Source organism: Xenopus tropicalis, chromosome 2 (genome assembly GCF_000004195.4).
Source record: "Xenopus tropicalis strain Nigerian chromosome 2, UCB_Xtro_10.0, whole genome shotgun sequence".
NCBI classification, from domain to species: domain Eukaryota; kingdom Metazoa; phylum Chordata; class Amphibia; order Anura; family Pipidae; genus Xenopus; species Xenopus tropicalis.
Window position 1 is genome coordinate 34,081,298 of NC_030678.2, and position 72,089 is coordinate 34,153,386.

Below are 72,089 nucleotides of genomic sequence, written 5' to 3' on the forward strand. Positions count from 1 at the left end.
ACTTCTCTTTCCTCCATGCTCCTTTGTATGTACCCAGGTAGGTGGTGTAACACAACAATGCTCACAACAGAGATAGTTACAGCTTAAACACACGGAGAGACAATTATCAGTAAATGACTATCATTGTCTATTTTAGTAGCCGAGACAAGTAGCTACTACTAGTAGCTCTGTGTATCTAAGGGCTCTGGCACACGGGGGAGATTAGTCGCCCGCGATAAAACTCCCTGTTCGCGGGCGACTAATCTCCCCGAATTGCCTACCCCTGCCATCCCACCGGCGAACATGTAAGTCGCCGGCGGGATGGCAGACGCGGCAGGGCGATTTCCGGAAATCGCCGAAAAAGCCTCGCGAGTCTTTTGCGGCGATTTGCGCGAAATCGCGCCCCCACGTCTGCCATCCCGCCGGCGACTTACATGTTCGCCGGTGGGATGGCAGGGGTAGGCAACTCGGGGAGATTAGTCGCCCGCGAACAGGGAGTTAATCGCGGGCGACTAATCTCCCCCGTGTGCCAGAGCCCTAAGCCACACTCATCCAGTCACCTGCAGCAACAGGTCCGTGCACCTGAAATCTATATCTTTGTCCCCCCTATTGAAATGCATCAAATTGTCACCCAGAAGTTATCCGATATCTGTCAGAAGCAGTGGGACAGGAAGCACAGCAGAGGTAGGGAACAGAGCAGAGGTATGGGGCTCAGGGCAACTTGGGCAAGATGCACCTGGATCCTGTTAGAGATTTAAATTTTAGCATTTTTGCCCTGCTCTACAGTCAGGCCCAGACTGGCAATTTGTGGTAAACACCAGAGGAGCTGCTGTAATTTGCCATAGGCAGTCACTATTTATTGGGCTGGTGGGAGGCTGTTTGGGTCTGTGAACTGTGGGTCTGTGAATGTCGGGGCCTATTTTAAATCCTGTCTTATTCTTTGTGATTTTTCTTCAGAGTGCCCAGATGCCCCCATGATGTTCTAGCTCTGTAGGTGGGGCTCCCTAGGGGGTAAGCCTTGCCTTGCCAAATAAACCCAAATAGGAACATGTATAACTAGTCACACCACAATTCTGACAGGGCACTGCCCAACTACATGTTATTGCAAGCTGTGACTTAAAAACTTATTTATTATTATTGGGCACAATGCAAAAAACAGCAATATGTTTGCACCTCGCCCCACTTAGAACACAATTGCACACATTTTGCACTTACACATAGGAGTATTTGTGCGCAGCTCCAGCAGTTCCATTGCAGTTGGGGGTAGGGCAATTATTCTGCTGCACAGGAGGAGCCTTTGAACCCAAAAATACATGTTATTACATCTCTCTTACCTGGATCTCACTTTCCATAATTTGAATCTCCATACAATAAAGGAGAAGAAAAAGTTACAATCACTGGGGGTGCCAAATGTTAGATACCCCCCAGTGATTGTAACCACTTACCTTATAACCTGCGCTCCTGAGAGTGATCCTCTTTTCTTTCTTCTGTCTTTGTGCCGCTTGCACATGTGCAGTATAGGGCAAAGTTGAACTTTAACAAAAAAAGCAGTTTTTTTTCACTCTACTGTGCAAGCGCCGGCCCCGGGATCACAAAGAAAGAAGACGGGAGGAAGGATCACTCGTTTACAGCTACCCCAGGCTGGTGTGGTTTTCTCCAGGAGCACCAACCCGGGGTATCAGGTAAGCAATTACAATCACTGGGTGGGAGCCTAACATTTTGGCACACCCCAGTGATTGTACCTTTCCTTCTCCTTTAAGTCTACTAACAAATCATTTAAACATTAAATAAACTCAATAGGATTGTTTTGCCTCCAATAACAAGTATTATATCTTAATTAGGATCAAGCACAAGGTACTGTTTTATAATTACAGATTTGAATTATTTAATTAAAATGGAGGGAGGTGGCCTTCCTGTAATTCAGAGCTTTCTTGATAACTGGTTTCCAGATAACAGACCTCACACCTGTACAGCTAGCTCATCCAAGCAAGTATAACAGGGGCAGCCAAGAATATGCCCAGATATGGGGGCATATATAATATATATATAATATAAAATACTTTCTACATAAAAATGGCAAACTAGCTTGGTCGTCTATTAGGGCCAAGGTGGGGCACAATCCCTCATACCCCACATTGGGCCCTGTTGTGACACGCACACTGCATGTTATCAGAGAAGCCACATGTGGATCTGCCTACTGCTCTATAGAACATTATTCTGCTAGGGCTTGATAAGCCATGAAAGGACAAGCAGCTTTTTCTATCTTGGGGCACTGAGTAGCTTCCAATGTTTGATCCACCCAAAGCATGTGATCAAAGTGGATAGAGTGTACCAGTTCATGCTGAATGGGCGCAATATACAAGGAGGCTGGTTATACTGGGTTAACAGTTGAATATTATTTTCATGCTTTGTGCCATTCTGTTCCATGCATGAAAACTAGGCCTTTCTGGTAGTCCTGCTGAACGACATATCCCAAAATACCACTAATAAATGATATCATAATTGCCACTTCTCTTCCAATATCTGCCCAATGAAAAGATGCTTAGTCCCCTGTAAGATAATTGAGAACAAAGCTACTCTTATTATAAGACTATGAAGCACATTTTAATACAGGTATGGGATCCCTTATCTGGAACTGATTATCCAAAAAGTTCCAAATTACAGGAAGGCCATCTCCCATAGACTCCATTATTAGCAAATAATTCTACATTTTAAAAAATATTCATTTTTCACTGAAATAATTAAACAGTGCCTTGTACTTGATTCCAACTAAGATATAATTCATCCTTATTGGGGGCAAAGCAAAACAAACTGGGTTTAATTTATGTTTAAATGTTTTTTTCATAGACTTATGATATGGAGATCCAAATTACAGAAAGATCCCTTATCTGGAAAACCCCAGGTCCCGAGCATCCTAGATAATTGGCTCCATACCTGTAATAGGAAAGAAACTATAGTCTCTTCTTTTCAGATGGTTTTCTTTATAATTTTCATTTTCAATTTTCATAATTGGTGCAATGACCTCTTTGTCTCTTTCTTTTCGCTTTTATATAGTTTTTTCTATTTTGGTTATCTAGTGATTGACATGAATGCACCAATGGACATTTGCACAAGCCCAAGCCCAGCAGTTTGGGGGGGCTGCCATCATCCATTTAACCTGCAATAACTTTTAAACAAAATAATCAGCAGAAAAGGAAGAGCTCAATATTACTTGTTTCTCTTTCTTTTTTTAGTTTAACTGGCATAGGGATATTTAAGCTGCTGATTTGGGCACTTTAGATTCGGCAGCTTGTTTGCCTGTGTATGGGGCCCAATAGGCCTACCCGACTGATATGTGGCCAGAAATTGGCCAGATGTCGTTTCGGCAGATTTGATCTGATTGTTTATATCGGAGAAAGATCCGCTCATTTGGCAACCTCCCCAAAGTATTGCTAGCTTTACTCATGAACAGAAATGTTCCTAAGAGATGGCATTAGTTTTGTTTTTTGGTGTCTCATGCAAAGGTAGGTTGTGAGTCTTTGTGCATTTGCCAAAGCTGAATACAAGTTAAGGAGGGTGTCTGTAGGTAGGGGGGATATATCATTAGATAGTGTTGTGCTCCTCGAAGTGTATCTTGGGCTAGAAATGTCACAAATACACAACAGACAGATTTCTCTGGGGTGAGGGTGATGGACTACCTCACCAGGTACTTAAGGCCAACCTTGTAGTTAGATTTAGAGTTCAGTTGGTTCTATCAGTTCAAGTAACGATGACTGGTTATACTGTATATGGCCAGAAAGACAGAAGAATGTGTGTGAGAACCTGGGCTAAAACAGGTTCTAATAGAAAATCTTCAGGAAAAGATAAAAAGGATAAAAAGGACTAAAGCTCCCCATACATGTTGAGATCGAATTATATTGGCGGCAATGGGGCAGTCGGTTCAGAGACCGCATCAACGAGCCGATGTGGTCCCCGATCAGACTGAATTTTCTAACCGGGTCAATAAGTGCCGGGGACCTTAAGAAGCTCCTGTACAAGCAAATTCATCCTCATCCTCTTTTGGTAAACTTCTCTCCTTACTCTAGGAGAATTGGGTGACAATTAACCACTCTATAGCAGCATATTCTTTAATATATTGTTCTACAATGTTCTCTCTGAGCTTGTGTGGGGTTCTCTCCATTTATCATACACATATATATATATAAATATATATATACTTTCCTGATGACATTGCCCCAAGTGTGAATGATAGGGAAATATTGTAAGCTCCAGTATATTTCACACACAGAATAATTCACACACTTCTGAGTTAATGTGTCATCACTATATAAACAAAGAATAATAATAACATGTAAGAGCCCAGGCTTACTTGATATTTGCATTTAATATTCTGAAAAGATACAATAACATTAACAAAATCTGTCCAGAGGGACAGAGTATTTCTCAGTCCAGCTATGGTGTAGCCCCAAGTTCTGAAATCTGTATGACTGGGGAAAGGGGATACTGTTCTCCAAGGGAAAATAGAGTACTAATGAAGAGCCTACTTTATACTTCATTCCTCTTATTTTAAAGAAACGCAGGTCTGTCCTTCGACAACTTTCACCATAACAGATAATGGCAAGGTAAGATAGTGCCAAATTATTGTTCTGTTGACTAAAGATTACTATATGTAGCAATATCTGCTATTTTTGCCAGGTTGCCAAACAAGTAGATCTCTATGCAATTTAGCTGCCAAGGTAGTGGGCTAAATCATGTTGAACTGTGTAGTTTTATCAGCCAAGGTCCACATACCCAGGCCTCTGCAGCCCTTGCCAGTAGTTTTTCCACAGTCCTCATCAATATCTGAATCAGACAGTGATAAGGGAGGGCAATGTTTTGAATTTAACAAAAGGTACACAATGGGCTCATTTATGTCCACAATTGCAGCTGCAGATCTGCAATATCCCCGCAGTGAGTTTCACATAAATACCACTTTAATTAAAGGTACTTGGGCTAAAATGCTCTCCTTGCACTTTTGTATAGTTGCACTCCTGTTCCAAATTGACACAGGGGTACCCTAGAGCTTACACCACCTTCTGACCAGGCGGTATCTCCAGAGTTCCCTTTATGCCCAGCATCATGGGTGCAGCACGCTTGCGCTTAAACAATAGGGCCTAGGTATCTATACACGCCTATACCAAACATGGACTAGACTTCCACTTAATTTTGTCCCATTTGCAACTAATTGTGCTCGCAGTTGAATTGGGTGCATTTGCAGTAGGCACACCTTCCAACATCCTGGAATTTTGTAAAAAAATGCTGCATTCTGGGAAAAAACATGGCACTTGAAATTGCACTTTGCTCACTGCACTTGCAGACGTAATTGAGCTCTCATGTCTGCCAGCATTCCTTTAAAATGTCACGGTGTGTTCATAGTTTAAAAAATGGCTAGAGATCATATGAGGCAGCTAAAGCATATGAAATCCATATGAAATACCCTATGCCTATGGCCTGTGGGTTGACAGTTTTGCCAGCATTATTTAATCTTTAACAAGAATGAAGCAGCGTGCCCATGATGGCGGCTTGACATGATTCCCATTGCCAGCAATGATGTGAATACAATTTCCTCATCAAATGTTTGTGAGAAGAATAAATATATCATGGGTAGGTGAGGCTGAGTTGATGGATGCCCCAAATGCCTAGCTACCATTTAGGATACACAAAATATGGCATCATCAGATCAAATATTATTAGATATCAGTTGATCCAGAGAGGATTTCCATTTGCTGTTTACAAAACATTTTTTACCCCCACCCCTTCAAACACAACAGCATGTGCATTGCCAGCACATTTCTTGGCCAATGAGAAAAGAAAAAGTACATTGGGCTAGCTAAAGGGCGGGTATCTGGTTGCTATGCAAATGAGCTGAGATCACTATAAATAAGTAAAGCAGGGAACAGGGTGTATATTCCCCATGCCCCCTCCCAAGTTGCTGTTGGATGATAATGAAGATAATGCCTCAGCCCTCCTATCCCACTGCACTGCAGCCTCTAATTGGTAAGTACAGACTGAGGGAATGCTGGAAAAGCACTCAGAATCTTCCATTGCTGCCAGTGAGTTTACTCAAACCTGGACCAGCTGCATTGCCATTGGGATTTCTGTATACTTCATGGCATTTTTTTCAATTATTGATATTAGATATGTATTATTGCAGTGAAATGCAAATGTTGCAGGTGCCCAACAGAACCTGCTGGGGAGTAGTGGCATGGTGGAAGGTTTTGTTCTGCAGTAGCCATTGTTTCATATAAGTACATTTATTTTTGTGGCTGATTACATAGGATATCTTGTAGCCCCCTTAGAAAAGCTAATAATGTAAATCTAATTAGTCATTAGAACACACAGACCCCAAGAATATATTATTTTTATATATTTCATTATTAGTGGATTGAAAGAACTGTACATATGATTTAGTTGTGCATTCAAATTAATTTACACAATTAATTCTCTATGTAAGGGGGGGGTCTATGTGTGGTATATATATGTGTGTGTGTGTGAAGCTGCATGCTAGTTTCTTTTTATTTTCATCATTTTTGCCCTAAACCACTATTGGGGTTATGTAATAAAAAGTACTAAGTTGCCCAGGAGCAGTAGCCCATAGCAACCAATCAGCAGGTAGAATTTACTGTTTAAAAGCAAATATCTTATTGGTTGTAATGGATTACTGCTCCTGGGCAAACTTTGTGCCTTTTATTGCATATGGGGGCTCTTGAGTGTTCTATAGAGCTTACAATAGCCTACTCAGGTGAGTACACTCAAGTATAAACAGGGACAGGGTACCAGGTATAATGTCATCTATTTATGGCTTTAATTGGGAAGCTATGTGGGCTCCTAAATGTGATAAGTTTCATGAATATAAGTGCTATGGGGGAAAGTGGGTAATGCTATGTGAGTATTTTAACCATTTAAAACCCTTTCCCTTTGTATTTGCAGATTTCCCCTAGGAAGCGACAGCTGCCATGGAGCCTCACACCCCTTGCACCCACGGCCTTTGGGACTGTGTTTGGGATATCATCATATACTGTAAGTTTGTTTTAAGACACTACAGTATAGATGATGTACTACACCAAGTCTCACAAGCACGCACTGTCCACGCGCCAATGAGATTCAGCAGGATTATGTCGCCTCTTCTGACTTTCATTTCTCCCACATAGCACTTTAATGGTTAATACAATGTCTCTTGCCAATGCATAATTAACTAATTGTCCGTCACACAGGCCAGCCAAACACATTTATATTAGATGTAATTAAAGTAGATTTTAGCTAATAAGAAAATGTACTATTTATAGACAAAGTACTCTCTTCCATGTCCTCTACTAATAGACAGTAAATAGATTACTGCATGCTCAGACTGCTCCCTCAGCTTTATATATTTATATATATTTATATATATATATATGTATATACACAGTATATATATATATATATATACAGTATATATATATATATTTACAGTGTATATATATATATATATATATATATATATATATGTGGATGCACAGGCATTCTCCATAAACTTAATGAGACAGATACTCTAGTGGTCATTACTACATTGCCTACAGAGAATGCTTTAACTTAGGCAAGCAATATGGCAGCTCTGATAAATGAGAAGTTACTATCATATGAGAGGGAGCAACTGCAATGTCCAGTGTTCCGGCTCCGGAGTGAAGCAGAGGATGGCTGACCAACTGCTTTGGCAGGATACCTGTAGAGTGGCAATGAAACCGTTACCATTACTGAGTTTAGTAATGGTAAGGGTTCTGTTGCTGCTCTTCCATTCGCCATTGAGATTCCAGAGGAAGCAAGCGCAATGAATAAATGAATGCACCATAACTGTCACCTTCTGCATGTCTGCGACTTCTTATTTCATGAATTGTGTACAAAATAAAATGTTCTAATTACAAAATGGGTTCATTATTTTTAAGGTTTTTTTTTTTTTAATAATTAATCTTTTAAAATGTCATGGCCAACTGGAGAAACTCCTCAAAACATTGCCAAAGTACACTTTTCTGCATTCCACCCACAATGAAAAGCAGTTGGGGAGACTTACATTATTATAATTACCAGTATTTCCAGCCAGCTCCAATGCTGTGAGGTTTAGTGGGAAAACATCTATCTGCATCCTTGCTTTATAATAAATACAGCCATTTTTATTAGTAAATGTGCCTATTAGTTCTAATTGGAACATTTGTGGGGTCTTGGCAATGCACTTAAAAATATCAGGGTTCTATTAATCATGAATTAATAGTAAAATTGGGCAAAACTTGAATACATTGTTTGAATGTGCCCCTCACTGATGGGTTTTCCATTGAGGGTTCTCTTATAGTGTGTTCGAGACGATGCTTTCCTTTTAAGTTCATATCTCCCTTGTCAGTGGTATTATCAGCTCTTCCCAGGAGTAGGCTATGCATAAGGTGGGGTTTGGGTAGGGTGTGCTTCTTCTGGTATCTTTAAACAGTTACCAAAATTGCAAAGTTGTTTTTCCAGGGGCTCAGCCCTGTGGGTGCTTATCAGTAAGCCTAAATCCCAGGTCAAGGAATGATGTCATTGGTGAGGTCGCCTTTTGCCTGTAAAAGTGTGTGCAATTTTCAATTGTTCCTGAAAAAAGGCTGCATATCCTCTGCTAAGCAATGATAATGACTAGTAATGTAAAAGGGCTTTCCAAACATATTTATGCCAACTGGCAATGCATTATAAATGTAAACAGTACTCTATTGCCCTATGTAGGCAAAACATTACACAGAGCTGAACAACTGGGCATATACTATACAATATGACATACTATACAATATGCAAAAGTGCTTTTAGGGATAATAGCTGATAATGTAATTTTGCACATGTTATTACATTACAACCTATATAGGTAGATATAATAGATAGATATAATATAGCTGCTCAATTTTCCCCTTTGGAGTTACCATAGAAACCCATCAGCAATTAGTTTTGATTAGGCTACTAATATTTTAAAACAAGATCTTATTAGTTGGTATGGGTAACTGCATTAGTGCAACATGAACATTTACTTATGTTAAGAGGGATTTTAGAAAAACCTACCCCCCACTTCTTTCACAGGTGTAACTAAAGGCTTATGGGCCTTAGCGCACAATATGAGCAGGGGAAAAGCTGCCATGGCAATAGTCAGCTTGGTAATTCAATACCTACCCCCTTTATCCACCATATGCCCCAACTCCAAGGCTTAAAACACTGTCTCTACCAAGATAATGAGGGTGGTTTGGTAAAAGGTGAAATAAATGGGAGAATATTAGGAAATATTTTCAGTCAAGCAGTTGCTTAATTCAATTCCCGATAAAAAGGTGCATTTTGAGTTGGTAATGGGGACGTGTAACGTGAAGCTTTGTAAGTCAGAAGAAAGTGACTTTAAAAATTCAGCAGCCAAATGATTTTCAGCAAAGCAAAAGAGAATGAGCAGAGCCAGAATGCTGATGTATAATAAATGGGGACTTATGTCTGTGTGAATTACTGTGTACTTAGAAATGCACTCTGATGCTTCTGCAAAATTGGAACCAGTCACGGTAATATATGAATAGAATAAATGCAATAACTTACAAGAACTTCAGGGGGGAAAATACCCAATTTGTAAGCACTGTTTATTTTCCATCTATTTAAACAGACATTGATGGCTGAGGCTGCAGCTTACTGAATGCATTTCTCTGTACAGGTATCGGACCCCTTATCCGGAAACCCGTTATCCAGAAAGCTCCGAATTACGGAAAGCCCGTCTCCCATAGACTCCATTATAAGCAAATAATTCAGAGTTTTAAAACTGGTTTCCTTTTTTTATGTAGTAATAAAACAGAACCATGTAACTGATCCCAACTAAGATATAAATAATCCTTATTGGATGCAAAACAATTCTATTGGGTTTAATTAATGTTTTATTAATTTTTTAGTAGATTTAAGGTATGGAGATCCAAATTATGGAAAGACCCCTTATTCGGAATACCCTTGGTCCCGAACATTCTGGATAATGGGTCCTATACCTGTATATCTGCAAAGGTGTTTCCATTGACTGTTGCTGCTCAAATTAGGGCCGATAATTGTTCTACTATATGCGACCACCATGAGGTAATGATATTATTACCAGATCAAACTGACATTTACATAGGCTTGAACAGTGCTCATTAGAGGTTCAGGTTCATATCTGTATATACACATATGGAATTCCTTATCCAGAAACTCTGAATTATAGGAAGGGCATCTCCCATAGAGTTAATTTTATGTAAATAATTCTAATTTTAAAACATTTTTTCCTTTTTGTCAGTAATAAAAACAGTACCATGTACTTGATCCCAACTAAGATGCATGAATCCATATTGGAGGCAAAATAATATTAACATAATATTATGTTTATTTGATGTTTGAATAATTTATAGCAGACTTAAAGAAGCGCTCGCTGCTACCCTGGGCTGGTGCTGTTCTCTCCTAACAGGGGCACCAGCCTGGGGTACAAGGTAAGCGATTTAAGTCACTTGGGGGTGCCTAAAATGTTGGCACCCCCAAGTGACTTATCCTTTCCTTCTCCTTTAAGTTATGGAGATCCATATTAAAGAAAGATCCCTTATCTGGAAATCCCCAGGTCCCACGCATTCTGAATAATAAATCATAAACCTGTGTATTAAAAGTTTTTATGCATCTGTTTACTTTCCCCCAGACAAGTCTCATTGACTTGTCTGGGGGATCAAAATATTCCCCATTGGATGACAGCAGAAACCTTATAAAACCATCTCCAGGCATTACTGATCATCAATATCTGCATTCTATACTCAGTCTCTACTGCTTAAAGTGCATTGTTAAAGCATGACAACAGGTGGCAGTATAAGCCATCAGCCTATAAACATAAACTGTGTTTGTGTCTCCTGTAATGGAATTCCCCAGCATCGATATGTCATTGGCAGAAATGAGCTGGGGGATGTTGGATTGTAGTTCACAGAGCTGAAGGGGGTTTTTGCTATTCATGTTCTTATTGGAGACATTATAGTAACGCTGGTCTGGTAGCACAGTGTATAGATATACCATTATTTGTTTTAGAGTAAAATGGGACACTGCAGCTTATGTGTCGGCAGACTGTGGTTAAATGAATATACAGGGGGATCTCCAAATAAGAAAACTTTATGTAAATCACTCTCTCCCTCCCTGGGGATTTTAGGGCTATACTGACAACCAGAGGGTAGGAGCTGCTTAACTCCTGCCCAGCACATCTTTTTGGAGTTTCACCAGCAGAATCCCATACCTCCCAACATTTGAAAAATGAAAAGAGGGACAAAAAGACTTGGTGCGTGCAGCGCAGCAATTTTTGACCACGCACACCTTTGTGGCCACGCCCCAATTAACACACCCCATTTTTTTTCTAAAAATACTCCTTTTATATAGTTGAAATGGCCCCAATACACAGTGCCCCCCAATACACAGTGCCCCAATACACAGTACCCCCCAATACACAGTACCCCCAATACACAGTGCCCCATTACACAATGCCCCCATTACACAGTGCCCCCAATACACAGAGTCCCCCAATACACAGTGCCCCCAATACACAGTGCCACAATACACAGTACCCTTCATACACAGTGCCCCCCAATACACAGTACCCTTCATACACAGTGCCCCCAATACACAATGCCCTTCATACACAGTACCCCAATACAGTGCCCCCAATACACAGTGCCCCCATTACACAGTGCCCCCCATTACACAGTTCCCCTCATTACACAGTGCCCCCAATACACAGTGCCCCCAATACAGAGTGACCCCCAATACACAGAGCCCCCCAATACACAGATCCCCCCATTACACAGAGCCCCCAATACACAGTGCCCCATTACACAGTTCCCCCAATACACAGTGTCCCCAATACACAGTGCCCCCCAATACACAGAGCCCCCCCAATACACAGAGCCCCCCACACATCCTCCTACTTCTTCTGCAGTTCCTCTCCTTATGCGGCTCCATGTGCGGCGGTGCCAGGCCCTTTTATAAGGTTGCGCCCCGTGTGTACATGCGACATCAGTATGCACGGGGCGCAACCTTATACAAGGGCCTGGCACCGCCGGAGAAGAAGCAACATAATGAGAGGAACCGCGCAAGGAGCAGGAGCGCCCACCTTCAGCCAGCGGATTTCGCTATCACGAATCGTTCCATGAATGTTACGGAAATGCGGGACATTCATGGAACGATCCGGGACAGCGGGATGCGCTATAAAAAGCGGGACTGTCCTGTGCAAAGCGGGACAGTTGGGGGGTATGGAATCCTGCTTTGAAATCTAACACAGATTTTTTTTATATTTCATTTTGAAATTTCACATGGGGTTACCCATATTCTTCATTTCCCAGGGTGCCACAGCCATGTGACCTGTGATCTAATAAACTTCAGTCACACTTTACTGCTGTACTGCAAGTTGGAGTGATATTAGCCCCCACCCACCCAGCAGCCGATCAGCAGAACAATGTGAAGGGAGCAAGATAGCAGCTCCCAGTAGGTATCAGAATAGCACTCAATAGTAAGAAATCTATGTCCAGCTTGGGACTCCTCCAGTTATATGGGAGTAGGAGAAACAATAGGTTACCTGAAAGCAGTTCTAATGTGTAGCGCTGGCTCCTTCTGAAAGCTTAGACTCAGGTACAATGCACTGAAATGGCTGCCTACACACCAATATTACAGCTACAAGAGAAAATACATTTGTTGGTTCAAGAATAAAATTTTAAATGGTAGAGTAACGAAACAAAAATTGTAGAGTGAATTATTTTCTATTTGAACTGTGTAATTTATAAATAAAAAGTATACCAAAAAAATCATGACAGTATCCCTTTAACATCCCTTTAAAGGAGATCTCCCCCAAAACAACTGTCATAATTAAATTATTTTTCCAATAAACATTAAACATTTTAATGTTTATTGGTAAATCGAACTGCAATGTAAAGCAATATGTGTATATGCCCCTTTATTATCTGGTTTTGACTCTTGCAGAAGTCAGTTCTCCTCCAGGTCTGTCAGCTAAGTTTTACCACAATATATCAGAAGTCATAACCAGCAGAGAATAGGAACAGCCGGACAGGTGATGCCTTCAACAGCAAATACATTTACTAATAACCTTTAAATACACTTAATATTTTAATTAATGTACACTGGAAAATTACTTGTAATTACAATTGTTTGGGTTAAGATCTCATTTCAAGATGCTGATACATTTTTACACAGAATATATATGCCCATGGATGCAGAACTGTTAGTTTACTTCCATATGTATCTATTGTATCTGTTAGAACTGTTTGGCAGTACGTTATGTATATTAATGCAAAGAGTAATCATTTTAATAGTAATTACAGGCTCCTTGAGGAACTGATGTTAAACGATGCTTGCTCATACAGCATAACTGCAGTGTCATATCTCTTTCATCTTTAATAGCTGTTTTAAAAAAATGTGTTTGTAATGTCATTCCCTGCAGTACAACAAAGGGATAAACTGAAATATATATGGGCTAATTTACTAACATAGGTGCTAAACCACACAAATGCTGTTGCTAATAGCAACCAAATGGCAATTAACTTTAAACAGAGCCCACTTAGTTGGAAAATAAAAGCAAAGCTCTCATTATTTGCTATAGACAATTAGCACCTATGTTAGTATCATTTTTAATACAAAAAACTGAGGTTAACGACACACATAGTATATTCTCTAATGGCCAATGCGTGCATGGGGCCAACAGGGCAATATGGAGCCAATGGAACTGTACATAGTACATTGAGGAAACAGCCAGTGGGATTTGGCCACATATCCATAAGTGAGGCTAATGATGCAATATTTATTGTGACAAGTAGGTAAAAGTAGTCCTGGCTAAAACCTGTACGTTCCCAACCCATAGGACCGCCCATACTTATATTCCTGCCCCTACTTTTACTTACTTGGCCCTCTGTAGATGTGGATGGGTGGAGCAGAAGTGGGTAGGTACATAAGTAATTATCGGGGGGAATCAGAAGAAGCTAACATTGTGTGTTCTGCAGGCTTTGGGCTGGCCCGTGCAAGACTACTTCAAAAATGTTCTCCCACCTTAGACTCAGGCCCTCACAGTGTTGGACTGGGACCCCAGGGGCCCACCAGAAAACCTTATACCATAGGCCCCCTCTCCAAACTATTTTTCCTCCTTTCCTCACCCAACCTCTTTATTCTCCTAGTCTCTTTTATTTTCTGTACATGCTAGCATCTATTCTTCCATCTACTTCTCCTCTTCATTTCCATTTAGAAATAGGGAATGACCATATAGCAGGCCATTTGGTAAAGGGCAGGAGGGCTCACTGACACCTGGGCCCACCGGGAGATTTCCTGGTATCATGGTGGGCCAGTCCAGCACTGGACCCTCAAGTCCATATATGGTAAATACAGCCCTGGGTAAAGTAATGAAAACAAAACAAAAGATCCTCTTATTTTTCTCAAGAAGCATCAGTTTGCATAAAATGTCTGTATTTGCATTTATATTTATATAGGGCTGAGGGTATATGGGAAACAATCGACAGTTATATGGATTAAAGGAGAACTTAAGGCTAAAAAAGATTATAGTCAGAAATGTAGTGCTATATAATTTACTATATGCTAAACTTACTATGCCACCTCAGAAGTTAAAATACCAGCCAGGTGACAACCCCCTACCCATGACCTGTAGGAAAGAGGGGGCCAATTAGGGCAAGGTGGGAGGTAGGTGAGGTCCCACTCAGTTTTATGAACTCAAGACCACAACTTGAAGTAGAAAAAAATGGTGCAAAATGTATTGAACTTTACTCTTCTTTGCAAAATCATATGTTTTTAAGCCGACCTCCAATCATTAATTTTTACCTTTCCTTCTCCTTTAAGTCAGTGTTTCATTCTCAAATGACAAGATGTTTGTTCTCATAGGAATACATTTACAGTTGGATATAGACACAGGAAAACAAATGACCCTGCAACTTTGCGTTACAGAACGGAGAATCAGATTTATTAGCATCTCACAAAATAGTGCAAAAATGCAAAACTGAAATTCCCAAAATAGCCTCATTACACCCTCTATGACAATTGCCTGAAAGTAATAGCTCAAACACTCACAGGCAATTCTCACCTTAAAAGACAGAATTGCCAGACAAACACTCTGTGTGTTTGGGCCTCAATCACAAGCTCATAACAAACACAATGCCAAAAAATCAAGACCTACAATTTATAGCGTGCATGATTAAAAAGATCCTCCGTGTGAAATATGCTTTTTTTATAGCATGGTGAAATAAATGTTATTCTAGGCAACTTTAAGATACATTAACTAAACATTTTCCATGATTTAAAAATCATTTGTGAATGTGATTGCTATGGAAATGAATGTGTATTAAAAGGTTGCTTAGAATTACATTTTCTCCTATATTCAAAAAATAAAAAATAAAAGATTGGGGGCGAATGTAATGTTTACAGTAACTGGTATATCAATTCAAATAAATAGTTTTTACTTTTAGAGTTGATTTGCCCGCTGCTAACAATGGCTGCTCAGTGTTTGCCAGGCAGGCAATTGCTTTTTACCTCAGCAACCCAATTAGGGCTCTGGCACACGGGGAGATTAGTCGCCCGCGACTAATCTCCCCGAGTTGCCTTCACCTGCCATCCCACCGGCGACAATGTAAGTCGCCAGTGGGATGGCACATGCGGCGGCGCGATTTCACGCAAATCGCCGAAAAAGCCTTGCGAGTCTTTTTTGCCGATTTCCCGAAATCGCGCCGCCGCGTGTGCCACTTACATTGTCGCCGGTGGGATGGCAGGTGAAGGCAACTTGGGGAGATTAGTCGCCCGCGAACAGGGAGATTTGTCTCCCCTTTTATTTCTCTTAACCTCTTGTATCGGTTATTGATAACTTTATACGTTACTCTGTATGTCCAATGTATGAAACCCACTTATTGTACAGCGCTGCGGAATATGTTGGAGCTTTATAAATAAATGTTAATAATAATACCTAAGACTTGTCTACAAGTACAAATGGCCCTGTTAAGGCGCAGTTCCTTAATGTAGGGCCAAAGATTACTAAACAGTCATGCGCTTTCACATGAGGGAAGCAGCACACAGGTTACACACAGTGTGAGCACACACATAACCACTAAGCCGCAAAGGGTGTTGCATCTTGGGATTGTAGGTGGGGATATGCGGTGCTTAGGACATTACATCTACGTAGCAAAATAAAAATATTTGTAGAATCATTGTGCATTTTTCCAACCCGCTTCAACGCAGCAGGCCTCATGTAAATGCGGATTATCCCTTATACACGCAGGAAGACAATCTGAGCATGCGCTTTAAACAGGCATTGCGCTAGCCAGCCTCAGCCTGGCTTTAAGGACCCTGCTGTCGGGCAGTTCCCGGATGTGGGCGGTAAGAGCTCCGCCTTTTCCATGAAACCTTCAGCCGACGAGAGGGAGAGGAGAGTGAGCCGGTGTCCGGGAGCGATGGTCTTCTACCAGCGACAGTGAGTAGGGGCTGGAGAGTGCAGCGCCGGGGTTTGTGCCGCACACCTACATTGGTTAGAGGCCGGCGTGGCCGCCTTTATGGCAAATAGCAGGACTGCGGTGTGTGAGATGGGAAGAGTCCAGTCTGGTAACAATAACACCAGTTTGGCTTATTGGGGGTACATTCAGCTAGTTGTGTCTGAAATAAACCCCAAATGGTAATACCGAGTGAGCCTTTGTCCAGTCCCTCCCATTCCTCGATCCCTATCTCGCTATTTTGTTCCTTTCCTGAGCCGGCAGCTCAACGGGATCTTGGTGGGGTCAATATTTATGGACTGCGAACGCTATGTGTGCGCGCCCTCGTGCACTGCGCTGTGTGTAGCGCTAATGTGCGGCCTGGAGCCAGTGCAGCCCTGCTGGGAAAGCATTGAGCGTCCCCTGGGCCTCCTCTACCTCCCTGGGCCCCTCCAGCAGCCGCACAGTCTGCCTCCTCTATTGTTACACCCATGAGGAATGGAAGTTATGTTAAAGTAAGCCATATTGCCTGGGGGGCACCATGTTTGCCTCTGCAGGTGGCACCACCATCGAAACCCCTGTATTTAAGGCAGTTATAATCCCACAAAGTATGAAGTGAGTTTTTGTATCTGTGTTTTTGCACTTGCTCTTCACTAGCAATGAGAGAAAATGTAATTCTAAGTAACTTTCCAATATACATACAAATGAAAATGGCTTTAAAGTTATTTGCTAATGTTACTGCGGTTCATTGCAGTATCCGTCCCTTTCTATTAGTTAGCCCTGTCTCTTAAAGTGTAACAGAACTCAGTTTGGTTAATCCGATGCTTCCTGCTGTTACATTTTCATTTCATCATATTTAGCACCGGCATATTTTGCAGCGCTGTACAATAAATGGCTGGTTACATACACAAACAGTCAATTACTGATACAAGAGGTAAAGAGAGGGCACTACTCAAAAGAGCTTACAGTCTAAAAAAAGAAGTCTGTTAGACACCATGTGTCGGTATGGGGAAGATTTTGCAAGGTAAGATATTTGGCATTGCATTTAACAGTATATAGTGTAGAGTGGGGATAAGCATGTCTGAAAGAATGTGGGAGAGAATTCCAGAGAAAGGGTGCAGCCCTAGCAAAATGCAAGGATCTTGGGAGAGAATAAAGCTGGCCACACACGTGGCGATTTTCGATCTTGCATGCGACCATTGGTCACAAAAAAGATCGTTCCAACCCTCAACTGACAGTCAGGGCTGAATCGTCAGATATGGAGGTAGAAACAATAGGATTTCTACCTCCTTCTGTCGATTCAGCCCTGAAGGCAGATTTTGCTCAGGCGCCTTCAATGGCGCCCAATCAAAATCTTTTTAACCCTCCTGATCGGCGAGTCGACCGATATCAGCAGCCTGCTGCAATATCGCACGCCTCGCCGAGTTGCCATACACGCACCGAATATCATACGAAACAAGGTTTTGTACAATGCTATCAGTGCGTGTATGGCCAGCTTAAGTGAGAAATTGGTCAGTAGAGGCGTGTAACTAACTTTGGTGAGTACTGGAGATAAGTTCAGAGATGTAAAGTGGGGCAGAGTTGTGAACTGCTTCTGTTGAGGTCATTATTTTGAATTTCATACTTAAGGGTAGTAGAAGCCAGTGTAGGGACTGGTATTAGCCTAGCGACACTATTCATTATGGACTGGAGAGTCAGTCACTGGAGGCAAAGGTTGTTTTCTAGAGCATTACAGTAGTCCATATGAGATATGATAAGAGAGTTAATCAGCAGTTTGGTGATGTCTTGGGTGATAACTGATAGTATTTTTGGTAATAATCCTTGGGTGAAAGGGGTTTAGTAAGTGACCGGATGGATATGAGGCATGTAGGGAATATAAGCAGCCAGAGAGATACTGCCTTTAATAGCAATTACATTTACAACATTTTTGAAACCAGCCGTGGAAAGTTGCTTAGAATTAAATTTTCTTTCATTATTTAAAAGAAAAAAAGGTGTGGGTGTGCAGTTACAATGAGGGATAGATAAATGCCTTTTCATATCCATTGCTGAAGGTTGTCAAGTGATGGTGAATTTGTAGTCTAGCAACATCCAGTGTTTGGATGCCCTTGCAGTATATTAACCAGTGAACATTTTGGATAGAAACCCATTTAACTTTATTGCTTTTTTTTAATAACCTTTTGTGCTGGACAGTAGGAAGAAGGTGTCAGTGTAAAGTAGGCTGTACACCCATACACAGATTATGATGTATAAATCTTAGATCAGAGCTGGCAAACATTCTACGTGTTGGGGCACAGTTACACGTGTTAGTAGCACAAAGCTAATAGTAGCAGCTACTTATCAAGGCTACATAAATAGAGAATGCTGGTGATTTACTGATTACTGTCTCTGTCTTACCAGAGGCAATTCTCAGTATTGTCTATGGCGGGCTTTTTTCTGGAGTTTAGTAACCAGTAGCTGCTACAAAGTAGCTCCGTGTGTCTGTGGTAATACCATACAAAGAAGTCTATGTACCCCTGGAGCAGACTGGGGGACACAAAATTCTTTTGTAGATCAACATCTGCACACAGGTTTCCAGTTGCACAACCCTGTCTTAAAGGGGTGGTTCACCTTTAAGTTAACTTTTAGTATGTTATAGAATTGCCTATTTTAAAAAACTTTTCAGTTGGTCTTTATTATTTATAGTTTTTTTTTTATTTATTTTCATTTGTCTTCTAACTCTTAGCAGCTTTCAAATGGGGGTCACTGTCCCCAGCAGATGAACTATTACTCATGAGGCTACAGTTTATTTTTATTGTTACTTTTTATAACTGGTTTTTCTATTCAGGCCCTCATCTATTAATTTACCTTCCTCTCATTCAAACTGCTCACTGGTCACTAAAGTAATTTAGATCCTAGCAACCAGAAAAATGAAGAGCAATTGCAAATTGTCTCAGAATATTACTATCTACATCATACTAAAAGTTAACTCAAAGGTGAAAAACCCCTTTAAATGATTGAAGGAGAAATGTGATGATTTCAGTTCAACAAATGATAGAGACTCAGTAGGCACTTTTTATGTATGGGGTGAGTGCGGCTTGGTAATTATTGCTTTAATTTAAAGTCTCTTCTTTCCCTTTTTAATTCAGAAATAAAAGAATCTATTGAATAATTTAATATCTAGCTACCAGTATTTCTATATGAGTTATACAAGATTAATGCTGTGGATGCTTAATCACTTTTAGAGCAAGTTTTAGAAGCGGTTCTTTAATGGTTATTAAGGAAAATGAGGACATTATCTTGGTACATTGTATGAAGCAGGTATGACATTATAGAAAACTTTTTTTATTTTTATCGGTAAAATATGGGGACGGGTATGCTCATATCTGAGAGCAAGCCTTGTGCAAGTCAACGTGACAGTTTGCCAACAGGTCGGCAATGTTTTGTTCCTATGAGGGAGATAGATATATTCTTTTGCTATGGGTGCTATGATTTACATTGATTAAACAGAATAAGGTGTGGTTAGCACATATTTACATGTGTGATCCCCGGTGAAGGACAACACCACATTTTCCCCACCAGTACAGTTCTGACACCATTATAAAAACAGTAGGATACAATAAAGATTGCTTCCTTGTTGTTGGAGTCATCCTTCCAACCCAAAAAGGTTGTGCTTCTATTTTAATGCAGGTCTTTTTCTCGGATAGTGGCCTTCCACAATAGTATGCAGGAAGTTGCTTAATATAGGTGAAAGCAAGGTGCCGTCTAATTTCATTATTGCAGAATCTTGCAGTGACTCATTGGCCCTTACAGCCATGTAAGAACTCCAGGGCTCATTTAGCTTTGTACATGGTGAGCTGAAATGGACAGATTGATGGGTCATCCCTTAAGCCAGTCACTTTTTGCAACTGGTCTTCATTTTTTTTTATTTGTAGTTTTTTAATTTCACTTTTTCTGTAGCATCTCTCCTGTTTGTAATTTCAGCAGCTAACGATTTCGGCTGCAAATGTCTAAATTTTACCTTGGCAACCAGGGAGTGGTTTTAATGAGAGACTGGAATAGGAATAGAAGAGGACCTGAATACAAAAATAAGTAGTAAAAAGTAAAAATAACAATCAAATTGTGGCCTCACAGAGCAATCGTCAGTGACCAGTCAAGACCAGTTGAAAAGTTACTTAGATTTGGCCAATGTATAACATACTAAAAGTTAACCTAGATATTTCCTGTTGCTTGTTTGAGACATTTTGACTGCATTAGAACAAATCCTGATACAAGCAGACAATCGCTTGCACTTATTGCATTTTCCAAGGGTTTTGGTGGATGTTTTCATTCCAACTTGTCTCGCCTTTCCCTGAAAGTCAATGTGGTTTCATTTCAGAAACAGATTTTTCCAGGAGCTTGCTTTGCAGCCATGCTATAACTTGCACTGCCAGTGACAGAAAGAAAACTGTGCAGTTTAAAGGGCAAGTTACGCTTTAGATCACAAATATTTTATTTACATTCAAAGGTTGTATCTGTTTGTCCAGCATGTGCACATAAAACGTGTTTTCACAGCAACAGTACTGTTTTATATGTGAGAAGTTTTTATCCTATAGGTGTGGGAGAGCCATAAATCCCATTTGACCGGTTTATCTCCACTTAAGCACTAGAATCATTGTATTCTAAACAGCTTATATGTTATCTGCTATGCAAACAGCCCTACTGAGACTCGCATGGCAGCCCATGGTAACGTAGTTGTTTATTTTTATAAACTATATTAAAGCTTCTGAAATAAACACACTTTTGTTTTTACCAGTGAAGGGTAGCTGTATTTTTCTTTGGTTGGGTGGGAATTTCTCAACCTGCACCTTCCTTTTCTCTGCCTAGGCCTGAATTGAGAAGGGACTTTATAACTCTCTCTGAAATCAACAGTGGCTCTGCAGAACACTAACTGTTGGTTGGGAAGGTAGGAACAAGGGGGCAGCTGCAGGACTGGGGTAATAGGTGTTGTTTGGTATACTGACCCATCATAACCTGCACCCAACCTGAACCCTACATAGAAAGTCAGGCATCAGACTGAACATGCGTGGCCCTTTAGTTCTGTGAATATCTGGCCAGTCTGTTCATCGATAATTCCAAACCCTTTCATTGTCTTAATGTTACTAACCCCTTAACTGTTCCTTTAACTAGTGTTTATGGGATAAACTGAAGTCATAGGTAAGGTCGCCTTGTACCCTTTAATTATATTTTGTGAAGGAAATTATTTGTTGAGAAATACATTCCTTCTGACAAGCCGTTGGGGGATGTTGGTAGTTAAATAACTGTAGACTCACAGATGGAATATGTTTGCTTTATACTTATGCCACTTGATGAAGGCTCAGCATTGTGAAGGGGTAAAAAGTGCAGATCTTCAAGCAAACTGATCATTATAAAGCCTTTTTCATTGTATCCACTGATACTGGTTGTACAAGGCACTGTACAAATATTTTCCTAGGCTCTCAGAAATTGCAATCATTATTTTTGCTGCCGTAGATACAGGGAGGTAGTGCCTAGCGCAAGGTCACAAGACGCTGACATGGGAATAATCATTTGCCTTCACTGCATCAGCGTTTGGTGTTCTAGCCCACTTGAACTGAGGCGTGAGGCTGAACTAAGCGATCCGAGGAGTGCAGAAATCCTTTGCAAAAAGCATATTCCCCAGCTTGCTAGCATCTCCCGACATTCACTGGGTATTATAGTTCAGCTTTACAGACAGACTGTGCATAAGAACTTTATTAATGAAACAGGATTACGGCCACTGGTTCTGTTAACTGCCACGAGGGGCAATAATAATAATAATTCTTTACTAGTTTACTGTCCTTTATACAGCTCTGCATGTTGTCTTTTGCCAGAGTCAGGGCAGAATGATGCATTTATTTTCTGTATCCCAGTCACTGTAATTGGAGATCATGCAGTTCTGCAGATCATAGGGAGATCACCGACTGATTAAAGGGGTTCTTCTATGTTTCATGGGGAAGGAGACACACAGATTATAGTTTTGTTTTTAATGGAGATCTCGTCAATGGAAACTATATATCCCCATTAAAACCTACTGCCGTTACTAGGTACAGTTTACAGTGAAGCATGATTTTAAGAGTTGTATTCAAAATTGCTCCGTCTGTGAGTGACTTGCAAGACTATAGAATCTCAGATTGCTCTTTCAGTGATTTGAAAGCTGCTCTAATAAGTGTGTTTTGCTTACTTAAACGTTTTACTTTTAAAAAGCAATTTTACATTTTGTGGCCTCTTTTTCATACTAGTATCCTTTAGGCCATTCACACATAGGGGAATTCCTCATCCACTGCTGTCTGGCAGAAAATAGGTTAAAAAATGCTGACTTCCACCTATAGCCTTTCATGATGAATTGAAATGGCAAGTGCCCTGAACATAGTACAGGTGGGATCTGTTATCTGCAATTCATGGAATCTGATCTTTTCCAGATTAGGGTTTTTTCCTTAATTTAAATTGCCTTAAATCTACTAAACATTAATCCCAGAATTATTTCGCCCCAATATGTATTTATGTAAATATTTGTGTAAAATGGACTGACAGATGGCCTTCCTCTAATTTGAAGCTTTGTGGAAATCAAGTTTCTGAATAGGGGATCCCATACCTGTACAGGCAATGGTTATTTAGTCTCAAGTAGTCCAGAAATTTGCTGCTACACACATGAGTCTGTTTAGAATGTATTATCCACCTGACTTAAATGTATTTAAGAGCACTGGGACCCCTGATTGTTTGTTTGTTGACTGACAAAATAAGGGCAGTTCCACATGGGGCAGATTCTTGGCATGCTAAGAATCTGCTCCTACACTTTAGGGCAGTGGCACACGGGGAGATTAGTCACCCTCAATAAATCTTCACTCTTGGAACATGCCATCCCGCTGGCAGAAATGTAAATCGCCGGTGTGATGGCACCTTGTGAGGTAACTTCAGGCGACCGAAGTGATGTGTATGCCATCCCACCAGCGATTTACATTCTTGCCGGTGGGATGGCATTTCGGGGAGATTAGCCACCCGCAATAGTAAAGATTTATTGCGGGCGACAAATCTCCCTGTGTGCCACTGCCCTTAGGGTGAAGATACACAGCTACTTAGTAGCAGCAACTTGTCACGGCTACCAAATGCCAGAGAATACCCTGCCATAGACAATACTGAGAATTGTCTATTTTTGTAGCCATGACAAGTAGCTGTGTGTTCATTCTTAAAAATCTGACAGTTATACCTGTACACCCAGAAGCATTGCTCAGTTTGGGTGGAGGCACACAGCAGTTTCCAGATAAAAAATCACTGTTTGCCTGCACCTGGGCCAAATCAATGCTTCTGAGTGCAGGTACAACTTTTAGATTCTTCAAGCAGAGGTGCGGAGTTTGACTAGGCCAAGGAGAACAGCTACTGGAAGCCTTTAGCATAATCTGGGATCTGATTATTAAAGGCTAAGCTGCTAATAGTTAGGCTCCGGCTATTTCTCCTTACGTACAAATAGCCAAGCATTTCTACATTTTGTTTCTGATACTAAATGTAAAATAAATAACAGCATATGTGTACAAAATAATACAAAATTTAAAAAAAGGCCTTTTTACATATGTTCTTGTATGGGAGGGTTGTATGAGCTAGCCGTTTGTTTATGTACGGGCTGAGAGAGGTTAGGGATTGCTTTTTTTTCTCTCCAGATATAATTCTTTAGCTTTACTGGTCCCACTTTTGCTGGGGATGCCACAAGGACAGTAGGCCAAACCTCTTGGTTAGGGTATATTCCAGTCTTTCCTGTTGTGAGTTTTCCTGTCACACTTGGCTTGAACTCACAGGGAATCTTTAGCAAGAGAGAGATATTGGGTTGAGGCTGAAAATTGCTTTTCCAGGGTATGACTGTATATCCAAGCAGAGTCAGAAGCCAGGCAAAGCATTGCAGCGGAACTTTTATTCATATACACACATCTCACTTGCCTGTTTTCTTAAGCTGAAACGGATGTATTTTTTTTTTTCCCCAGCTGTAACTGTCAGACATTTCTTTTGCACTATTGTTGTGCTGAATGTCGCACTGATTTGAGATGTGAAAAGGCTACTGTACTTTCCAGCTGTGCTGATTGTTGTACGGCCGATTATCACAGCAGCGTGTCACGGATTGTATTCAGCTGCAATAGAAAGATTCAGCCAGTCATTTCCTAATGAACTATTATTGCTGTCACACTGAATCACATTACTTCAAAAATATATCATTTTCCGGAAGATTGGAATTGTTTTTCTTTAATTGATCCTATTTGCAATTAACTGCCAGTGGGAGGTTGCATTGTATATAGTAATTTTCACACCATTCTAGCAAAGAGAAGAATGCAGTTCTGACTAGCTCGGTGGAAGTTTTCCCTGCCCACGGTGTGATTTGCCTTTGGATTCAGCCTAAGCTATGCTGGGTGTATTTACATTTTGTGTCTAACCTAAAGTTTTCTTTGTTTAGTTGTGCCTACTACGTTACATGTATACACAAGATGTTTTATTCTCTGTACAGACTGAGTACAAAAGGGGTGGTTTGTGCTGTTACCAGGTCTAGCTGTACCCCCAGACAAGTCCTTTTAAGGTGCCCATACACGCATCAATATTATCATACAAAACAAGCTTTTGTATGATATTCGGTGCATTTATGGTTTGTTAATAAGGCGACCAACATCTGCTTTTGACCTGCATTTCTGACGATTTTGCTCTTGACATTAGTGGAATAGACGAAAGATCTTTTCTACAATCAACTGATGCAGGAACAATCGTTATTGTAACGTGTATGGCCCCCTCCAACTTGGTATAGAATTAAGTTTAAGGTGTTCAAAATGAGTCAGTTTTCTTGATATCTGACCCATTGGTTGGCTGTCATTTAAGCTGGCCACACACAAGAATGACCAGATTGCACGGCTTCTGTTGCATACAACGCATGATGTATAGGTCATATAACAAGTGTTCTTGTAACCAATGGTAAGCATAGTTTAAAGGTGCATATTGAGGGCAGGTTATCAGTGACTGCGGGGGTAATTTGAGATTTGCTTCCCTTTTCCTTGTATCACAGATGCAGGTTGTCAGTGACAGCTGATTAAAGGAACATCAGATTGTGGGTAGCTATCAGTTAAGAATAACTTTCAGCCTGTTCTTACTAAGAACAACTATAATACTTCTGTTTTTGAGAGTTAATGGGCAGTTAAGTGACTAAGGCCTGGCATGGATCATTTTAGAGAAGAGGTCTGCCTGTCAATACTATATGTGCTTCAGGCACAGTGTCTCCCATAGTGTGTGCCGTTAGCCTAAAGCTGTCCTTTCTAAGTCACACTTATATTAAGGCTGCAGAAATGGGAAATGGCATTTCAGTATCTGGGTCTGGAGGGATATGGTATCTGAAGCCTTAATATTAGGCACTAATAGAAAACGTAAGCTTTGATTAAGGTTGTCCCTTTAACAGGCCATAGCAACTACAGATAAAATGTGCAAGGTTATGTAGCTGTGCCTGCAAGGAAGCAGTGAGCAAGCAGTTTGCTGAGTGCGCAAAAAAAAGATGATAGAAGACCTGTTAGGCAGTGTTATCTTCTCAGAGAGCTGATAAGAGGTGGATTGGATTGCTGGCCTGTTTCTGAACCTTGCCTAATGAATGGTTGCTAAGCAAATTGCATCTCAGTCAGTTTAATCCTTCCCATGACATGAACAGGTCCATTCTGGGAACTGAGGCACCAGTCACCCGACTGACAGGTCCGTTCAGAATAACTGCAGACGAACGCTTGTTACTTTGTGCCCACAAGTTCACACTTCTTAGAAAAACTGCTGGCTTTGGGCAGAGTCCTTTTTATTTCTGGATTAAACCTTAATATTAACAACTTTATTTATAGACTGACAAGATACACAGTGCAGTAAGTGAGCATCACAGAATGAAACATGAGAAGTGGGCCATGCTTGCAAAGTCTGTAAAAAAAATGCCTGTAATGCAGGGTGTTTGCAAAAACATATGGCTAGTTTCATTATTATTTATTTATTGCCTTGTGTTTAACTTTATAACATTTTTATTCATATCAATGACATTTAAACAAAATGGTTATAGTCACCAACAGTCTCTTTTTTTTTTATTCAGAATTCATAACTTGCTAACTATAAGTATGACCTCTTTAAATGGGTTTAAAGAAAGAGAAGATGCAACTAAAGCTATAGAATAACTTTAAACATGCTATGACTTGTGAGAGAGCATCTTGTAGTTCAGTACTGCCTAACTTTTTTCCTTTGTCGGACAGTTTATATTATAGTATATGGCTCTGTTCAAGCGATGGGGTGTTTCGGCAGGATGAGAACTGCTTCCTGCCCAAGGTGCTCTTGTTAGATGCTTGTATTGCATTTACGTGTCCTAAAAACTGAAACATTGGTGAAAACCTTTGCAAAATATGTCACTTGTATTAACCAGAGAATGCAGCAGATCAGGGCTGAGCACTGTATTCTCTAACACCCCATACGTGTCAGATTTATCCTGCGGATTTGGTCCCCCTGGACTGAGTCTGCTGCTTATCCGCCTGTGTCTGCAACATGCCCAACTGTCTCCTCAACACATCTGGGTGAAAATTGGGCAAGTTGGAGAAACCTGTTGTGCGCGGCCTTCATTATGATCAGTTAATTGGACCATAGGCTGTACAGTCGGATGAAATTGGGAGAAGATATGCTTATTTAGTGACCCTGCCACGTGAGCAAATGTACATGGCCATCTTTAGGGCAGTGACACACGGGGTGATTAGTTGCCGCATGATAAATCTCCATTGTCGCGGGCAACTAATCTCCCTGCAGTGCCATCCACAGACTAGAATGTAAATTGCCGGTTGGATGGCATACGCGGCACTGCGATTTGCCTGAGTCGCCCAAAGTTTCCTCTTAAGGCAACTTCGGCAATTTTCGGTGCCACGTATGCCATCCCACTGGGGGTTTACATTCTAGCCGATGGGATGGCATTGCGGGGCGGTTAGTCGCCCAAGTCAACGGAGATTTGTCGCGGCGACTAATCTCCCCGTGTACCCTGCCCTTACTCTTTGTACCCTGGGTATTGTATATCTGACCGCTGAGAGCAGGAGATGTATGTCAGTATTTTGCCTTACATGTATTCACAGTGCTGTACATTAAAATTATACACCACAACAGGGGGCTAGTGCATTTACAGCTTAAATGATATATACACAATTACTTTCAAGATTAAGTGCTAACTTCCCCGTAGATCTTATAATCTAAATAATGGAATGACCTTTGAACAAAGCCTAATGGTACAACCTTTCATTATATTGCTATTGCCGCAATCCTTTTAAAGGTGTCAATATTGCACTAATACATCTGGAATTACCATTTTTATAGGTGTAGGAATGGAAAAGCCGAACGTTTGTAAAGGCTCTTAATGCACTGTGTTTGGGGAACCATCTCTTAGCCTGTAATGGACCTTAGAGAGCTGAACCATTCAGATGGATTAAAGAACCCTTCTAAATGGCTTGACTAAGAAGCACAACAGTTACAAATGAATGGAGCCTTTTCTATACAACCCCTTCAGTCTCCGCAGCACAGTGTTCGATTCTGTGGCAGAGAAAAGGTAGAAGAAGACTTGAATTGTGTTGTCAGTTGCTATTTCCAATAGGCGGATGCTGGGAAAATTTGCACGTGGAATTCTTTCCCTTCATTTGTATTCATGGTGTTTTGAAAGGCCTGTTTGAATTGTAAATTGTGAGGTCACAGGACTTCTTTCCTAATGTATTCTTGATAAGCTTTGAAGGTTGAAAGCCAGTATTGTGACTTTATTTCTTCTTGAAAGCCTTTGAAAAACTCTACATATATGAGGCTGTGAGAAATTGCAGGTCTTGTTTTATAAGGGAAGAAAGTCTAAATGAAGCCTTCCGTCCAATAATGTATCGCTGATTAGCATTTTATTCCTGATGTACAGTGCCAAGGCTGTTGATTACGTAGCATTTTCTTACCAGGTATGCGGCTGGTTATGTCAAGGTCTGTTTATTTATTAGTAGGATTTGTTGTTACTTGCAGATCATTAAGTACTAATAAACAGGAAAGAGCACAAGAACGCCTGCCAATATTTGAATATATATATAAAGTTAACCACTATAATATTATATATATATATATTTAATATTATAGTGGTTAACTTATTGTTAAGTCCTTGTGTTTGCAGCTCTCTGTCCATATATTGCCTCATTTTAGCCAGCACCCAGGGCATTTGAACTTTTATTGTGTGTGTGTGTGTACACCATCTCCCATAGACTCTATTTTATTTTAACATTTTTAAACATTTTGTTTTTTCTGTAATAACAAACTCGATCCCATCTAAGACATAAAAAAATCCTTATTGGAAGCACACCAAACCTAGTAGGTTTATTTTAATATTTAAATTGATGGAGATCCATGTTGCAGAATGGCCCCTTTTTCCATAAACCTCGCGTCCCAAGCATTCTGGAGAACAGGTCCCATACCTGTATTATCACGTCTCTATAAAGCACCAAGGTATTTCTACAGCGCTGTACAATAAATTGTTATATACATTGATTTACATGCAAAACAGCCAGTAACCATAAAAGAAGTAAAGAGCGCTGCACAAAAGAGCATTGTTGGTGTCTTGTCCCCTCCCGTATACCTCCTATTATAATGTCCACCAAGAAGCCGGCAAAGGATGTAACCTTGTAGACAAAGGGGTGTTTAGGACCATCTTCATGTTATGTATAGTGGTTCTTACACATGGCTTTGAATATAGTTTAAATGAAGTAAAGCTATCCCAAGTTGTATTAACTTTTTTTGAACTAGAGAAAGGAAAGGTTCGGCTTAATGAAGTTATTAATTTAAGGTGCCTATAATCATTGGTCAGTACTTTCAAATGTTATATCACCCGTAGCCATGTGACCTGTGCTCCTAATAAACTGCAGTCACACTTTACTGCTGCTCTGCAAGTAATATCACCCCCCCTCCTCCCAGCAGCCGATCAGCAGAACAATGGGAAGGGAGCAAGATAGCAGCGCCCAGTAGATATCAGAATAGCACTCAATAGTACGAAGTCTAAGTCCGGCTTGGGACTCCTCCAGTTATATGGGAGTAGGAGAAACAATAGTTTACCTGAAAGCAGTTCTAACGTGTAGCACTGGCTCCTTCTGAAAGCTCAGACTCGGGCACAATGCACTGAGATGGCGCCGACACACCAATATTACAGCTAAAAATACATTTGTAATTTTAAATGGTAGTGAAATATTACCTATGTTAACAGTGTAATTTAGAATTATAAGTATACCATAAAAATCATGACTATATCCCTTTAAAGGCAATTGCCATAGGTTCTGGTTTCTTTGCTTCTGCGTGTGATTAAAGGCTTCATTCCTAAACAGGTTTCAGTTTAGCTCTTGTTCTCCCTGATATCGAGGATATTGCCTAAATGCAGAGAGATGTTATTTTTGGAAATTGCCCAGGCTAATTTATTGCTTTCCGACACACTCTGTAAAATCCCCTTTATTCCTTAGGTTTTTTGTGCCTTTCCAGTGGGAGGAATGCAGGTACCAAAGTGGTACTTAGCGTTGTGCAGAATTAGCCCAGTTCCCACAAGGCAGAGAACATTGTTGCTTGTCTGTGACAACAGGTAGTCATTTTCTGGCTTCTTTCCTTTTATCATCTTCACCTCTTCTCATCTCTCTCAAACACGTGTTCCTGCTTTCCAGCTGTGCCATTCTACATCACCCAAGTGAGCACAATGCCAAAGTTTCTAATCTGTTTAAAGCAAAGTAGAATTTACAGATATCCTATATAGGCCACCCAGCGTTCTATTGAGAACACACCATATGCTCAGTTTGTGTTTTTTTGTTTTTTTTTTGTCACTTCTGAGAAAATAAATTCTGGGGTTTTAATGTAGGAGGAAGTGTTTTCAAATCACCACTTGAATGCCTCATTTAAAATCACTTGTATGAGAGGTGTTGAGCTGCAAAAAATGTTAAAGCAATGTAAAATATGATGATTATGATTTTGTGGTTTCAGTTGCAGAATTTTTTCCTCCGCTGTAAAAATATATTTTACTTGCAGTACAAGGAGCTGCTTGGTTTTCTATATATTTAGTGTTAACCAATTACACCTTAGCATGCTGGTTAGCTGCATTTTTTATTATTAAAAACAATTATCACCTTATGGGTCTAGTCATACACTTCACTCTCAAACATTTCTGACACTCATTCATTCCACATAAATTTATTTTTCATTTATTTTTCCTAAATAAAAATATATGATGTGACAGAAGTTCACAGGAAGAGTAAGTTAGTTCAGTAGCATTGATTTAAGTGTAGAGCACTTTTTTTACGTTCATTAATAATGGCTTAGAAAGTTAGAGTAAGCAGATTATTAGTATATTGCGGGTGGGGATTGATTTCCAGATGTCATTTTAGCTTTCACTACTTCCTTAACTGTAAGATGTGTATAATGGCAAGCCTTGGCTATATCTGTGTGGCTATAATGTGGTTAGTAACTGCTCACCTGATCACCCACATTCCTCCCAAAGAAAAAGGAATTCAGTTTTATTGTAAAAACACGACATAGCCGTGTCACTAAAGTCAACAGGGGACTTGCACATTATTGTATGAAGTAGAATATTATCGAATGCATGTTAGGCCAGTTTAAGCCTTACAAGTCACAAAAAAATGCAAGCCATTTTGGGAATTGGAGTTATGGCTGGAGGGGAGCAGACTGCTGTTTTTTCCATTTTATACAATGGCCAGCTGCAAACAGAGCAGAGGTGGGGATAGACAAATATTGCTTTTAATAGCAATTACATTTGTAAATGTACATTTTTTTTTTTTATATTTTTTATTTTTTTTTAACGTAATAGTTTGCTTAGAATTATGCTTTTGTTTTCATTGGTTTTGTATTGGTACTGGTACTTTACTGTGAAAGTGCTCAGGACAATTTCTGGACAAAGTTTAAGAGTAACCCTCTCCTCATTCTGTTCTATTCTGGTCATACAGGGTTGGACTGGCCCAGCAGGATTTTGGAAAAATCTTTCTGGCCATGGCTCCTCACCTATTTCTCAAGCAGCAGGACTTAACTAGCACTAGCGGGGGGAGGAAATTGGGCAAAGTAACCATTGGGGGTCGGTAGCTACTAGCATTTGAAGAGGGTTAGTGCATCATACAGGGGATCTGTGGCGCTCAGCGAAAGGTCCCTAGGGTTCTGTGGGCATAAAGTACAGGTATAGGATCTGAAAACCCGTTATCCAGAAAGTTTCAAATTACAAAAATCTCCCATAGGCTCCATTTTAAACAAATGATTCTAATTTTTAGAATTGATTTTCTTTTTTTTCTGTAATAATAAAACAATACCTTGTACTTGATCCCAACTAGAATATAATTAATCCGTATTGGATGGAAAACAATCCTATTGGGTTTATTTAATGTTTAAATTGTTTTACGTAAACTTAAAACATGCAGATCCAAACTTTGGAAAGATCCCTTATCCATAAGACCCCAGGTCCCAAGCATTCTGGATAACAGATCCCATATCTGTACCTCAGTCCACCACTGTGATTGTGCATAGAGAAATCTTCCAAAATAAAAATGTATTGTGTTATCTGTCATTACAAAGTAGCTTAATAAAATGTTACCTGCCTCTTGCTATCCTACAGTGCAAGAAGGAGTGGGATCCCCATGTGGTGTTAGTGCCAGTCTGCCATGCTGGCCTGTCTGCCAGGACCAGGTGACCTCTCTTTTCAGCTTCTTTCTCACCCGCAGATGAACACTGGACTTCAGAAATGTAAGTATAGCCAATGGGGTCTGCTAAGAAAAGCTAATTTTGTATGTGAATTGTGCTGTCTATGGTAGATCATCATAGGCAGTAGGTTTCCAACTGCACTGCTGGAGATGCAGCTGCACGAGAATGTGTCTAATTCTTGACAAAACATACTTGCTACCATAAACAACTGCTTATTGTCCAGTGAATGTTTGTCTGTGGTTGGGAGCAATCCTCAGGCTCGATTCCAAACCAAAAACAACCTTGCATGACATTGTCATAAAAGTAGGAAGGAAAGGGGGGAATTTTGCTAAAAAATTACTGTAACTCCAGCTCAGAATCCTTATGAGCACTGTGTGGAAATGGCCAAGTCAGTTGGGATAAGAGAAATTTCAAATCCTAAGATATACAGGTCCTTTTCAAAAAATTAGCATATTGTGATAAAGTTCATTATTTTCTGTAATGTACTGATAAACATTAGACTTTCATATATTTTAGATTCATTACACACAACTGAAGTAGTTCAAGCCTTTTCTTGTTTTAATATTGATGATTGTGGCATACAGCTCATGAAAACCCAAAATTCCTATCTCAAAAAATTAGCATATCATGAAAAGGTTCTCTAAACGAGCTATTAACCTAATCATCTGAATCAACAAATTAACTCTAAAAACCTGCAAAAGATTCCTGAGGCTTTTAAAAACTCCCAGCCTGGTTCATTACTCAAAACCGCAATCATGGGTAAGACTGCCGACCTGACTGCTGTCCAGAAGGCCATGATTGACACCCTCAAGCAAGAGGGTAAGACACAAAAAGAAATTTCTGAACAAATAGGCTGTTCCCAGAGTGCTGTATCAAGGCACCTCAGTGGGAAGTCTGTGGGAAGGAAAAAGTGTGGCAGAAAACGCTGCACAACGAGAAGAGGTGACTGGGCCCTGAGGAAGATTGTGGAGAAGGACCGATTCCTGACCTTGGGGGACCTGCAGAAGCAGTGGACTGAGTCTGGAGTAGAAACATCCAGAGCCACCGTGTACAGGCGTGTGCAGGAAATGGGCTACAGGTGCTGCATTCCCCAGGTCAAGCCACTTTTGAACCAGAAACAGCGGCAGAAGCGCCTGACCTGGGCTACAGAGAAGCAGCACTGGACTGTTGCTCAGTAGTCCAAAGTATGTCATTCGGAAATCAAGGTGCCAGAGTCTGGAGGAAGACTGGGGAGAGGGAAATGCCAAAATGCCTGAAGTCCAGTGTCAAGTACCCACAGTCAGTGATGGTCTGGGGTGCCATGTCAGCTGCTGGTGTTGGTCCACTGTGTTTTATCAAGGGCAGGGTCAATGCAGCTAGCTATCAGGAGATTTTGGAGCACTTCATGCTTCCATCTGCTGAAAAGCTTTATGGAGATGAAGATTTCATTTTTCAGCATGACCTGGCACCTGCTCACAGTGCCAAAACCACTGGTAAATGGTTTACTGACCATGGTATTACTGTGCTCAATTGGCCTGCCAACTCTCCTGACCTGAACCCCATAGAGAATCTGTGGGATATTGTGAAGAGAAAGTTGAGAGACACAAGACCCAACACTCTGGATGAGCTTAAGGCCGCTATTGAAGCATCCTGGGCCTCCATAACACCTGAGCAGTGCCACAGGCTGATTGCCTCCATGCCACGCCACATTGAAGCAGTCATTTCTGCAAAAGGATTCCCGACCAAGTATTGAGTGCATAACTGAACATAATTATTTGAAGGTTGACTTTTTTTGTATTAAAAACACTTTTCTTTTATTGGGCGGATGAAATATGCTAATTTTTTGAGATAGGAATTTTGGGTTTTCATGAGCTGTATGCCACAATCATCAATATTAAAACAAGAAAAGGCTTGAACTACTTCAGTTGTGTGTAATGAATCTAAAATATATGAAAGTCTAAGGTTTATCAGTACATTACAGAAAATAATGAACTTTATCACAATATGCTAATTTTTTGAAAAGGACCTGTATGTGTGAGTAATCGCTGTAATTACTGTGAGCTGTGTAGCATATTCTATTATACTAATTAGTAAATCAATGAATTGTATACATTCAGAATGCAACTGAAACGGTTCACAAAAAGGACAGAGTTACTAATTTAAAGGATTTAAAAGCCTTTTATTTTAAAATCCCTACTTGTCAGGTCAGTCTGGCAGCTTTTATAGGCCCGTGTATGGACACCTTAAGTATACTTTTAGGGCGAAGACACACGGGGCAATTAGTCGCTGTGACTTTTAATTAAGTCTCTGCGACTGATCTCCTCAGCGTCTTTTCTGACATAGGGTAGAATAGAAATCGATGTGACTAAACGCTCACGAGTCTTTGCTACGCAAGTTAGTCGTCACGACTCTTTAAAAAGTCACAGCGGCTAAGTGCCCCATGTGTCTTTGCCCTTAAGTGGCCAGTTAGTATATATTCTAGTGGTCTTCTCCCCCCTCTTATTTAAAGCTGCCCAAACGTAGTACAAGGGCATTTTCCTTTGAATACAATCTGCTTGCCAGCCCTGCATTAGTCAGCCTGCATCAGTTCTCTGTCTGTAATGTTGCTTTTAGAATCCAGCACTGATATTGTTTGACTACAGCTTTTAGTGTGATTTACCCCTAGCAAAATATTTTGGGACATGCTAGAAGTTGATCAGTGTTTAAATAACCCATTGTTAGAACAAATGTGTTTGTAACTCCTCTAATCTTAAGTTCTCATTCAGAACATCTGGTTGGCTGTAGATTGTCTGTATGGGTTGTATTAGCAGTGCTTTTAACACTTATATTTGTATTGATGTACTGTGCTTTTAAAGCTCCATTTCGTACTAAATATCTTTGCTTTCTCTCTGGCAGGGGATACTACACAGAAGATGAGATCTGCTCAGCATCCTACTCCAGCAGAATTGGATGCTTATGCTAAGAAGGTTGCCAATAATCCTTTGACAATAAAAATCTTCCCAAACAGCGTTAAAGTTCCCCAGCGGAAACACATCCGTAGGACTGTTAACGGACTCGATACATCAGGCCAGCGGTACAGTCCTTATCCTTTGCAGGTCAGCACAAAGACAGGACTGCTGGCTATTGTTAAGTCCCCAGCTAAAGGTGTTTTAAAGGACTTTGACGGCACCCGAGCTCGCCTCTTGCCAGAGTCTATGATGAATCCTCCCTCGGCTCCATACGTTGCACCTAGCACTTTAAACCATCCTCAAGGGCTTACGCGCCCCCAGCAAGCCCTGCAGCATGCTCAGGCCCTGCAGCATGCACAGAGCATGCAGCAGCAACAACAGACATTGACACATTCTCAGAGCATGCCACCTGGTCTGCAGCACCCTTCAACTTTGCAGCACCCACAGGGCCTGCCTCAGGGGCTGCAGCATTCTCAGGGTCTGCAAAATACACAGAGCATCCCTCAACCACAGACACTGCAGCACACGCAAAGCATACCACAGCCACAGACACTGCATCATGGGCAGGGTCTACCCCAAACACAACGTCAGCAGAGTATTCCACAAAATCTGCAGCACCAACAGACGATAAACCAGACCTTGCAGCACGCTCAGAATATGTCTCAGGCTCTGCAGCATACACAAGGGTTGCAGCGCCCTCAAAATATGGGGTCACAACATTCCCAGAGTATGCCCCAACAGAATTCTCTACAGCATGCTACTGGAATTTCACATCAGGCTCTCCCCCACCCTGCCAACACCCTACTGCAGCCAGGTTTACACGGAGCCCGAAAGATGCCAGATGCAGATGCACCTCCGAATGTGACAGTGTCTACCTCAACCATCCCCCTTTCTATGGCTGCCACCCTACAGCAGAACAGACCACCTGACCTAGGTAGTATTGTGCACCAGATAAACCAATTTTGTCAAGCCAGGGCTGGCATAGGCACAACTTCTGTGTGTGAGGGGCAGATTGCCAACCCCAGTCCTATCAGTCGTAACCTGCTTATCAATGCAAGCACTAGGGTCTCAACTCATAGCATTCCCATGCCTTCCTGTGTTGGAACATCTGTAGACCATTCTGCTGCTGCTGCTGCTATTTCCTCTGCAACCTCTGGGAACATCCCTATGGTAAACATGAGCAGAGTGCCTACTTCATACCCTGGTGATCTAAAACCCATGGGCTGGAACCAGCACCAGCTGGCACATTTGCAACAGATGTGTGGAGAAACTGGTGTACAGCCTGGGAAACCAAGCCAGAGGGAAATTAGCGCCCAAGTCTTTCCTGGCAAGGCTTCATCTTACTCACAAGAACTGTGCATGAACCAGTCTTTTGGCCTGAAACCCCCTATTGAGAAACCTACCCCATCTCCTCCTGTGAATGGATTGCCAGGTCCTTTGCCATACACAAATGGACACTATTTCCAGCCACTATGGAATAACATTCTGCCGACCCCAAACAGTGACAGCATGGGATCACAAGATCTTGCCATGCCTTTTCATGGGGGGCAGTCAGCAGGTGGATCCTTAGATTGTGCTGGGGGGACTCACTATAGAGCTATAGGGGGTGGGTCTTCCAGCCAGAACAACGTGATGCAGACCATGGATTACTTGAGTGGAGGGGACTTTCAGCAGTCTTGCTTCCGAGATCAGAGCATGGCCTCGATTGGAAAGGTTCAGAGACCCCCAATGAGCCGAGCCCCAGAACCAGCGGATAGCCGAAACATTCATGTTCAGCATCCAGGGTATAGATAGGCTACTGTCACTTTTGCAACTAAGAGGGTTTAGTCTTCATTTGAATGATTAGTAAGGCTCTTTTATCCTTTTCAATTGGCAAAATTGTTGTGATCATTATATGCTAACGTGGCTATAAGATGCCATCAAAGCTTATAGTTGCTAATATAAATTTGCTCCATTTATCAGGGTTTTTATTTTAAGGGTTGTGTGTGGTCTATTTTTGATTTAGGTTTTTTTTTTTATATAAACCTTGTCAGTAGCTGAACAGGCTGTATTGTGTTGCCTTGCAATTCTATACTGGCTCCAAGCACTGAAGGGCTTTACCATGCTGCTTTGTTTTAATGTGGGAACACTAAGCCCTCCAAAGTGTTATATCTATATATATATATATATTCTCTCTTGGTCTTGATGTCCTTTAAAAGTTGTAAGAGGTCATCATTTTCTGCCTTGTCAGGGAATTCTGATGCTTAAAGGTCTCGAAAGGTTGTTCACCAGAGGGCATCAGTACCTGTAAGGGCTTCTTTTATGGTAAGTGTGTGGCTTTTGAGAATAGACACTGTATTTAACCATATTTGTTGTAACCTACCATTTTTACTCCTAAATGCATCAGGAAAGTTACTGAATACATACAAACTGAGGGAAAGTGACTGTTAATTATGTATATTGTTAGATTTTAGAGTCCAGGGACTTATGCAGCTCAGCCCTCCTCTTTTTAAGCAATACTGATTTTTTTTTTTTAATATGGAATTTATTAGCCCCTGATTTCCTGGGGGTTTTCTCTTTATAAAAGATGATTTGTTTGTCACTAAATGCTTTTGTTTTCCCGGGGAAAATAACCAGTATCTCTAGTTGTGCGCACACACACAGCATATTGTGGGTCAAACCACAACAGCCACTAGCGTGGGAAAGCTTTATTGCGGTGCAATCTGCTACGGGTGGGTGCTTCGGGACCTGTAGGGCTTTCCATTCTGGGGGTAGGTAGCAATCTGGGTCATGTAGCAGCGGATTATTTGCTGCCACAATTTAAAATGCCTTGTGTGCAACAGTCCTTTAATATGTTATTCCTTGGACAGCGTTTAATATTTCTTGAGTTTCAGTGTTCATAAGATCGCTTTTTAAAGTACATGCAAATGCCCTTAGACATTCCCATTTTTCTCCTGATCCCCCTTCCCAACAATTATACAACTAATGGTCAAGAAGTGATTGTTTTAACAGCCAGATTGCTGCTTAAGGAAACCCTGCCCAGTAGTTTGCTTTTTAAAATGGCAGACAGAATTATGTGGAAGGAAACAAAGAACATTTTTAAGCATTTTTGTTAAATTGTCCAGTTGCCATTAAGATCAGGGGTTGTTCTGTTTCTAAACCTTGATGGCCCTATTTTTGTCGTCCCCCTGCCCCACACCCCTTTTGGATCCAATCTGCTACTGGTGAACAGGTGGGGTTTATAAATTCCATATCGGTTTGGAATTAAGGCATTCGTTACAACCCACCCTTCTCCATTTGTTTGATCCTAGAACTTTTCTTGAAGGATACTTGCACTGAAATTTTAATATGCAAAATTTCAATTTAGACTAAACAAATTTATGGGGCATAATTACGGAGTTGGCTGCTGTTCCAGAATAAACACATTCCATCCAAATGTGCATTACTCAGCATGATCTATCCTGACCAAAAAGTCATTAGGCTATACTTATTTGTCCTTGGCAGTATCACTTATAAGCACGGCCTTGTCAGTTAACATGGTCATTCCTGTATTGCTACGTTATTTCTCCCCTGAGCAGTAAGTCGCACAAGCAGTTGTTGTGCCATAGCACCGGTATCATCCATTCCATGCTTACACAAAGGCAGTTGTATCAGGCACATTTATGCTTTATCACTGGTTCATACACACACACAACCCATTTGTGTGATTTTATCCCCTATATGTGTAATTGGCCAGAAACTCTCTGCAGTTGGGTTTCCCATAGGGACATTTTTTTTTTTTTTTTTTTTTTTTTAATCTTTTTAAACAAAACTGTGATGGGCAAAGCGTGTTTTTATGAAGCTACCCCTTTTACTGTCATCCACCATAACCACACTGGGTCATGTCTGTGCCCCGCCCCTCTGAAACTGGTTCTGGTACTATAATAGCATTTCCCCACATGTCCATGACACTGCTGGTTGTAGCTACCTGTGCCTTAACCTGTAGGCAACCTTGCCTGTTATTCCAAAGGGTAATCTGTAGCTAAGTGTTGCATGAGAAGCTCTTAGCATTTCTTCAGTAACTGATGCAGTTAATATAAGTTACCTTTTTTTATTTATAGTGATTTTACTTTTTTTTTTTTCCCCCCCCACCACCCCTTCCTTTCTCTCTTAAAGGCTTTACTATATCCTTTAGCACTCCAGCAGCTTCTGCAGCCAGTCTCCCAGCCACCTTTTGGCAGGGGTGGCATTGGGAGTTGGGCATTGGGTAGTTCTGCAGCAATAACAGTGCCAAAGGTTGTTTTCTCTGCTATAAATTGCTGGCTAATTCCTCCATTTTAATTCTTTTTTGACAATATATAAAATACAGCGTTTTTAATCCTATCTGAGGACAGTGTTAGGTACCACTGCTTAATACATTTCCCACCGTATATGCCTAACATATATCATGAGGAAGGGCAACGTGCTTAACCTCAACTTTCAGAACAGATAAGGAGACTCAGGTAACATACATACTGCGGAGTGCAAAGTAGCCATTAGGATTCATGAGAAATTAGATTTCCAAACCGCTTCAGCCTCTGACCCAGCAATATAAATAGCACAACCTCTCAGAATTTGTGTTCCCACGTCCTGTGGATGCTGAACTCTAGATATCAGCATTGCTTTTTCCTACATCCTTTAATAAGGGACAACCAGGAATGATGTGCGGGAAGTTATTAAGCACATTCATTTATGAAATCAAATTTTTATTGACTACTGCTAATGTAGGTCTCTTTTAGCGCTGCTGCATCCCTTGGTCAGCGTTGTGGCTTCTATAAAACAAGGAGTATCAAAGGCTGCCTTTTTAACAGACTGCAAATCTATTTACATTCAACATAAGTACATTGTTACACCTCTTTAGGGCCATGACACACTTGGTGTTTGGACTTTAAACTCTCATAACCAAAACACCTAGAACTTTTAGATGTTGCATGGAATACACAGGTATAAAGGCTTTATAGGGGTGGCTCACCTTTTTTAAGTTAACTTTTAGTATGTTATAGAATGTTTCAATTGGTCTCCATGTTTTTTTAGTTCAGACTCCTTGCAGTTATTGCTCTGTGAGGCTACAGTTTTATTGTTTAATTTTTATAACTTTTTTTTTTTTTAAATTCAGGCCCTCTGTTATTCATATAGTAGTCTCTCTTTGAAACAACTCCTTGCTTGCTAAGGTCATTTAGACCCTAGCAACCAGATAGCTGAGGAAATTTTTAGCTGGAGAGCTGCAGTACAAAAAAAAGCAACAATTAAAAAATGAAGACCAATTGAAAACTGTCTAAACACATGCTAAACGTTAACTCAAAGGTGTACAACTCCTTTTAAGGTTAGAGAATGCCAGTAGAGAGACTTAACTAGTTGCTAGTTACCTACTTGCCCCATGCATTGTAAAGGGCACTGCCAGGTTTATTTGGCATTGGTTTTCCAATATACTGCAGTGTTGTAAATACCTGGGCCATGGATTTGCAGGCTCACTTTGCTATGATATAATTATCCTTTTGCGTAGGGAAATGCACATATTTGTGAGAGGAACTTCAACATAGTATTTTCTATTACATGTTCTATGCCTTTATGTACTGGCTTGTTTTTGCACGCCTTGTCTCCTGGATTATTTGTTTATGGGTTTCATTGGATAATTCCGGGTATTGGCACACTATGGGCTACCACTTTTAATGCCATGGTACTCATAAAAAAGTATTTATAAAGCTGTGCAATATTGTTATAAAGTTATTAGCTTTGGGAAAAAAAGCTGCATTAAAGTGCCATTACTTTTCACCATTTGCAGCCTATATTTGTCCCCTTGACATTAATAGGCTACACCAGGCCTTAAATGGTGTAAAATAATGGCCTTGTTTTATATCTGTCTGGCATGATAAAAATGAGTCTTTTATAAATGCCGATGATATGTGATGGATGTCACTGAATTCATGCGAAACAGCTTTATAAATATCCCTTTTACTACGTACCAGTAAAATGGTTTAATTCCCTTGGTGATCACTGAAAATGTTGCATCGTGATGTTTGTGTATACCGGTTGTAGTACACGGAGTATAAAGAGCTAACCCTGGCTATTAGCTCATGGCAACCAGTCAGATATTTGCTTTCACTGGTTTACTTGCAGCTGGCTGTACAAAGGCAATCGCTGATTGGTTGCCCTGGTGTACTGCTTGCCCAGGGTTGGCAAATGAGTCTGTTGGCTCTAGTGTTATCTAAGATTGTGGTTTCTATAGGTGTGAGCTAACTGACCGAAGTCATGTGGGCCACAGAAATTTTTTAGGCCCCCAGCCTTCCCAGGGGTGTATGATCTTCTTATAGGTGTATAATAATAAATGCCTAGTACAGGGCCTATGTTTCAGAGGACTGTCTACAATAATAGGAGGTGGTTACCAGCAGTTCTAGGCTTTTTGCCTAGATCAGCATCTAGTGTGCCATGGCCCTTCATAACAAACAGGTCCCACACACACTACTTATTGTTTACACTGAATTTTTTGTGATCTACTTTAACGATTACACAATCTTGTGCTCATGTAAAGCTAAATGACCTTGTGAGATACACTGTGAAGTGCTGAATTCTAGCTTCTACCCCACGGCAACCAAAGGGTTTCACTTCGTACCATTGGGGTTTAGATAGCTGACTTTTTCTACTGTGAAAAGATGTTTGTATATATTTATAGATCAACTGTAAAAGTTGTGGTTTTGTTAAAAAAAGAAAAAAAAAAAACCTGTATACAAGACTTAGTATTTCTTTGTCATTTGTTTTCCCCCTAAGCTATTCATCTTCTGTTGAGGTTCACCTTAAAACAAGGTTCTGGGTGGGGGGAGAAACATTAAAAATATTAAATTATGCTGAAAGGAGCTAATGCTGATTTTTCAGTGTTATTTAATACTTTAAATCACCTTTTTTACCGTCTAAACACAATATTATGCCCAACTCATGATGGGCTTTATGACCCTCTAAAATAGAGCATCAAAGTGGTGCTAGGCCTTTGGCTGTCTCAGTGCTAACAGTTCATTCTTCCCGTTCTGCTGGGAGGCCCTAAGAGAACACTTACTGCGTCCCTATGAGTTTGTGCTGTAATCTCGCTCTCCTGCGACATGTTGCAATGTGTTACCCATTGAAAAAGAAATGACTATAATGATCACAACAATGTTTGAGATTGAATGTTAATTGAAAAATGTAACACTTTCTATGTACACTGGCTAAAAGTTAATGCTATACTACTGTAACTAAGTGTAATATTTCTGTATGAATGTTGCTTGTTAGTGTGGGTTGGAGTAGGTATGTATGAATGGACCCACTGCCAGAACTGGCTGCGCCCTTCACCAACCTCCTGAAAAAGACAAATGAAGCCTTAAGTATTTGCCTCTTCTAATGTTTCTGTTTTGCTGACCTGCTATTTTCAGTTTAATCTGCCCCCCCCCCGACAAGCTACACACACAAACACAAATGCTATTGCTGAATATCAAGGGGTTGCCTTTTAGGTTGTGGAATAAAGCAACACTACTGGATATGATATGTTTGCACCTAAATCTCATTACCTTGAACAGGGAAAGTATTGCTCTCTTCTCTGCTCCTTAATCCATTCCATACATAAAAATCAGGTTGTTGCTGCTCCAGTCTTACCTGTATTTATTAAACATTTCATTGTCACCAAATTGCTGCTAAAAGGCACTTCTTTCATGCACCAACTGCTCTGCACCTCAACACTGATTTCTCGGTAGGGATGCACCAAATCCGGCAACTGGCCAAACCCCATCTGAACCCTTGAAGTCATTTGACTTTAAACACTCTGAATAATAGATTGCAACCATTTGTATTTCTTATTTTGCTTGTGCAAATTTTAGAGTTTGGTTTTCCACCAAATCTCTTGTGGAGGATTTGCCTGAATTCAAAATTTCTGGTTTTAGTGCATCCCTACTTACAGGACCAAAAAAGCTTAGATGGATTAAAATTTAGATTAGATGGAGAAAATGTAATTGCAAAAAATATTTGAAATATCTGCTGTTGCTTTACTCCATGCAGTGTTTCTTTATATTTATGTTCTCTCTTGGTAATTCGAGCTAGAATTCATAGCTTCTTATGTACAAGTGTTCAGATCTCTATCGTGAGTGATTTTAGAGGTTAATGAAAAAGTAGAGGCATAGGATCTGTTATCCAGAAAGCTTGGCATCTGGGGATTCCCTGATAAAGGATCTGGTAATAGCTATACACAGGCAAATAAAAGCTGCTGATGGTCTGAGTTGGTGGCTTATTGGTCCGTGTTTGGGGCCCGCAGGTGGGCCTGCTTGCTCATCTAGATTTCTATTGGGCGGCATTAAAAATCCTGTTGGAACAAGGAACACATCAGCCCGTTCATGTGGTCTTAGTCCCAACAGCCCCTATCCCAGCAATGTGATCCATTTGCTTGACCCAGTCCAACATCACCCACCCCAAGGAGGGCATATTGGGAAAGATCCACCCATGGCCACCTTTAGTCTGCTAAGAACCATTTAAACATGAATTAAACCCAACAGAATTGTTTTGCCACCAATATGGATTCATGCAGCTTTCTTGCCATTGAGTACAAAACATTTACTTTTGCTCTGTAATAGTAACACACACACACACACAAAAAAATAATTAGTTTAAACTGCAATCTGTGGGAGATAGCCTTCCTGTAATTCAGAGCTTTCTGGATAATGGGTTTCCAGATAAGGTATCCTATTACTTGTAGTTATTTTTTTTTTTCCACCACTTAGTCCATACCATCCATATTTATAATTCCAAAGTTTTGCACAATTTGCGGGGAGGATGTTATTTTAAACTGAAAAAAGGCTGGTCCACAAAACTTGTGTTTTTTTTTTACAGCATGTGTAGACAGCTCAAAACAATAATGATAAAGCAAAATTATGAGAATTTTTTTTTTTTTATAGATAAGAGTTTGAATGGCAGTCCTGGTGGTTAAAAACTAAATGAAAAAAAAAAAAATAGTTGGGGGAAACTTAGAGTATTTTTGGGGGTTATTTTCAGGTGTTTGGATCTGGAAGATGAAATTTTATTTTGTTCTTTTTGAAGATTAGCCGTTTTTAATTTGATTTCAGATTCCAGTATTGCAGAAAGCAATATGGGCTTCTTATTTAATAAATAGCATATTGGAAGATGTTCTGAATCCTCTCCTGTGAGTGAAGGCTGCCGTTGCTGCTTCCTCCTTGTCTAATGGTAGAACATCTATAATAGCACAGTAGGAAACTGTGAGCTAAACTTGTGCTGGCTGGTGTTGCCTTATATTTAAAAGAAACACAAATGTACACATGCCTATGTTCTGCCAAATAACAGCAAAATGAAGTTCTAATTTATTATTTCTAACTCTTCTGTGTCATAACTAGTCACTGTTTCCAGAGCTGGAAAATAGAAGTGAAACTGAGGCTTTTCATGTCATGCAATATTTCCTGAACATGTTACCTCCTTGAAGCCAAGGTTTCTTCCCTCCTCCATTCCATCCCTTGCCTGGACCCTGACTTTTAAAGTGATAATCCTGCTCTGTTGGATCCTGTAAGCTGTAATTTACCATCCAAATATGATCCGCCTTCTAATAAAACCTTGGGATCCTCGCCGCCTGTCTTCATGACATGATGCTGAGGTGAACCTATTATATGGTGTGTGTCTGTTTTCATTGAACAGCTTTTCTTAGTTTTTTTTTTTATAATTCTAATCAGGTTTTTTCCCCTCCCTGCTGTGTAATTGATTTATTTGTGATTTCATTAAGATAAGTGATGCTGTGCTCAGTGTTATCTGTGTGCTGACAGCATGGCATTTGGTTGTGAGTGCACACAAATTTGTTGGGGAAATGGTGTCTAAACAAATCCTTCTTTTGTCTCTCAAAACCCCCTATGAGGTTGGTGGTTTAGCCTGAAGTCTGACTAGAGTGAGAATGGGGTACGGATAGCCATGCCCTCCTACATACACCTACAACATAATGGTCAGATAGGTTGACATATCAACTGAATATATATTTCCTGATCTAGATATTATAACCAGCAACTAGCATGGTGTTAGTATCTCCCTATTAGCAAGAAAAGTATCAGTGAGGAAATGTATTGCATTCATTGGGTGTGGGTGATAATTACTGCTATGGCCACATGGCATCTTACAGTTAATAGGATAATTGTTTGACATTGTAAATGTTGGACATATAAAGCCCTATAAGGGCTGCTATTTAAGTTAGCTGATATATCATGCCATGCTTTTAAACTAAGCAATGTGAAAGATAAGATACGCATGTGGCCATCTCCCAAAACACTACCTCCTCTCCTAGTGTTGCTTGAGACATTTCCCAGGTTCTTCTACTAAGTTGCATTCTGGGAGTTTTTAGTTAGTGTCTTCTAGCACAGAAGGAGTTAAGGATCAAAATGTCACAGAAAGATTCTGCCACATTAATGTCAATCATAAAACCTACATGTTCACACTGACACAACAATTTAGGGTCTGAGGACCATTGAGATGAGAGTACACAGAATGAATATATATCAGATCATATGGGCAGGCTGAGGTGAGTTGGGTTATCAATGAACTTTATTTACAGTCTGTGGGTTTGCTATGGATTATTCTCTAAATGCAGTGATGAGAAAAGGAGCATTTGAAATACACACTGGCTGAAGATATGCAGGCACTCCTACAATGACACGTCCTCAGCTGGAACAATGTCGTTGGACAGTGAAAATGTCTCATTTGATGTGATCAATGTCATTTCACCATCTGAAGTTCTAACAGAAAGTCAATTTATAGCTTTTAGAAATTTTGCACCGTTACAAAGCTATGGCTAATTATTGAAGCAGCTTCCCTCCAGAATCCCTGGTTCCCTGGTCTGTGTCAGTGACGTAGAAATGTGTAAGTGACAGAGCAGAGTGAAAGCTGATTTGCTGTGGTGTGTCATGGGGCCACAGCCCTCAACAGCAAACATGTACAGAGGGAAATAAAGGAATGGCGCTGGGTGCTGGTGAAGCTACATTTGCACATATAATAGCAAAGCACCTTTTTGTTTATACCCACATATACACAGCACTTTAGGCTATTTTGCATTTGGGTTTGTGCTACTCAGCAGTAGCCTTAGATCAGCTGCCAGTCACCCTTCTGCAATTTACACATGCAGATACAAATCTTATGTCAATAGTCATACAGGTGTAAGCAGAGAGTGTTTCAAAAGAGACTTCATCTATACCAGTGATAGTGACATATCAACTACAGCAATATTACTGACCCCTGCACAGGCAACTGTGTGTGTACAGGCACATAGACTACTGTATGTTGGATTCACAGACACCTATGTATCTCAGTCAGAGCTCTCCTATAGACTGACCAGCCAGGCTTCTTGATTAGTTTGCAGTCATATCAGACCCACCTGGTTAGGCTGTAGCATTTACTCTGCTAGAGCCAGTCAATTTGTTTGTAAGAAATGGCCATAGATTCTGTTATTGATCAGCTTGTATACATATAAAGAGTATATAAGAGAGATTCCAATGTTATAGCACAGTTATACTGAGGAGAAGCATTCTGGGAATGCACAATGAGTCAGGCAGTTATCTATGGGCACAGAATAAAAAATCTGCTGCTGCAGCACACTGGCTCCGGCTTCTCTGTGCATTCCCAAAAAGCTGCTTCTCTGTCAGACATACACAGACGGACTCCTCTTCCACTATCCTGCAGTCAGAAAGATAAGGCGAGCTGAAGAGGAAGAGGGGCGGGGCTTCATCTTGTACCAGGAGGAAGAAACATGGAGTTTCTTCAGATTGGTTTGTCACAGGGCCTTGTCTTCCCTGAAGGGTTAGGTTTCTGTGTTGCCTTTTTGCACTTGAGATATCAGCTCACACTGCTATGACTGCAAGGGCCTCTTAGCTGTACAGAAACCAAGACTCTGGAGAAATTTTTTGTAAGGCAGCAACTTGGTCACCAATTTTATAGGGTTGATGTCCCAGTTTCTTAGGCTGCTAGGGTTTGGTAGCAAGTTCTGCGGGCAGTGGTACTGTAAGTTCTTTTCCCCCCTCCCACTGAATAATGGCGCAATGGTTTTAGCATGTACCTATGGTTTCTCTGTCCTTGTAAGGGGATTTTGCTACATAATGTTTTTTCTCTGATTTTCATACAAACCTCCCCACTACTGTCAGCCTTTTCTCATCCCTGTGCATGAAGCTGAAAGAGACAGGTACAAAGCCTGGATTATAGGGGGAGGGAAAGCTTGTTCTTTAAGTGCCATACCTCCTGAAGAGAGAGAAAGGGGATTAACCCCATGGTGCCTGTGCCCCCTATGGAAATCATATAAAAGGATTTAATGGTGAGAAACAAATTTGGTTCTTTTTTAGTTCTCTACTGGACTACACCAGACACAGCAAAGTGTTACACTGACCCTCAAACACTCAGGGCTCCCCTATACATAGGAGCAAGGAAGTGGGATTACATATATGTAGGGTTCGCTAGAAATTGGGTCCCCTAGGTTGGTTGCCCCCAGGATAGACCCCAAGGGAGGGTAACACTTTAGTAGTGGGACACCTTGGGTGGTTTGGCACTATAAGGGTTAACTGGGATTTAGCTTCCCTGCAGTTCAATAGTTAGGCCACAGGGTGCACACAGTATATAAGGCTGTACAGCCATGTGCCTGCAGGTCTTTTAGCCTGGGACCCCTCTTGGATAAGAGGTATACCACAGGTTAGCATTAGACAGTTAGAGATTTGTTATAGACCACTCTAGGAGTGGGAGACAGGTTATCTAGTTGGGCAGCGTGGCCCCGACAGGAGGTTTAATGGATTAAGATCCACCAGCACTCATAGCTGGAGTCAGGGTATAAGTGCTAAGTATAGGAGATTAGCCTAATCCAGGGGTATCTAAGTGGAAGTACCGGGGTGAGGTCTGCTGAGGGGGTGTCCGCTTGGCGGGAGTACCGGGAAGTGCCCTAGAGAGGGGCTTCTGGCGAGAAGTACCGGAGGGAACCCCTAAAGGGAATCATCTGGCGTGTAGTACTGCTAATATCTCGTGGAGAGAGGGTCTCTTAAGGAAGAGGGAGTATACCCTGACTGCCTCATTGCTCCTGTGCATAATCTGCCTGTCTGATACAACTGTACAATAAATAAGTTCCACTGGTTAAACATCAATCCAGTGTCCTGTCTCTGCATATCTGGAGGATCCACCTGCCTGGTAAGCAACTACCCCAGGGAGGGGGCAAGGTGCCAGGGGTGCTGGAGTCCTCACACTGCAGTACAGTATCAAGGTCCCAGGAGGGGAGTTATAGTTCATTCTATCCCTATCCTGGGTGGAGGCACGCCAAAGTATAAAGTAACAGCTGTTCCCCAAAGTAAGCGGGGCTCAGGACTCCTGGAAGCGCCAAGTATAGTGAAAGATCAGCAGGTAGTGCCACAAGTAAAGATAAAGTGGGCTACATTTGGAGGCACTGCTGAGAGTTCGAAACAGCAGCAAAAGAACAGCAGGAACAGTGTAGAAGGGCCATAACAGCATTTGGGCCTAGTCTGAAGTGGAAAGCCTGGCCTCCGTCTGGATTAAATTTTGGGCACCCTGAATCTGTATCCAGGGAGGGATAATTGGCGCCAAAAGAGCAGAGGAGTTGCTCTGGGCCAATCAGATTGCAGGACTGTGGCGCCAAACAGACCCGGGAAATTCCCAGGGGGGCCCCGTGAGGGGGAGGAGGCAGAACCTTCCTGATTGCGGGGGCCGCCCCTTAGAGTGTTTAGCCAACCGTGTGGCAGAAAAGGTGCGCCAAAGTAAAGTGGGCGCGACTTGGGCGGTGACGTCACCGCAGCCATTTTGGAACTTTGCCAGAGTGAGTTTGGCTAAGCTAGTGTGAGGAGCTCTGACAAGCAACTGCGACACCAGCGATGCCTAACTTAAGCAAACAGCTACTCCCTGGCCAAGGTTCCCCAACTATGGCTGGGGCACAGAGACGAACAGCGGTGAAACTGCGCGACACCGGGCGGCGGTACATCTGGTCAGGCAGCTTCGCAGAAATGGAAGTGGATGAGTCCCTGCGGTGGATGGTGCCCCTCTGCGGCGGATGCGAGATGGAATCTTTCGGCTCCATGAAACACCCAGGAGCGAATTGCTCCACATGCGAGAGGCCCTATTGGAGTGGGCCGTTTGGGGCTGGGCCCCGGGGAGCCCAGGAAATAGAAGTGGACGCCTTGACTGACGCCTGCGACGAGCTATCCTTCAGAGAGGAGGAGGAAGGGACCCCAGAATCACCGGAGGCGGCCGCCAACCCTGATCTGGAGGGGGACCCTTTTGAGCGAGAGACCGACCTGGAAGGGGCCTGCGCTCCCGCCGACGCGCAACAAGATACTGCGCCGGTGGTGGAAGCTGCGGCCGAGGAGGCGGTGAGTAACCCGGGGACCCTGAGTGACTCTTGGGTTAGGCCCGATGTACTGGCTGGGGGTGATGCTGCCCAGGCTACTGCCTCTAGGGGCCGGAAGAACCGGCGGGGATCCAGGCGGGGGCGTTACCAGGGCACCAGAGATAAAGAGTGGGAAGAATTCATGGGGCCCCCATCACCAGCCCCCTCTGAGACGGGCCAGGAGGAAGTCCTTGCACCGCCATCCTACTTACAGTCCCTGAGGGATGCCCCAACTGACCGGCGGCCACCTTCCTATCACAGGGGGGGGATTCATTCATCCAGTGAGTACACCCCAGGGGGTGATGACTCTGGGGAAGAGGCCACAGCAGATGTGGGCCCTATGTTTGCGTCCCCTTCCAGCTTTGTAGCACCACCTAAAATCAGCCCACAGGAAGAGAAGCAGTTTTGGGTGCTGCCTGGACAGGCAGACCCAGCAGTATTCCGCTCAGTGTCTAGGATCCAGCGGGTGATAAACTTTAGGGTGCACATGATGTGGGGCTACTACATGCCCTATGCCCCTTTGTGGGTATATGAGCGGATGGGGCATATGCTGGAAGAGTGGGTCGTGGAGGAGATCCAGAGGAAAAAGAAGATGCCACTCAATATCCTAAGTAGCTCTGACAGAGCCAAGCGCAGGCAAGCCTGGAAATTTGTGCGGGCCACTGAACAGGAGTGGTGGTGGGGCCGCACAGTTCTAAAACATGCGGTGCAGAGCTGTGGGAAGTATAACCCCAAGCCCCGCTACTTTAGTATTGAGGACACTCTGGAGAGTGGCCGTACTGTAGAAAAACCACATCCCAGGTATTATACCCCCTATGAGGATGTCAAGCAGCGTTTCACCTATCTCGTGTGAAGGGGGTGCTTAAGGAAAATTGCCTTGTCAGTTTAAGAACGTGGAGGCCTGGACTGCCTGCCACTTCTCCCAACCAGGGGAGTGTTCATCTGTTAAGGGGAGACGCCCCAAGTTATAGCCCAAGGAGGGCTTGGCAGCTGCCGGCTGGAGATGCCACTTGAGTTGAGAATCCCCACCCGTTGGTGGAAGACCCCAGGAGGTGCCGAGCACCAGGGGGTATGGACTCCCTCAAGGAGGAGGAGGGAGTGCAAGAAGCAGTTTAATAAAATTTTCTTTTGTTTTTGAGAGATAATTGTCCTGTGCATTTCTGAGTATGTGTGCAATTTCTTTCAGGAAAAAGGACTTTGGGACTTATACCAAGACTTTGGGGTGGTGGGAAAGGTAAAATTGTATTTACTGTTTCTTTCCCTAGGTATACAGGTTTCTGCGCAGACATTGCGAGGGACTGTGGAAGAAGTATTTGGTATAAGAAGTGTGTGGGTAAAATGTATATGTTTGGTTAAAGGTATGTCAGCCAGGAGGTGACATTTTTTGTCAAGGGGGAGAATGTAGGGTTCGCTAGAAATTGGGTCCCCTAGGTTGGTTGCCCCCAGGATAGACCCCAAGGGAGGGTAACACTTTAGTAGTGGGACACCTTGGGTGGTTTGGCACTATAAGGGTTAACTGGGATTTAGCTTCCCTGCAGTTCAATAGTTAGGCCACAGGGTGCACACAGTATATAAGGCTGTACAGCCATGTGCCTGCAGGTCTTTTAGCCTGGGACCCCTCTTGGATAAGAGGTATACCACAGGTTAGCATTAGACAGTTAGAGATTTGTTATAGACCACTCTAGGAGTGGGAGACAGGTTATCTAGTTGGGCAGCGTGGCCCCGACAGGAGGTTTAATGGATTAAGATCCACCAGCACTCATAGCTGGAGTCAGGGTATAAGTGCTAAGTATAGGAGATTAGCCTAATCCAGGGGTATCTAAGTGGAAGTACCGGGGTGAGGTCTGCTGAGGGGGTGTCCGCTTGGCGGGAGTACCGGGAAGTGCCCTAGAGAGGGGCTTCTGGCGAGAAGTACCGGAGGGAACCCCTAAAGGGAATCATCTGGCGTGTAGTACTGCTAATATCTCGTGGAGAGAGGGTCTCTTAAGGAAGAGGGAGTATACCCTGACTGCCTCATTGCTCCTGTGCATAATCTGCCTGTCTGATACAACTGTACAATAAATAAGTTCCACTGGTTAAACATCAATCCAGTGTCCTGTCTCTGCATATCTGGAGGATCCACCTGCCTGGTAAGCAACTACCCCAGGGAGGGGGCAAGGTGCCAGGGGTGCTGGGAGTCCTCACACTGCAGTACAGTATCAAGGTCCCAGGAGGGGAGTTATAGTTCATTCTATCCCTATCCTGGGTGGAGGCACGCCAAAGTATAAAGTAACAGCTGTTCCCCAAAGTAAGCGGGGCTCAGGACTCCTGGAAGCGCCAAGTATAGTGAAAGATCAGCAGGTAGTGCCACAAGTAAAGATAAAGTGGGCTACATATACATGGGCACAAAGCTTCTTAATGAACTTCTGCTCCATTCAGTGATTAAGATTAATAGTTAAGAAATAGGCAGGCGGAGTAGGAACCACTTAGCAGGTATGGGAGGGTGTCTTCTCTAACTCTGTCTACCCTAACAAGCATTACATGTAAGGGCACTGGTGTGTTAAATGAATGGGTTAAAATTGGGGTCAGTGGCGCTATCCACCTTTGTGGCAATGGCATTTAGTTAAAAAAAAAAAATTGGAAGGTGGCAACAATCTTATCTTATCCTTTTTCCAGATCATGCTACAGTAATTGCAGAAAGCCCTACACAGTCATATTTTTTTAAGAAGAGAATGAATGCTCCTTCTCCTTTGACTTACAAAGTCAGTGTTTGACTAAACATTTAAAATACTGTATAGGTGTATATATGAAATATATAGGTGTAACTAAATAGAGAACAAACCCTGCAGAGGAGACCCATTAAAGGAACAGTAACACTAAAAAAATGAAAGAGCTTTAAAGTAATAAAAATATAATGCACTGTTGCCCTGCACTGGTAAAACTGGTGTGTTTGCTACGGTAACACTACTATAATTTATATAATAAGCTGCTGTGTAGCCATGGGGGCAGCCATTCAAGCTGGAAAAAAGGAGAAAAGGCACAGGTTACATAGCAGATAACAGATAAGTTCTGTAGAATACAATGGTGTTTTATCTGTTATCTGCTATGTGCCTGTGCCTTTTCTCCTTTGAATGGCTGCCCCCATGGCTACATAGCAGCTTATTTATATAAATTATAGTAGACTTTCTGAAGTAAACACACAACTTTTACCAGTGCAGGGCAGCAGCACATTATATTTTAGTTACTTTTATACACTTTCATTTTTTGGTGTTACTGTTCCTTTAAGCACCAGCGATCTCCCCCATTTGTGTCCCATTACTCTTATGTCTACTGCTTGTGCAGGGGGAGTGGGGCCTGCTGGTGTGGGTGGCAGGGTGTACCATAAGGTTACCAGATCCCTTGAAAAATCTTAGACACTTCTAATAAATGCAAGTTGTTCACTAACTGAATTTAAACTTAAAGTAAATGTAAATCCTCAAAGCAAATTAATGTAAATTGCAAAAGGGCTCAAAAGAGCAATTTAATTGTTTTCTTGTTATCAGCAGAGTTACACTGCTAATATAATAGAATTGAAGCAACAGTGCCCTCTGCTGGTCAGTTCTCCTGACCTGCCTGACACTTAGGAGAAATATTTAGGAGAGGAAGAGGAAACTCTTCTGATGTTGCTTAAAAAACATGAGAGGAATGACCTCTTCTCCTTTGTGTCAACATATATATCAAATATTTATTTGATTAACTTGAGTAACTTACGGACAGCTCCATAGTAACAAAAAGGTAATAAAAAAAAAAAACTACTCCTACAAATGGATTGCCAACACTGGACCATAGCAAAAACACTTTAGGTGCACATTCACTTACATAGACGCAAAGTGCAATTAAGAGCGCATTCGCCATGTTTTAATGCATACTTTTTTCCCCAGATTTCCGGAGTCACTGCAGACACAAATTGGCAATTTTCTTGCAATTCCACTATGCCTGCTGCAGTTGCGTCTGCTTGGTCCAAATGGCCGCTGAATATTTTCAGTCTGCCTGGCATCATTTCTGGTGTTTGATGTGTGAGCGACGCGTGTGTCCAATTCTTTATGTGCAGAAACCTTTAATGAGTAAATTCAATTTTTTGCTAAATTATAAGTTGCCGACTGTGCTTGCAGACATTAATGAGCCCTTTTGTACTTACCTTATTACAGTAATACAGTGTATGCTATTACTCCAGTGAAATTTAACCTAGTAAGGAGTGTCACAAATGTTACTGGCACATGGCGGCAAGGTCTCTTTATTACAAGGTAATGCCTGGGCATTAGCACTTAACTTTTTTTTAAAAATTTTACTTGCTATTAGCATAAGCTTGACTTGGAGTACCCATTAATGCCACACATACAGGCCCAGCCCAGCAATATGTGGGTTCTGGCAAATGCCAGAGAGGCTGCTGTAAGGTGCCATAGACCAGCGGTTCTCAACCTGTAGGTCGGGACCCCTTTGGGAGTTAAACAACCTTTTCACAGGGGTCGCCTAAGACCATCGGAAAACACATATATCCAATGGTCTTAGGAATATTTTTATGGTTGGGGGTCATCACAACATGAGGAACTGTATTAAAGGGTCGTGGCATTAGGAAGGTTGAGAACCACTGCCATAGACAGTCACTATTGGGCTGGTGGGAGCTGTTTGGGCCTCTGTGTACTGGAAATGCCAGGGCCTATTTTCAATCCCAGTCTGGACCTGAACACACACACATATATATATATATTTATTTAGTTTTCCAATATAAGATACTAAAGCTGGTGGTTACATACAGTCAGTGGCAACTGGAGTTGATATGTAGGTCAGTTTAGAATGTAAGTGCCTAGCGCTGTATCTGGAATATCATCTTAACCAAGTAACTCCTTCTATGGAAACCGCACATCCCTATGGTGCTATAACAATGGGTAAGGAGGCTTATTTAATTGATTCTTTTATGGCTGCCTTTATCTGGGCTTGGGTATGCCAGGGCTGCATTAGCTTTTAATGAACTCATTAGGTTATGGAAAGTTCAAGTGGTGCTTAAAGACTTGCTTGACATTCAGAGAGTGGCTCCCATCAGGACCAACATTAGAATTCTAATTGGCAGCAACCCATTGCCTTTCTCTCCCTGTTCTGCTTCGTCATTTGTGCATTGGCCACTTTCATTTCTTAACTGATTGTTTCTTACACAGGGTGAGGTCAGATGATCAAGCAAGTGACTGAATGGAATAAAAAGCCATCACATGACTTACATGCACACCGCACCCCTAATTACTCACCCTTGTAGTAATGGCTTCTAGCAAGGGAGAAGGAATTCTGTAACAAAGCATAGCATCTCTGTGCATTAATTCCGCTAAGGGATATTAATAACAGGAAAAGTAGGTTACAATAATTGTATCCATAATCCATTTAACAAAAGCAAGAAAATCCTGCCTAATAAAACCATAAGTAGCTATTAATGGGGATTTAAACCCATTAAGAACATTTTTCATAATGAAAGAAAAAGATTATTTCCAATATTCATCCGTTGCATATGTTCAGTGGTTTTAAAGTTATTTGTAATTGTGACTGAAAAGCAGTATCTCTGTCACTTTCTGCACTGCTGGTTCTGTCTGTGGAAACAATGTAGCAGCCCTGCATGCTTTTTCACCAGGCCAGAGAATAAGCAATGGACAGAGATGCTAATTTTAACTGCAGTTCCATTTACAAATACATTTGAAACCATTAAAACTGAATGAATGTTGGGAAGTTGCTAAGAGTTATAATTTTTTTCATTGCGTAAAAATGTATTTTTGGTTTTATAACCCATTTTGAATACCTATTACTTCTAAATTGCCAAACTACTGTGCAGCGCTGTTCAATGAACTGGTGGGAAGCAAAACAATTACAAACAATGGAAGCAGGCCCGGACTGGCAATCTGTGGATCTTGGCAAATGCCAGAGGGGCTGCTGTAAGATACCATAGACACTCACTATTTATTGGGCTGGTGGGGGCTGTTTGAGCCTCTGTGTACTTAGAATGCTAGGGCCTATTTTGAATCCAGGCCTTGCCTGAATGGAAGATAACAGAAATGAAGACCTGAGGTCAGAGGGCTCAGCCCTCTTCCAAGTCAACCATTCTGGGATATAGTAGCCACACATAGATAACATAACTGTGCTGCAGCCAGTAAAATTCTAGAAATGCAGTCAGTGCAAATTCTAATTTCACGCTAACTTGGGGTAAGGATCCACGGTTCAGTCACCTGTGATAGATCTCTGCGATTACGGGCAACTAAACGTTCCAAAATTACTTTCCACCGGCCACAATAGGCATTGCCAGTGGGAAACCCTTTGCAACTCTTCTGTCTTCTGAAGTCACACAAAGTTTCCTCTTGCAGCAACTTCGGAAGATTGAAGCAATGTAGAGGGCTTTCTACCAGCAACGCCTATTGTGGCTGGTGGTAAGCCATTTCGGAGCAGTTAGTTGCCCGTTAAGCAGAGAGCTATCACGTTGTAGACATTTAGATCTCTGCAACTGAACCTGATGTGTGATATAAGCACCTGTACATGATAGGAATGGGTTACTCACAGCTCTGTCCAACAGTAGCATCATAATAGACTGATGAAAAAACAGGATTAAAACAGGCCAATAGATTAGCCTCATCAGTGCCACATAAAACACTATATTCTGCAAAAAGCATTACCAAACCTGAGTAAAAAGCCCTAGAAGCTTTCTCTGTTTCTTTAAGGTAGCAGCCACCATTTTAGTTTGGTCTTTATAGCTTCCTGCTGCAGCTTAAGCTGTTGGTAGCTCAGATCACACATTTCTAAGGGGGGGGGGGGAGTTCTCATAAATTCTTATGGGAGGAGGGAGCAGGAGAGAGGAGAGAACTGTGCTGGGAAAGAAGAAGAGAAAAAGTCTGATACCAGAAGAACATCTTTATACAAAGTAAGAGAAGACATTCTGTGTTTCTTTTGTATTTATTGTAATATTTACTGCAACCAATGGGCCCCAGCACTGGTATCACTTTTTCTCAGGTATGAAGTGATCAGCAGTGAGAGCCTATCCCACTGGTGCAATGACAATATTTGGACCAGTGCTATTCAACTTCTGTAGTACCGAGGGCTGGATTTTTTCTGGCCTACATGGCGGAGGGCCTTTTTGAAACCACCCCCACATCAAACCACACCCATGTTAGCACAAGCTTTTGAGACCATGCCCACATTAATGTTGGTAGCACAGCAAAAACCCAAATGGTTGGTGCTCACTACAGGGATATCACCCTTAATTCATGTATGAAAGAAGTTTATAATGTCATATAGCACAGCAACCCCCAGCCAGAGTATGGCCCCCACAGGCAGCATAGGGCAGGCAGAGTATGACACAAACAGGCAACATAGGGCAGGCAGAATATGGCACACACAGGCAGCATAGGGCAGGCAGAGTATGGCACACACAGGTAGCATAGGGCAGGCAGAGTATGGCACACACAGGCAGCATAAGGCAGACAGTACATACAGTGACACAATACTGGCACTGGTCCTACAGTCTGTCTGAGGTGTGGACTGGTGAACAATGTGAGGGCTTAAAAAGGTGTAAACAATATTTACAGGTGTAGACAATACAGGGATTACAGGTAGAAAAATACAGGAGTTTACAGCCTGAATCTGAAATGTGAACAATGCTGGGGCCAGTTAATCTCAGTACTAATACCATTTAAAGCTTACACAAAGGTAAGCAGTCACAGCAGCCTGACAGGTAGGTGGGGTGGGGTCTGCAGGCCGCCAGTTGGACAGCACTGATATAGACAATCTATACAATATATGACAGTGTATGGTGTGTTACTCTCCTATAAACATGATAACGCTTGGGGCTTTTTACACAAAGTATGTATCTAAAATATATATTGCCACGTCAGTCTAAAGGATTGCATTCCCGGACTTTGACCCAGACAGCCAGGCTGTCCAAGTCAGAATTGTGCATTGGCAACCCTAGTGAAATAGCACCCTTCAACGATAAAGCATGAGGTAAGAGCCTTTAAGGCTTCTTTACAAGTGCAGTGCAATGCTCAAAATGTAAAATTATTGTTGCAAGTCTACAAAAGATTTGGCACCAGTGAGCTGGTTCTTAATACCCGGTTATTGACCCCTCACAAATGGTACATTATTCTCATGGGCTCCAAAAACTCATAGGCCTTTTGCCTGTCCAAGGTCAGTACACAGAACATATAATGGAACACATAATGACATTCATAGCTTTAGGGGCAGTTTATTAAAGTACGATCGGTCCGAACTTTTTCGTACCTTTGCGCAACTTTTCCGTAGTTTGCAACAAAATTTGTGCGACAAAATTGTTGCGCCGAGTACGAACGTTTTGGATTCATTCAAGCTTCGGTATCGTAACTTTCCTTGGGCCGGGTTGGAGCTGCAGAGTGCCATTGAGCTCTATGGGAGACTTTCCTTGGGCCGGGTTGGAGCTGCAGAGTGCCATTGAGCCCTATGGGAGACTTTCCTTGGGCCAGGTTGGAGCTGCAGAGTGCCATTGAGCCCTATGGGAGACATTCCTTGGGCCGGGTTGGAACTGCAGAGTGCCATTGAGCTCTATGGGAGACTTTCCTTGGGCCAGGTTGGAGCTGCAGAGTGCCATTGAGCCCTATGGGAGACTTTCCTTGGGCCGGGTTGGAGCTGCAGAGTGCCATTGAGTCCTATGGGAGACTTTCCTTGGGCCGGGTTGGAGCTGCAAAGTGCCATTGAGTCCTATGGGAGACTTTCCTTGGGCCGGGTTGGAGCTGCAGAGTGCCATTGAGCTCTATGGGAGACTTTCCTTGGGCCGGGTTGGAGCTGCAGAGTGCCATTGAGCTCTATGGGAGACTTTCCTTGGGCCGGGTTGGAGCTGCAGAGTGCCATTGAGTCCTATGGGAGACTTTCCTTGGGCCGGGTTGGAGCTGCAGAGTGCCATTGAGCTCTATGGGAGACTTTCCTTGGGCCGGGTTGGAGCTGCAGAGTGCCATTGAGCCCTATGGGAGACTTTCCTTGGGCCGGGTTAGAGCTGCAGAGTGCCATTGAGCCCTATGGGAGACTTTCCTTGGGCCGGGTTAGAGCTGCAGAGTGCCATTGAGCCCTATGGGAGACTTTCCTTGGGCCAGGTTGGAGCTGCAGAGTGCCATTGAGCCCTATGGGAGACTTTCCTTGGGCCGGGTTAGAGCTGCAGAGTGCCATTGAGTCCTATGGGAGGCTTCCAAAATCATGCACAGAAGGATCAAAGTCAGAAAGGTTTTCCCGCCGTTTACGATCGTTCGGATATGAAAATGTTTTTAATTTCAGATTGCCAATACGATATTATCGTGACTATTCCGATTTTTTCGTAAGCATTTTCGTGATGTTTGCAAACATCAGAAATTATCGTATCCAATCCAAATTTTTCCCATTTCGGGATTTGAATCGTACTTTGATGAATGTGGCCCTTAGTTTCACCCACAGCTGTCCAGCTCCAGCATATACTGTTCCTCCCCATGGCGCCTCGGTCCTGGTGGCTTAAGATGTAAGATATAAAACAGAAATATTTACTGATGTGTACAAGCCATTTTGATAAGATCACATAGTAGGATATAAATTATATATTGGTTAGATTGTCTTTCTAAATAGTTGGAAACAATTTCCATCAGTTGAGAAATCTGCCCTAACCCACCCCCCCCCCCCCAAATTCTGCACTATAACTAAACAGCAAGCCCTTATACAGAGCCACACGTTGGGATGGAAGGCAATGCTACGGCTTCTGCCAACCAAGGTGACATGGGCCTAGCAATAGTAATGGCTGATACAGCTTGAGAGCAAGGCATAAGTGAACTGTACCTGGTCATTACCCTCCCAACAAGCAACAAGATGGAGGCGGCAGGCTTTATTATTCTATTTTACTATTCTTTATTTATATACAACATGTTCTGCTGTCTTCTTTAAAAATAAATACAAATGAATAAAAACATTTTAAAAATTCATGTCCTTTGGTCAGGGTAAGACTGACCTCTCTTCCCCGACCACTACCTGCCACCACTTGTGCCCTTCTCCTAACTGGCAACTGTCACTGTGTGTGCAGTGGTGCTGGCAGGGGGAATTGCTTTGGTGGTGCAGGACTGGGTGTGCGGGGGAACTGGGTTTTGGGCTTTGAGGTGCAGTGGGCTCCAGGATCAGCAGTCCGACAATGACTTTGGTTTACACTGTTACTATGATAGCTGATGAATGTGTTAGGGATTATCATTATTAACCTTTATATAGGGCACTTGGGGGGCACAGGAACAGAACTCAATACTAACAAGGGAAATATCCTAGCTCAAAACTCTATTCCTGGTGCTAGGTTTGTTCAGGAGTCTATTGACCCCCGGACATGATTAACTGCCCAGTCTTCCCTATCAGCTCCCAGGAAAATGTGTGTATCTTTACAAATCTATAGAAGGGTGGTACAGAAATTCTCTAAGGGCTCTGGCACACGGGGAGATTAGTCGCCCGCGACAAATCTCCCGTCACAGGCGACTAATCTCCCCGAACTACCATCCCACCGGTGAAAATGTAAGTCGCTGGTGGGATGGCACACGCTGCGCAGGCAATTTCGGTAAATCGCCGAAGTTGCCTCGCAAGGCATTTTCGGAGATTTGCCGAAATTGCCTGCGCAGCGTGTGCCATCCCACCGGCGACTTACATTTTCGCCGGTGGGATGGCAATCCGGGGAGATTAGTCGCCCGCGAACAGGGAGATTTATCGCGGGCGACTAATCTCCCCGTGTGGCAGAGCCCTAAGGCGGTGTCTTAGGAGTCAGAACACACCACGTGCAACGTGTAGAATGGTCCACATTGTGAATGTCACATACACTACGGGGTTGATTCACTAAAGGTCAGTAAGCGTTATTGCATGGTTTTTTGCGTTCAAATTGACGTGATAAATAACGACCAATTCGTCAAAGTAATTTCACATGCGTTAAATCGCGCTCATCCCGATTTAAATAACGCAAACATTGCGTCTAAATTAACGCAAGTATCCTTTTAGTGAATCGTGCGTTAAGTCGCAAAAAATAAGAAGCGATAACATTTTTAACGCATGCTATAGATAGCACTCGTTTTAACGTACTTTAGTGAATCAACCCCTACCTGTTGTAAAGGAGAGCTGCCTGGAGTTTCCCAAGGTATAACCATAGGAGTCCCACTCATTGCTGTAGCCCTGAAAAATCTAACATTTAACGGTTCATTATGTTTTATTTGTTTATGCTTTCTGGCTACATGTGTCAGCTAAATGGCCAGCAGGTGGCACCCTTGCATAAAATGTATTATATTAGTGGTTTATATAATGTTAATATCTAGGAAATTGCAAAAGCGCTTAGAAAAGCTCTCTAAACAACTTCACATTAAATAGTTATGTGGGTATACATTTCCTTTAACTATAAGTCTGAAAAAAACAAGTGACATTGTTATATATTGCCCACTTACAATAGAATTGAAACAAACTATTTCTATCACCCATTATTGGTCAGTCTGTTCTCTCTTGGCAAGGTAAATTCGAGATCAGCTTTGTACATGCTACAATTCTGTATACTTGAAATTGAGGAGCTGCAATACTGACATTGGCCAGGTGGTGTCAGAGTTGTATAAGAGTTGAAGTATGGTTCTTGGTTTCAGTTCAGCGAGGGACACATTAACATTAAGAATAAAATGTGGTGCACCCCGCTATACAATTATTTTTGGCATCAGAGTACAGAGTCCAAGGACTGATATATATATATATATAACTGAATATCTCTATTTTAGGAGAACAAAGATTTTTAAGCTCACCCAAATCTTCTAGAGCAGATAAAACAAATGGAGTAAATTACATACTGACCAGTGGGTGGCACTATACACCTGTAAAGCTACAAAAGATGTTCCCAAACAGTTCAAACCTTTGTAAGACATGGCAAAAGGTACTCACGCACACATATATGGCTAACCTGCCTGCTTTTACAACCTTAAAGTAGCCATACACTATGAGATCAACCTCTCCAAAGGAGCAAATCTTTCCCCTGATATCATTCTATACAATTAAGGGAATATGGGCTGTTGTGAGCCAATGCAGTCCTTGATGCGAAAATTGAATCTGTCCGATTGACATCTGGCCCTGATTTGGCCATCCACACACTGGGCCAAATTGGGCTGATCCAACCGTTGGCTCATCATATGGGGTCTTTATGTGGTCCTCAGATGGGAAAATTAGACCTGCCCTGTATATATCTGCTTTATTAACAGCCAGATATCGGTTGGGGAGGCCCGGCACAGAGCTGCCTAATCAGTCTGCAGGACCCGATTTGGCATGTTAAATCTGCCCTTGTATGGCCACCTTTACTGGTCTAAAGTGCTTAGAGATATCAGGGCTATTACCCAGTTTTTGATAATGCACTACTGATATTGCTACATATTATGCCTGAGAAAAATGCAATACTGTCTGACATACCTTACAACATGTACAGAACTATCCGTTATCTGCAGGCTCATATAAGTCCCAGTACAGCTGCACAGCGAATGGATAGGCTGGAGGATGAATCCGTCTAGCCCAGTAATCCCCAACCAGTGGCTTGTGTTTCTCCCCAACCCCTTGGATGTTGCTCTCATTGCCCCCAAACCAGGTAGTTATTTTGAATTCCTGACTTGGTGGCAAGTTTTGGTTGAATAAAAACAAGATTTACTACCAAATAAAGCCCCCTGTAAGCTGATAGTGTGCATAGAGGCCCCTAATAGCCAATCTTAGCCCTATTTGGCACCTCCATGAACTTTTATGGTGCTTGTGTTGCTCTCCAAGTCTTTTCACATTTGAATGTGGCTCACGAGTAAGAAAGGTTGGGGATCCCTGCTCTAGTCTATCCAATTATTCTTTAGCTGTACAGGATTTTATCCCTAAGAACAAAACAACAGTATAGACAGCAGGCTTAATACAGTACTTTAGTTCAGGTCAGAAATTCTGTTTGTGGACACCCATGGGAACAGATACTGGAGCCACACTATAATAGATGGAGGGGGGGGGTCCATAAGGGGTGGGGTTGTGACATTAAAGGGGCAAAGTTGTGACATTAAAGGGAAGAGTCAACTTGTCAAGCCTGGATTGACTGTGGATTTGATGAGTATATGCGCTGAGAAAGGGAGAAATGGGGCACATTGGAGGCACGCTGGGGGCAGATTGACTAATTATTATGAATTTATCAGCAAGTATATTGTTGGTAAATTTGTATTTCCAGGCTTGACTAAGCTAGGCTGGTTAAATACTGGCCAGGTGGCAACCCCATGGACAGATCCCACATAAAGTGTATGCAGGGCTATCACAGTATCCTTGCACAAATCATGCCATAAAAACAGGTAGGGAATTGTTTCTAATCCACAGCCTATAACAGAGGCTCTAGCAGAACATTTAAATGACAGACACTCTGACCTGGTGGAGGTTTAGGGTGAAGACACACGGAGCTACTAGTAGCAGCTACTTGTAGTGGCTACCAAAATAGACAGTGCTGATCATTTACTGATAACAGTCTCAACATGTGTTTTAGCAGAGGCAATTCTCATTATTGTCTATGGCAGGGTATTATTTGGCATTTAGGGCAGGGGTACACTGGGAGATTAGTCACCCACAACAACGAATATTTGTCGCTGGGCGACTAATCTCCCCATGTAACCCTGCCCTTAGTAGCCATGAAAAAGTAGCTGCTACTAGTAGCTCTGTGTGTCTTCACCCTTATACTGGGAAGACCCTCTGTAGATAACATCAAGAGAATACTCACCCTGACAGCAGTTGCTAAAAATGCAGTTAAACAATCTGTGCTACAGTCTCTGCTGGGAGAATTAGGCTGATGTCCCAGGGAGAGAATAGTAGCTCATGATAGATCTCTGCTACCATGGGGGACTAGTCTCTCCGAACACTTCGATTTTCTGAAGTCACATGAAGTTTGCTCCTGCAGGGTGGAAAGGCATTTCGGAGAGATTAGTCATGGCGGTCGAGACTAATCTCTCTATAGGACATTACCCTTAGGCAGGGAAAATCAGTCCACTGAAATTAATATAGTAGAGGCCACAACACTGGACCATTTTGCAATTAGTAAGGAGTTTATATAGAAACATTCAGACAGAGTTGAGAATGGGGATAACAATGTCACATTTACATATTCAATTTAAATGTAAAAACCCAGCTGACACGCACCTAGGCTCCTGAAACAGCCAGGATATAAAAAAGGCGAACAGTTGCCCCATGATAGAGAGAACGAATCAAGTAATGGTTGGAGGAATATGGGCCTTTTGCAAGGTGGCATATACCTTTCGAAAATCAGCCTACTGGCAAGGACCTGTTACCTGTGAATGGGATGCAGGGGGCGTTAAATGCTTTTATTTGGCTGGGGTAGAAAGCAGGGCTGTGGAGTCGGTAGATAAATTCTCCGACTCCGACTCCTCAGTTTCTGATACTTCCGACTTCCGACTCCTCCTATGCTAATGTATTTTATACATTCATACAGGCAATGAAAAGCATGCTTCATGGTCACGCAACGTGTTCGTTTATGCACTGCGTGCATTGGGCTTTATTCTTATAGCAGAGAAGTAATTAATTTATGACTGTTTGTGAATTGGGACATTTAAACTTGCTTTATTTTTTTATTTTTTATTCCCATTTAAATTTAGTAGGAGTCGGTTCATTTTTTGCCGACTCCGACTCCAGGTACCCAAAATTGCCTCCGACTCTGACTCCTCGACTCCGACTTCTCGACTCCGACTCCACAGCCCTGGTAGAAAGCCTGTATCAGTAGCCAAGCCCTTAGAAGGATTAGGGGCCTGCAGAGGTATGTATTATAAAGTAGTCCAATGGGCCTGCATACAGGCATGGGATATGGTAACAGGAAATCCCAGGTGGATTCAAACATAACAAACATTGTTCAATCGAGAAATTCTTTAAAATTCTTTCGTAACTTGGAAAAAGAACAATTTAAATATGAGACCACAGGGAAAACCCATAAGTCATTCTTTACATGTCTGGTGCTTGATCAGATATTAGAATAAGCTCCATCATGAGAGAACTGTAATAACACAGCACTATATAATAATGTGTGGATTAGTAAGTGGTTTAAATGGGCTAGGAGGTCTGTTCATATGGGGCAGAATTCAATTTTTTTATTATACATTATATAATGACAACCTATTAGGCAGAATGCTAGCCGCAAAGATATGTGTAGCTACCAGATACATCACTGCAAGATCCTGCGGAGGCTATGTGACATAACTGTTTCCCAGGGCTTATTTATGCCCATAAGTGCAGTGAGCAAAGTGCAGTTTCACAGGCAATTGCCATGTTTGCAACACAATGCAGTGTTATTGCGTCAGAAGGGGGCAAAGCACTTGGTGCAATTCTGCTGCACCTGATGCAATTGCGACCGATTTGCCAAAAATGTACATTTTGTTGTATGTTGGACACAAATGTGCAGAAGCCTGTCTGGTGCCATTTCCAGTGTTTGGCGTGCAAGCTGCTGCCTAGTCACAAGATGGCTGTGGCTCCAGGGTTCCCCTGCATCAATAGGTGCAGTGGCGTTTAATTCGGACCGGGTGGCATGAAGGTATGAGCAAAAAGCATTTTGACCCAAGTACCTTTTATGAAAGTGGTTCTATGGTTTTTGCCCAGGCCAAGGCAGCCAGGTGCCCTATGTGACCTGACCGACCACCTCCCCTTAATGCTCAGAATGTCTGAATGTCATATATATATATTGATAATAGGTGAGTGCAGAGAACCTCTCTGGGCTCTGATTGGCAGGGTATATTATCTCATATGCACCAGTGTAGATTTGAGTATGGGAGGGTAACTGAGTACAAAAAAAGATTCAATACCCACAGGCAATTATAAATGTATTTGGGCTCTTTTATGCTTTTCCGCTGCACAGGAACATAATTGTTATTTCATGCTGGGCATATCTGTAATTCAGGGAGGGGACAATGATGCTGAAAAGGGAAAATATTTTTCGATCTTTTCCTGGGTTCGGTATTTGATAGTGATTGTTCAAATAAACAGTGGAATACATTATGTGACCTCATAAAACAGGGCAGGGGTGGTAGGTGCGGGGAGTGTGACATGGGGTGTGGGTGTAGAGTGTGAGCTGGGTGAGACTGCTCGCAGGGGAGTACGATGAGTAACCTGAGCCGTGATTCATGCTGATAGCAGGTAACATTAGCAGCCGCTCCTGCCTCCATATGTATCACATAGTGACTGCCACCGCTTATAGCACCCCCTGCGCTGTCACACTGCTCAGTTGGGTAATTGTAAGAAGCACATCATTGCCTTCCCTTTGGAGAAGTGGTACATTTTGTCCTACACCTCTGCCGGCGTGTCAGCAGTATTCATCTCTCGTGGATTTATTCATCACCCAAGTGTAGGTGGATTTCTGTACAACGTAAAACTTACTGCAGTTTTTTCCAAGAAAGAGATCAGCAGCCTCCGACTCCTGAGCTGTCACTATAATTCCCACACAGATGGTTTTTTTGGTGCTACATAAATAAAGGATAATACAGGTATAGCATCTGTTATGCAGAATGCTTGCGACCTTTGATAAGGGCCTGGGGCTGATTAAGGGATCCTTCCATTCTTTGGATCACTATACATTAAGTCTGCTAAAAATCATTTAAATCATTTAATCATTTAAACATTAAATAAACAAGTAGGATTATTTGCTGCCAATATGGATTAATGCAGCTTAGTTTCCATCAAGTGCAAGGTGCTATATTATTATTGCAGGGAAAATTGCTTAAATTGCTGTGTGAGAAGGCTTTTCCATAAGTCACATCTTTCTGGATAATGGGTCTCAGGATAAGAGATCCCATACCTGTAATAATTATGTAAAAGTATTGTGGAATTTCTTGCTCTAAGGTTCATTACTGTAGAGATGTGTTGATCCTGTGTTATTCTCAGTAACGTAACTAAGACCTCCCGGGCCCTGGTGCAGGACATGCAACCGGACCCCCCACTCCTCCTCGGGATACATACTGCCACTAGGTGCAATCACACCCCCTGCTCCCCTGGTAGTTATGCCCCTGATTATTCCTTTTTAATTTGTGCTCACTTTCCCTTCTCCTTTTAGATTGTAAGCTCTGTTGAACAGGGCCCTCTTTACCTCCTGTATATGTAATTTGTAGTGGGTCAGTGCCCTAATCCAGCCCTCTACCCTACACCCCCATGTATGTCAAACCTTTTGCCCCTCGTGTCCACTGTTCCCCACCATTTCAGGTAGGAGAGCGGGGGAGGAGAGATTTCTATAGAGCAGGCAGACCCCCACGGTCCGCCCCCCCTGCCCCCTGCGACCATGGGGGTCTGCCTGCTCTATAATTTGCCTGATTGCTTTATATACCCATCTACTGTGCAGCCCTGTGGGCTATGCTGCCATACATTAGATCCCACCTAGTAGAAGGAAATTTTTTTTTCACATACCTCATTATAATAAAGTGGTGAAGTTGTACAAAGAAGTTTGTGTAGCCACTGACCAGGCAGGGGCCATAAAAAATTCCTTTGAGGGCCACATTAGGCATCCAAGCTTTCTGCTGGACAACCCTGCACTGGGGAGATGTTTCTCACCTATGTGCAAATCCCTCAGTGATGGGGTTTGAGATGAAATTACACATGAAACTTTGCTGTATATCGGCCACAGGCTAAACTCACAGGCCACAGGCTAAACTCACAACTAGGAGCCAAAAGGCCTTTAGACAGGAACGCTCTGCTGCTTCTCTCTAGTAAGTAGGTGACAATTAGAGGAATGTGGCTCTCCAGATGCTCTAATCACTATTGATGTGGCAATCCTGGACCTTTGTTGGAGGGATTGTGAGGGGTAAAAAGGGAAAGGTCATATAGTGGCGTCTGTATTGTATGGGCTATTTAACTCCTTTCTCCCAGAATGCCATGTGCTCAATGAGGGGGGCAACCACAGTACTTCAAAGCTTAAAATCTTAACTATACTTAGCAAGCCATGAAAAAGCTTGGTAATCATTACATAGGCACCTAATAACAGTGTTGCCAGTTAGGGTCTTGTGAAACATGGATGTCTGACCTGCAGTCCAGGCTTTGACTGGGATTCGAAACAGGCCCTGGTATTCCAAGCACACAGAGGCCCAAACAGCCCCCCCACAGGCCCAATAAATAGTGACTGTCTATGGCATCTTACAGCAGCCCCTCTGGCATTTGCCAGAACCCACAGATTGCCAGTTTGGGCCTGCTGCAGCCCTGACCACAGCCATATGCCTGGGGAGATGGGAATTGTAGTTCAGCTACAGCTAATGGACCACAGATTAGATATGCCTGATCTAATCCCATTCTTTTAGGTACTTAACACTGAGTTCTGATTTTTCACTGAATGGAATGCATATTTTAAATAAATATTTGGTATAAATTGATAAAGGGGTCTTTTTAAAAGTTTGTATTGGTTGCCCGCGAGGTTCCACCCTTGGCTCATACAATTCCTCCCTATTTGGACTTTTCCTTTGAGACAGAAGAAAGAACCTCTATTCAATGTGCGTGCACACACAGTGCCGGCTTTCTTAATTACCTAAAGGTAGGTGCTCTGCATTTCCATCACACCCATGTAAGATGTGGGATGCTTGGGTATTTTAAAGAAACAGGCGGGGTTAAAAAAAATATTTTGTAAGATATGCAAAATGCAGTAATAGAACAGATTACTCTGTAGATTTCCCAGCCGGCTGTCCTTATATTGTTGTATTTATCCCATTATTTATTTATCCAGTCTCTCATACCTGGCTTAAATCATGCGGCCATTACCTATTTTTACATTTGCCAAGACACAGAGAAATAATGTTTATTCAGTGACTTTTCATTTTCTTTCTTGAACAAATGTTTGTCAGGACTTTGGATTTTAGGTGTTCCCCTCAGCAGGTCATCTGGCTTTCTAATATAATCAGTGGGTCATTTATTAATTATTAGGGGTTATTCTGAGCACTTTATTCATCTGCACATTTGCCTCCATTCACATTCTCAGGATTAGCCAGTGTTGCAACTACTGGAGGTGGCACTGCACCAGCTCCTGCACCACCACAGGGCTCTTTTGCAGACACAGGCAATTTGGAAGGTAGGTGGGGGGGCAGTTTGGAGTGTTGGGGTGGAGGGTGCAAACTCTACACCTGAACCCACATTTAAAGATTAAAATTGATTTGCAATAAAACAGCACACCACAATTTTAGCATATTATATACATGATTTTACTGATTCTTGATACCTGTGCTAAATTGACAAACCATTGCCAAAGGGACAAACCATTCAAATCCCTTGTTCCATCTGCCATTCTATTTAATCCTTAGAAACAGCCCACTACATGCCTAGAATTCTAACTGTATGTCACATGGTATATAGCTGCATCAGTAAGGCACAACCCAACTAGAGGAAATTAGGGTAATCTAATCTCAAAATAATGCTTTTATGGACTGTTTTTAGCTGCAACATTGTGCAATAAAGATGATTATTGGATTAAAAGTGGGTATCTAACCCATGGCCTTCCAACTGTTTGTGAACTGCAATGCCAACAACCCAAAACATGCCATGGCAGGCTGGGATTTGTCATCTAAGGAGAAACACTTTATAGTCTGGGCTCTTTGTGGTACAGTTGTAAGACTTTAACTATTTACTGCATTTTTGGGGGTAAAAACACAAAAAATGCGTTGACCCCCCCCTAAAACAATATATTTTTGGAAATATGACTATGAAGATTTTCATTCATCCAGGTCATGGTGTATCTAGTATAAATAAATCTAAAGCAACTGGACTTGTTAAGTAATCATTGAAGACGTTTCACTACTCATCCGAGCAGCTTCTTCAGTTCAACTGACTGGTATGGGAAGTCCTCAGCATATATACTCTTCTCTCCTAATCCAACCACATTTTTGGAAAGTGCACATTCTGGTGAAATCAAAATGAAAACCCTTGAAAATTGCAACAAACATTCCGCTTTGAAGCACCTTATCTCCCACATAACATTAGGTACCAAGAAAAAACTTCCTAAATATGAAAGCCAAAGGTCCACTGAACAGTTTGATGCCAATGTGCATAGGATCACCGACGTATCTGTTAATTAGAGACCCCAAAAAGAAGCTAAAGCATACAAATTGCCCCGGAGATCTCTTTAAATACTGAAAATTCAACATATTTACTGATTTTTTTGTGGGGTAAATACACAAAAAAATATATTGACCCCATAAAACCATATACTGTATTTTTGGAAAGTACACATTCAGTTGAATTCAAAATTAAGTACCAAGAAAAACCATCCTAAATATGAAAGCCAATGAAAGTTTGATGCCCATTGTGTACAGGATTACCAAAGTATCTGGCATTTAGAGACCCCAAAAGGAAGTTAGTGCATACAAATTGCCCCGGAGATCTCTTTAGCTACTGAAAAGTCAATACATTTACTGCATTTTTGTGGGGGGAAAAACACAAAAAAATGCTTTGAGCCCCCCAAAACCATATATTTTTGGAAAGTACACATTGTGGTGAATGTTGCTCCTAAAGGCATCACAGCAGGTGCTTATTTTTGAATTCCTGGCTTGGGACAAGTTTTAGTTGCATAAAACCACATGTACCACCAAACAGAGACTTCTGTATACTGCCAGTCCCATGGGGCTACCAAATAACCAAACACAGTATTGTACTACAGAGACCTTATCCGCACACCCTAGTACTCCAAAATTATATGCCCGGTGCACACTGCTGGAGGGATCGGCACCCTCCAAAACCAGTACAACCACAAAAAAAGCAAATGGCACTCAGGGCTATAAACAAGGGAAAAACCCTTAGAATTTTATTGCGGAGGTGCAACGTTTCGGGGCGACGTGATAAAGGGGTCACGTCGCCCCGAAACGTTGCACCTCCGCAATAAAATTCTAAGGGTTTTTCCCTTGTTTATAGCCCTGAGTGCCATTTGCTTTTTTTGTGGCTACCAAATAACCAATCACAGCCTTTATTAGTCACCCCCTAGGATTTATTTTGCTTGTGTTGCTCCCCATCTTTTTACATATTTAAATGTGACTTAGGGGTAAAAAGGATGGGGGCCCCTGCTTTAGGGTGGTAACAATGCAGTGTGGGCAGCTTAAGGCCTTATGTTATGTTACCCTGTGAAAAAGAATTAGGCCGAGTACAAAATCCAGATGTGGAACATTATTACCCATGACAGTCACTTGTACATCATTGCCCTCTTTTGTACATATTTGATCCCTCAGTAGAAACAACTCATTTAGGAACCCTTTTTCTTAAGATCTTCTCATGGGTAACTGTTCAAACAAAGAAAACAAAGTTTCAGACAGATCACTTCATCCTTTGTAAAGACCTTCTGAAAGCCTCAGTGAATTCCCCAGGTGAAAACCTTGCTCTCTGGCCTGGATACACTTGACATTGTTCAGAGCCAGTTTGAAGGACAGTGCAAGACAAAGCAACGCAATGTGATCTGCTTGATCTTTCTGTATTGGCTCCAGCTGAAGAGGATTGGAAGAGTCTAGAGTAAAGGTGAGAGGTTAAAGGTGACCAATAATTGGATACTAAAAAAGCTACACATCTGCTTAGGCTCTTTGAGTATATTGTATTATATACTTTATTATGTCCTTCCAGAGTCTGAAAGGATTGGTTTACTTGACCATTACTTGCTGGTTGGTATCACATGGACAAAGACCCTTGTCCATCAGGTTACTGAGATAGTGAAGGGTTTCCATCTCCATATTTCTTTTAAATGTATATACAAGGTGTTAGCGCAGATAAAATCTATATGGTACATGACTTATTAGCATTCAGTTCATGCTACAGTGGTGGCATGCAACTGACCATGATTCTGGTTGCTACATAAAACCAGGCACATTAAATCCTCTAGCCCAGTGCTGTCCAACATCAGTGGTACCGAGGGCCAGAATTTTTCTGTCCTACATAGTGAAGGGCCAATAATGGAAGCCAGTTTTGACAACTCCCTTTTTTAAACTGCACCCACTTCAAGCCACACCCATGTTATCACAAAAACTTTTCAGACCATACACACGTTAATGGTAGTAGTGCAGCAAAAACCCAAATGTTTGGTGCACACAGAGTATGGCACACACAGGCAGCATAGGACAGGCAGAGTACTGCCTGTGTGCCATACTCTGCCTGCCCTACCCTGCCTGTGTGTGTCATACTGTCCCTGTCCTACCCTGCCTATGTGTGCCATACTATGCCCTACCCTGCCTGTGTGTGCCATAGTCTGCCTGCCCTACCCTGCCTGTGTGTGCCACACTATGCCTGCCCTATGCTGCCTGTGTGTGCCATACTCTGCCTGCCCTCTGCTGCCTGTGTGTGCCATACTCTGCCTGCCCTACCCTGCCTGTGTGTACCATACTCTGTCTGCCCTATGCTGCCTGTGTGTGCCATACTCTGTCTTTCCCACCCTGCCAGTGTGTGCTATACTCTTCCTGTCCTACACTGCCTATGTGTGTCATACTCTGTCTTTCCCACCCTGCCTGTGTGTGCCTTACTCGTCCTGTCCTACACTGCCTATATGTGCCATACTCTGCTTGCCCTATGCTGCCTGGGTGTGCCATACTCTTCCTGCCCTACACTGCCTGTGTGCCATACTATGCCTGTCCTATGCTGCCTGAG

At 42.1% G+C, this 72,089-nt stretch overlaps 1 protein-coding gene, 1 long non-coding RNA gene and 2 other non-coding genes across 5 annotated transcripts; all 4 read left to right on the plus strand.

The window, feature by feature from the left end:
- Positions 1-5,899: 5,899 nt before the first annotated feature.
- On the plus strand, positions 5,900-7,902 carry LOC116408795. The gene is made up of 2 exons (XR_004221250.1): positions 5,900-5,994; positions 6,928-7,902. It is a non-coding gene; the product is annotated as an uncharacterized LOC116408795 (long non-coding RNA).
- mir144 (microRNA mir-144) lies at positions 6,997-7,058 on the plus strand. Its single transcript, NR_049682.1, has one exon. It is a non-coding gene; the product is annotated as a microRNA mir-144 (primary transcript).
- mir451 (microRNA mir-451) lies at positions 7,705-7,766 on the plus strand. Its single transcript, NR_049702.1, has one exon. It is a non-coding gene; the product is annotated as a microRNA mir-451 (primary transcript).
- An 8,440-nt stretch (positions 7,903-16,342) lies between the features above and the next one.
- On the plus strand, positions 16,343-44,744 carry fam222b (family with sequence similarity 222 member B). 2 transcript variants are annotated; one of them, XM_002937603.5, is made up of 3 exons: positions 16,343-16,474; positions 32,107-32,234; positions 35,067-44,744. In XM_002937603.5, the coding sequence occupies exons 2-3, from the start codon at positions 32,153-32,155 to the stop codon at positions 36,911-36,913; spliced, it is 1,929 nt and encodes a 642-aa protein (XP_002937649.2). In that variant the 5' UTR covers positions 16,343-16,474; positions 32,107-32,152; the 3' UTR covers positions 36,914-44,744. The 2 variants fall into 2 exon arrangements, with proteins under 2 accessions (XP_002937649.2, XP_031752532.1); XM_031896672.1 differs by lacking the exon at positions 16,343-16,474 and adding an exon at positions 30,159-30,183.
- Positions 44,745-72,089: the final 27,345 nt, after the last annotated feature.

Bases quoted from the DNA above. Each gene is read 5' to 3' on its own strand.
- fam222b (XM_002937603.5), top strand. From the start codon at position 32,153: ATGCTGGCCTGTCTGCCAGGACCAGGTGACCTCTCTTTTCAGCTTCTT. The intron at 32,235-35,066 runs GTAAGTATAGCC...TCTCTCTGGCAG, and splicing joins GAACACTGGACTTCAGAAAT to GGGATACTACACAGAAGATG.